The sequence below is a fragment of the Vanacampus margaritifer genome, chromosome 17 (genome assembly GCF_051991255.1).
Source record: "Vanacampus margaritifer isolate UIUO_Vmar chromosome 17, RoL_Vmar_1.0, whole genome shotgun sequence".
NCBI classification, from domain to species: domain Eukaryota; kingdom Metazoa; phylum Chordata; class Actinopteri; order Syngnathiformes; family Syngnathidae; genus Vanacampus; species Vanacampus margaritifer.
The window spans coordinates 8,141,876-8,213,964 of NC_135448.1; the positions used below are offsets into that span (position 1 = coordinate 8,141,876).

Sequence of the window (72,089 nt, forward strand, 5' to 3'; positions counted from 1 at the left end):
AAGTTGTGTCTGCTCTTTTAATGCTTCTCTGGACTGCTCGGGTCAGCGAGGTGCTGCGTGTCCAGCCGAGTCGTGCTCCGGCTTAAAGGCTCCAGCCATGGGCTTTTTATGAGGCCTGACAGCCTGTTTATCTTGGGTGCCATTTCTTTGACATTTCTGCATGGTTTAATGCCGACTACCAGTTTATAGCCGGCAGCTTTATTAAATTAACTGCAGCTACAAAGGGAACAGAACAAAGGAGGGTTGGCGCAAAATTTGAAAATGGAGGATACAAGAAAGAGTGAACAAAAGGGTAATTTAAAAATTCATCCCTTCCTTACAGAACTCCTGTATAACCTTGAATATCAACAAACAACATTTGAATTCTGGTTGCACTTTGAGAAGGCAAACAAACATGTCCCCGGTTGGGAAATGTGCACACTGATTCAGTAAAAACGACTTTTCCTATTGGTTCACTGCTCCAACACCCACGATACAGTTTATGGTACAGGTTGCTTCTGGGTAAATATCACATGGTCATTTTTGGACCATACTGGCCTGGTTCCTTAGAAAATGAAAAGAAAAGAGGAGTTCATCTAAAATAACAAGAGACACAATGCATGCATGTGAGCGTAGTCATTTGGAAGACGCATCGATGCATGCTGGCTCAGTTCTCTTTATTGTCATATTAAGACAACAGCACAAAATACAGGTCTTTTCCATTAGCGAGGAGGTCACGCAGCCTCTCAGCTTTTTATGCAGTTTGCATGCTGTCCTCGTACCAGAGTTGTATTCTATTCATGTAGTTTTGAACCACATACCAATCACATGTACATTATTGTGTCCAGAAAGAAATTATTTTCCATTCAACTTGCCATGGGTGCAATAGTAAATCAGTGGCTGTTAAAAATACAGTTATACCAGAACAATTGTATTAAACCACTAAATGTAGGCAATTGTTATATATATATATATATATATATATATATATATATATATATATATATATGTTTTTATATATATATATATATATATATATATATATGTATATGTTTTTTTCTTTAGACCAATGAAAAAATACAGATTAAAGATTAATCAGCCAATCAATAAAAATTAAATTTAAAAAAATTAAAAACGTATTTAATTTTTTATATTTAGTTTTTTTTTAAATATTTATATATATTATGTTATTATTATTTACTTATTTTATTTATTTTTACTTACTTATTTATTTTTATTTTATTATTATTTAATATTAACAAATATAAGATTTTATTATAAGTATCTATCCATCCATCCATCCATCCATTTTCTTAAGCACTTATTCCTCAAATAATAAATGGATTCATTTTAATATTTTAGAATTTAATTTTTCATGTTGATCAATGGCGACAATAATGACTGCCATGTGCAAGCCACGGTTTGTGTTTTCTGTTACTTTGAAGAGATCTAGGCCCCGTTTCACTTCCGTCTGGACGGGGCCCTAGTTGTATTTCTTGTTTACCTATTTCCCATGTCTAGTTTGCTCGTTAAGTTTTCCTTTCCAGCTGCTGTTCAACCAATCAGCTCTGTGCACCCACCCATGTCTTGTCCAGGTGCGATTCGTTATCTCGTCGATTTGTTTGTATTTAGTTCGCTGCATTCTGTCAGTTTGTTGGTTTCGAGTTGGTGTTATGTTTTCCCACATGGGTTTCCGTGTTTTGTTTCTTTCATGTTTTGTTTTGTTTTTCAACTTTGTTTAAAGATTCGTCAACTTTGTTTTTTTTAAGTTTGCTGTAGTGCTTGGGGTGTTACCTTTTTTCTTTTGTAATAAATTATTTCAGTACATACTCATAAATATTCAATGTAAACAGGCTTATTTGTTATTCAAAATTGTTATTGTTAAAAATACATCAATTATTCAATTAAATGAATTTATACCACAAAAAAACAACATCAGTCCATCATCTCGCAGCACTTAAGTGTGCAACTCAATCCCCCGATATGTCCTAATCTCCTTCATAACATCTGATTAGGTCACTAAATGAATTATGAAGACTCATCTGCATGTTCCATTGGTAAAACAAAAACAAAAACGCGTTTGATTTGGCTGTATGTTCTTTATTGGAAGAATTCGTAATGGCACATTTGTGTTGTTTAAAGTTGTTAATTGACTCAACAGCAAAAGAGTTGTTATCATTTATAGAACAGGATTTTAATCCCCATAGCATCAATTCCTCGGCATGCTTACTAGACTTATTTGAAACGCAAACAGCTCTGTGCTCTTTATCGGCTGTTCTCCTGACCCCCATATGAGCTTCTTAGACATGTTCTCGGACTTTGTTTCACACCTATTGAATTAAACTGATAATATGCAATACTGTTGTTGACTAATATTGATATGAACGCCCCAACTGAGCCTGTCAGCAAAACGTTCCAGACAAGAATGAATACTTTTGGCTCAAGCAGCTATGAATTGACCCATACAATGGTAATAATAGCCTACTTGAAATCAAATAGTAACCTAAAGATCTGTTTTCAAAAACGTAGGTCCCTGAATACTTAGCATATGTAAATTTCCTGAATTCTTGAAAAAAAAAAAGATCAATATAGCTACTAGCAATTTTGGACTATTTCAGTCACTCTATTGAGAATGCTCTAAAAAAGCAATGGTAATTATCTTTTTTTAGCTTTAGAATCCCGACACCTCAGTTTTATACATTTTGATACAATTGTTCATAATGTATTGCTTGATCGCCTTGAAACGTGTATGGGTATTAAAGGCTTAGCATTTTCCTGTTTAAATCTCCATGAGAATGCATTGTGCAATTCATGGTAATGTGACCTTAGTATTGTAATGTTTTCTGCAGAATTCCGCAGGGATCAGTACTTGGGTCTTTACTGTTTGGTGCCACTCAGTGATAGCATCCGCTTTTACTGTTATACTGATGATACTCAACTTGACATGGTTTTGGAGCTAACTGACCCATGCGAGAGGCACGTTTAATAGAGGTGGCAAATCCAAGTCCAAAAAATAAAAACCCTGCCACAGTTTGGATTTGCTCCCAAGTGCTAGCTAGCTAGCTCCCCAGGTGCTCATTTACCTGCTAGGGAGCTAGCTAGGTTTTAACTTTCTGGACCTGGATTTGCCACTTCTGACGTTTAATAGAAATTAAACCCTGTTAATTAGAGCTGATTATAAAAAAAAAATTGAATAATCAATATCAAATCGATTTTCCTTTTTGAGCCTAACGAGTCATAAAACCATGAATCGAATATTTTAATCTCCTTTTTCTCATAAATTCATAAGAAAATTTAATTTTAAAGGCACATTTTTTGTATCTTACAGCTTTCTTGAGATTTATTGTTCGCGTGAATTTAAAAGTATTTTCTTACATTAATGAAAGACCTGACTTATTGCACTTTAAGATAATTCAGCATCTTTATTTACAATTATTGAATTATTTAACATTTACGGCTTCCGCAAAATTTAAGTTGGAATTTGTTTGTGGAGTTTTTAATCATGCTCTTGATCTTTAAGAAGAATTGATGTTCCATAATTAATATCGATTTAATTCAAGCGGATCGATTCAAACTGAACCCTTGTGAATCGAAATCAAACCGATTGAGGAAATTAGAATCGATACCCAGCCCTACTGTTTATCCTTAAGTGACTCAGCAAAAAACTCAACTCTTCTACAATTGCATTATTTTCCATTTTTTTCTAACCCCCTTTTTCTGTCAAATCAAATGACCGAGGTCGAAAACAAAATTCACAAGATCAATTGGTTATTAGGCCACAATGTTTATTCAGTAGTGTTGTTTCAACTTATAGGTACAATACTGTCAGCTTTTTGTAAGACTAAAAAAAAAAAAAAAGTTACCATTACAGTCATTCATGCACACTGAATGCCAGTCAAGCTTTTTCGACTCCTGCTCATGCTCACTGTGAGCATGATCTTATCCAAATGGTAGGCACTTTGAAGGTTTAAAACATTTGTGAATATACATTATATATACTGTATTTATATATCTTTCCATATACTAATAAGCTATTGGAAGGTGAGACCTCTCTAATTAAGAGAAAATCAAATTTTTAAAAAAAATAATGGAAGTGGCCATGGAGGAGAGTAGGAATCCGGTGAGTCTTTGGGTTTGTCAACATAGTTCATAATCATTACCTTGGCGCCAAGGAAGGACACGGAAGGGACAGAGAATATGAATGGACAGACGATGACATAAGAGGAATTTTTTAGCGTAGCTTTTGAGAAAAATGTCGAACCTTCCACCTGTGTCTTTACAAGTTTGTTTCAGTGGTATGTGCTCTGCATGTGGCCTGCTGTTTGTGTCCAATGAGGCCTTTCACTGAGCAGGTCTTTGGTGCCCAAAAGCGTCAACACGGGGTACAAAGCAGGAAGTGGGGCAGGCCATTGACAGCTTAACTGGCCACGCTCCAGTCGGACTAAAAAAGAAGGTGGGCGTGCTGGTGAACGGAGAGGAAAAAGAGGCCGGTGGAAGGGGAGAGAAGGATGCTAGTTTGTCAGTTAAAAACAAAACAAAAGTGCACAGTAAATTTTGCAGAGTACATTTTACTCTTAAAAGAAGTTTATTTGGTCCCACTCTAAACAAATCAAATTTTCACTTAGAGAGTTAAATATTCATACTCAAATTATTTTTATTGTGTACGAGAGAATTGGCCTATCCCATGACAAAAACCTAGTAAAGTTCTTTTTTTTCACTCAAAAATTCTAATTAAATTTTAGAAGGAACTTTTGTTAGTACATTTTATTAATTTAACTCATTCAATCCCAAAAACTTATAAATATGTTTTTTTAATACTTTGTCCTTCACTGCCCAAAAAACGTATTAATACATTTGTTTTTAAATGCTAGAGCATACAGAAGTCTTTAATGCAGCTTCTGACCTGAAGAGGTCGCTTAAAGCAATGGTGGTAGTTACAAAAAACAGGCAGCAGGTGGCAGCAGAGTATAAGAGATCAGCCATGTTGCAACAAGCTGTTTTTGCCAGTGTTTTCAACAGGTTTGTGAAAAATGATGAAACTTAGCCATATTCTAATGCTGATTGCTGCAAAACGGAAACAAATAGAAATATATTTTTTTCCCCAATGAAAGAAGAGACTCTAATGTTTCTTTTGGTAGGTTCCTTGTTTTTATAGCATTAAAACACAATATTCTGTGGGCCTTGCAAAATCAGACAAAATCCAGTAAACCAGCCGGGAGCGAATGGGGTCGCTTCAGTGAAGATGGCTGGGACTGAATGAGTAAAAAAAAAAAAAAAGTTACACAAGGGTTGAGGAACGAACTGATGACCTTCAGCTTGGGAGATGGCCACTCTACCACCTTAGCTATGCCACTCCTACTGTTTGCTACTACACAAAATGCTTTTGAGTAAAATTTACTCTGAATCTTTAACCCTCTTCCAAGTGTAAATTTTACTCTTTTTTTTTTTTTTAGAGTGGGACCAAATAGACTCTTTTTAGAGTAAAATGCATTTTACAAAATTTGTAATGTGTAATGTGTGCAATCTGAAGGGCAAAGCCTTTTTTTCTCTTTTTTTTTCTTAGAGCACTGCCACATTCTTCCTCCATCTTTGACAAATTCCCGGGTTTGAAAATGAAAACAAAATGCAGAGAATAAAACAAAGAAGACGTCATGCTCACCTTTTGTTTAAAATAGGGCAAAAATGAAACATTGCAACCTGAAGGGAGAAAATTTACATTGACTATTAACAGCGTTAAAGTGAAGACAAAAAGAGCTTCATCAAATCTACAAAGGCATTTTTCAACATCAGAGAAAAGATAAATTAATGTAATACAACTTTAGAGATCAACATCAGACATGCTAAGACAAAATAAAAAAAAAATAAAAAACATGAAAGTAGGATTGATACAGTATAATTATATTCAATTTCCACTTGATTTTTTGTCTTTACAAATAACATACTGCTACAGTTCAAAGTAGTCAGCGACTAAACACAAGCTCCTTAGACAGAAGACAGATGCAGATGATTTTCTCACCTTTACAGATCCTGTTATTTTTTTCCATACAATACACTGACAGTCGCCATAAAACGAGGAAAGCTTGTCTTTAAAAAAAAACAAAAAAAACAACAACAACAAAAGAAAGGAAAAAGATCTTAATAACAATATGCTATGCAAAAGCTTTCCATTATGCTATTTTTCCGTAAATCAACATTGTAACATATTGTTGTTTCTCGTGTTCGCTCTTGCCGAGGGCTGCGGCTCGGGCAGCCTCTTGTGATTTGTTGATCCCATTGACAGGTGGGCGGGACTTTTATGCATAAAACTCCTTGGTGGGGGCCTTCTGATAGGCCGTGCCGGAAGGTTTCCTCTCGCCCAGGTCGTAGCTGCCCTCGTCCTTCTTCCTCATGCGGTAAACCAGGAGGAGGATAAGGAAGATGGCGAACAGGAATCCAATCACCCCGCCAGCAATCACAGCTGAGAAACACAATGAATAATTTCATCTTTGAACCAGAGACGGCAAATCTAGGTCCAGAAAGTAAAAACCCTGACACAGTTTGGCTTTAGCCCCTCATGCTAGCTAGCTAGCTCCCAAGCAGGTGATCAAGCACCCGGATAGCTATCTAAGGAGCTAACCAACCTTTAGCTCCTCATGCTAGTTAACTAGCTCCCAAGCAGGTAAACAAGCACCTGGGAAGCTAGCTAAGGAGCTAATCAACCTTTAGCTCATTGTGCTAGCTAGCTAGCTCCCAAACAGGTAAACAAGCACCCGGGAAGCTAACTAAGAAGCTAACCCAGCTTTAGCTTCTTGTGCTACCTAGCTAGCTTCCAAGCAGGTAAACAAGCACCCGGGAAGCTAGCTAAGGAGCTAACCAACCTTTAGCTCCTCGTTCTAGCTAGCTAGCTCCCAAGCAGGTAAACAAGCACCTATGAAGCTAGCTAAGGAGCTAATCAACCTTATGCTCCTTGTGCTACCTAGTTAGCTCCCAAGCAAGTAAACAAGCACCCGGGGAGCCAACTAGCTAGCACCTGAGGCCAAAGCCAAACTGTGGCAGGGTTTTTACTTTCTAGATCTGTATTTGCCGCCTGTGCTTTGGAGATAATCTCATTTTACAATTAGCATTCAAAAGCGCCATACATTGGCTAAATATGTGCCGATCAAAAGAAGCAAAATGCGAGGCAAGCTGTCGGCGGGCGGCTGAAGCTGATCAACACGAGGTGGATAAAACAACAAAGTGGAAGTGAAGTGCCAATCAAATATTGAACTCAGACATGCAGGGAGGAGACAGATGGGATCAGACAAAGTACACGCTATCCGTGTTCTCAAACAAGGCGCTTTAAACACCCACACCGGTGTGAACTCTACAAGGTCCCAAGGAGGAAGACAGACTGAGTTTATTAAAAGCATTTCTTTTGAGAAGTGGCTCAGGTGGGAGACTTAAAGGGAAAGACTACTGAGATTTGCGGGATTTAATAGGCTACCAGTAATTCGCTGGCATACCTCAAATTATAAAATATGGAAAACTACAAACAGGGAAGCACCAAAGTTGAAAGGCTTTTAGTTCGTATTAATGTTTCCGCCTTTGTCTTATTTGTTCAGAATAGTAAAGCAGAACAACAATTTGATGTTGTTCCTCAATCTATTTTTGCTGCGCAATATTTTTATCTTCACTCACCACTGTCACCAGACACACATTTGTGCATTAAATGAAGGAAGTGCTTACAGTACTGCTAGAAGTTGTGACCATAGTATAACAAAATTGACCAACCAGCACTTCTACACTTAAAACCTTTGTTGCTGTTAATGTCACATACCTGCCAACACCTCTGTCCTTTGGAAGAGATTCTCGGTGCGGACCTCGATGGGCTCCTGAGCTGAGCCTGGGGCACCGGTTGTACTGGTCATCTGGTTCCTCTGCATGTCCTCCGTAACAGGCACTGGTGCCTGGATTTAGAAAATATACGTGTGGGAAAAGAATAGAAAGAAGACAAGCGTTGTTTCCATTGGTGATCATACATCTGAGCAGGTCACCATGACATGCGGAGTCCCCCAGGGTTCGATTCTTAGACCACTTTTATTTAACCAGTACATGCAATCTCGTTTCCTTCAGCTAAATAAATACTGATGTTATTGTTTTTTTCATCAAAAACGAAAGGGAGGTGGTTATTGACTAGCTCAGGGGTCTACAACCTGCGGGTATGGAGCCCCGTGTGGCTCTTTAGTCCCTCTCTTGTGGCTCCCTGTGGATCACTAAAAATATTTTATAGGTTTTTTTTGTTTACATATTTATTTGTATTTTTATATAAAATATTCTTCAAAGGATTTATAAAATATTAATAATTAAATATTCCAAAAATGTCAGTCCACTTGTCAGAAAAAGATGAAAAAGTTTTTTTCATTACCTAAATAAAACACAGTCCAAATTTTTAAGTTGTCAGAAAAGATGATTGTTTTTATTACCTAAAAATATCAAAAAAGTAACAGGAACAGCATAAATTTACCATAAACTGTCCATGAAATTGCCAAAAATGTCTAAAAACAAAAGGAAGGCAGAAAATTACTGTAAAATATTTTTTGAATTGTCAAAAAAGTCAGAAAATGTGTTTTTTAAAAAAAAGGTAGAAACGAAAATGTGAAAAAGTAAAAGGTTCAAAAACCATGAAAATTACCAAAAATTGTCCACAAAATTGCCAAAAATGTCAGAAATTTGCTGGCAAAAATATCAACAACAAAAAAATAGCCATAAAATGTCCCAAAAAAGGAAGAAGAGAAGCAGAAAATGACTACAATATGTCCATAAAATTACCCAAAAATGTCAGAAAATTTAGAGAAAGGCAGAAAAGTCTAAAAATGTTTGAAAAATTACACACACACAAAATCCAAACTCTAAAGACGAAAGATAGAAGAAAATGAGTGTCAAAGTATTGGATGCTGCACATTTTGCCGTTTGTGGTGCAGCTCTAATTAGCTCTTGGGCCCTCAGTAGCCTATTTAGTACAGTATTACACTAACATTAACACACTGTTCCCTTCATCACAATCGTCAAATGTTTTGCGGCTCCAGACACATTTTTGGTTATTTATTTGGCCTAAAATGGCTCTTCAAAAACCTTACATACTGTAGGCCGGCTAAGAATTGAACTGGAGTGGATCCAAGTTGCCTGCATAGATTAGCGTAATCTACCGAAGTAGGCAAGCGTAACAGTTGCATCTGGAATGATTCCAGGTCGGAGTTAGGGTTATCCCGTGCTTTTGTGTCAGTGAGACAGCAGGTAGGCCTTGCTTTAGTGAAGCCTTGGCAGCTAATCTCAAACAGATGTAGTGTATTAAGAACATGGCACATGAGTGAGATGCAGGAAGGTTCCAGAATACACGGTGCGCACGAGAACTGTTATCCTTCATCATTAGCACTGACGCAAATCTTTACTCCAATTGTAACCTCATAATTAGTTTGGAAGTAAAATAAATAGTAGCTAAACCAGAAAAGTCACAAGTAGGTAGCTGTGTAATTTATGCTTTGTAATGAGCATTATATACAGTATATAGGCATTGAATGCAGGCAACTAATTGTATGTTCTACTTTAAACTGCACTGATTGACAGCAACGATTAATTAATTCTCAAAAGCAGCTACAGTATGTGTGGGAGGATGGATGTCGTGACGTTGCCATGAGAACAGTGAAGCTGTTTGAGGGCATTCGGCGGAATTGTGTTGTTTTGTGAATGCATTGTGTATGACCTCTGATGATTAAAATGATTTCAAATAAGATGCAGGATTTGATCAATCACTATTGTAACTACACAAAATTGCGTGGGATTGCTGTAAGCTGAATGCTAATAGCTTGAAAGCTAAAATTAATTATTATGAAGGAAGTTGAAATGTAAAATATGTGAAAATTACACATTTTTAATTGTAGTTAAATGACAAAGGAATGAAAAGAAAACTTGAACTGCAATCTGTCTAAAGTGGGATTTAATCATTTCAGAGAAATTATAATCCATTTCCCGATGATAGTCAGTTGGTATTGAACCCGGGTTCTCCAAGGGGGAGGCAATTGCTCTAAGCACTGAGCTAACTTGGCCATGGATACATTTGCAATGTACAGTCCGAGATGGGATTCGAACCCGCAACCTCCTGGTTTACTGTACAATGCAATTTACCAATTGCCACTGAGCAGTATCAAAGAGCACTGGCGCTAACTTGTGCTGTACTGACCTCTGTTCTGATTGGCTTCTTCGGTGTGCTGTCACTGGCCTTTTGTCTGACCGTCGGTGTCTCCACCTTGGGGGTGAAATCTTTGGTGGAGTCCTTGGTGGGTTCTTCCGCTTTGGGTGCGATATACACCATACTGACGGTCACCGTTTCTTCAGCCGCCTCTTCTCCTGCACCTGGGAGAGAGTGACAGAACAAATTATATAAAACCCCAAAATAATGTTTGTTTTACTGAACATGACATTTCTTAAAATGTCCTTGATGTTTCTGAAGCTCCTCAAGAGTGGTAAGGAAGATTAATAAATAGTTGTGGATTAGCCATTGAGCTCAAACCTTTCTTCTTTTAACTTGCATGACCTGCAAATATTCAACTTTCAAGCCGAGATTGGAACATTTACTTGTGCTTGGCGGGTAAAAAAAACAACTTTTAACCAAATGGGGTCTTAGAAGGTAAAGAGTTCTAACACAATGGTTGAAATTTGAATGCATCATAGGACTGAAAACTTAGTTCTAGGGATGTTCTTACTCACTTACTCATTTACGTACTCAACTCTTGAGTAATCACCGTAACCGATACCACAAGTACATAAAATTCAACCAAAAAACAATGATAGATCATCAGAAAGAAATATATATCCCAATACAGGGTTTCCCCTAGTGTTTTAAAAGCCTGGCGGCCTGCCTTACCTGATCCAGACCCCGAGTTAAAGTCATCATCATCTTCGGGGTAGTAACCTCCTGAGCCTGCGTCGTCCAGGTATAAGTCGTCAGTCTGGGAGGAAGTCTTGGCTGCCTCTGCTATCTGCAAAACAAAGAAATAACAGACTTTTGAGAATTGTGGCATGGTCATGGTTTGACTTTTTACTCAAATTCATACTTGGGGTAAAAACAAACATATAAGTAAAGTAGCACAGCAATGGACTGTTATAGTATTAAAGGGGAAGTCAACCTTAAACATTTCTTGACAATAAATAATATGTCATATGTGACCTCACTAGTCTAAACATGACATTCTGATGAACATTACTGCTGTTTTTATCCATCTCAGGGGGCGGCCATTTTGCCACTTGCTGTCGACTTATGACGTCACAGTTGCTCAGGGCTTAGGCAACGACCAATCACAGCTCACCTGTTTTCTGAAGCTGAGCTGTGATTGGTTGTTACCTGAGACCTGAGCAACTGTGATGTCATTTTCACTCGACAGCAAGTAGCAAAATGGCTGCCGTCTGATATTGATGTAAACAGTTGGATTTTGCTGCTTGACTCATATTCCACTAACGTGATATCAACCAGAATACCGTATTCAGACTGCATAGAACATATTATTGTCATGAAATTTTAAACTGTTGTTTTTTACTAACTGACAATGCAAGCTCGGGTCCCCACCCCCCTACTGTCTTGACAACTGGCCTGATTGGTTGGAATGTTTGTATTCCGGCTTAATGGGAAAATGGGAGTGAAAAGGGGGCTAATCAACATAACTCATTTTAAAAAAAAAAGAAAAAAAAAAAGCTCCTTCTTGCCATGTGTGTGAATTAATTGAACACAATTGAAAAAAACTGCACTCTCCAGAGGAGGAGAAAAAAAAGTGTCTTATGTGTTGTGTTGAGCGCATGTGACTGGAATGGTTATAAGTGCATCCATGGCAACATCCATTCAGGTCTGATTGACTAATCTGTACTCGGCTGTATTAGACCTTTTCTACACTAATAGTCCTACTCTGAGTTAAAAAAAAAAAAAAAAAAAGACCACTCATAACATATCATCCGTGTGTGGGTTTGTCGGCATCTGTTTGCAACAGTTCCAGGTTAGCTCTAAGGAAGGTTGTGATGAAAAACATTGGTAGAGGAAACAATCAATTGGGCTGACAGAAAGACCAATGAGGGGCGTTCTTTTGTTGGGTGCAAAGAATAGACATGCTGCGAGAAAAAGCCAAGGAATTGGGTAATGAGAAATTAGGCCACGCTAATGCTTGTTTAGGACCAGCTGTGTTTGGGCAGGCATAAGAGATGGGTAAAACAAATTAAATAAATAATAATTTAAAAAAAAGTAATTAATCATTGTAAAAAAATAAAAATAAATGAGTTTTTCATTGTGTAATTGTAAAAATAATAATAATAATACATCAATGTTTTTCATTGTTTACTTCATTTAAAAAACAATTAATTCATCAATTTTTTTCATTGTTTATGTCATTGTCATTTAAAAAAAACACAATTAATTCATCAATGTTTTTCATTTTATATTTAATTATAAATAAATAAAAATAATCATGTTTTTCATAGATTATTTCATTGTCAGAAATAAATACATTTTAAAAAACAATAAATTCATCAATGTTTTTCATTGTTTATTTAATTATAAGTAAAAACAATAATTCATTAATGTTTTTCATTTTTTATTTCATTGTAAGAAATAAATACATTTTAAAAAACAATAAATCCATCAATGTTTTTCATTGCTTATTTAATTTTAAACAAATAAATAAAAAATAAATAATTCATCAATGTTTTTCATTGTTTATTTCATTGTGTTTTTTTAAATAATTAATTCATCAATGTTTTTCATTGTTCATTTCATTGTTTTTCATCAGTTCAAGATGATTTTTTTTTTTTTTAAACACACACACAAAGTGCATTTCCAACACACAATTATTCACTCACGTGTGTACACACAAGTAATTGTGTTTATGTGTATTTGTCTTCCATCATGAAAGAGAGGCGCTGGCGCTCTCCATGACAAAGACGCTGGGAGTCCACCCCGCTAACGGCTAATAGTGAAAGACGCAAGAAGGAGAAGATTGAAACCCAACAATGCCATTCCTCCTCAGTCAAGTGACTTGTGAAAGAAAGACCTTTCATTGCTCAACCCGCCCTGATCAAAGAGAGAATTTGTTCAAAGCAACTTTATCTTAACCTTACTTGCCTTCTTCTCCTTCCAATACAACCCCCCCACCCCCATTACTCCCGCCTGGCAAAGCCATTCAGTGTTCCGTGCGCTCCACAGGTCAAAATGCATTGGTAATAATATGAGCACAATGGGGTAAAACAAGGCTGGGGGCAGTTCACATGGTGACAAAGGATGCTAATGAGATAGGGGCCACACATGCACATCGGCAAGTAGAAGTGTTGAAAACGTATGCAAGTATTAATTCATTGATTATACGTGGACGGAGAGGGAGAGCAATTGAGCATGTGAACATGACAACACATCGGCATTCACGTCTGCAGGAGTGTGACTAATGCATGCAGTGTTTACTATAGCGGGTATAAGAAGAACAATATGCCAGGTTTTAATCAATTCCTTCTTTTAACCATAAGTTATTTGCTATCCCTGATGGGAATTCAAAAGATGTTGTCAATGTAACTCATGATAAGGCCTACAAAGCCATTTTGTCTGGCAATTTACAGAAAAACCTTGCCGTTCCAATACTTTTGGAGTACTGTAACCTTGGCGATTATGGATGAATAGAGGGGAAAAAAGGTTCTTCCTTAGTTATAGCGACTTGCTGACATTCCTTAATGTAACTAGCTGCCTTCACAGGATACTGAAAGGCTGACTGTGTGGTGGTGGTACAAGCACAAACAAGGGCAAGAATGGGGGTGGGGCGGTTAAAGCAAGGCACACTTGTATCAGTGCCATGTATAGCGAAAAAAGTCGCAAATTTACGAGAAATAAACTCGCAAATTTGCCACTTAATAAAGTGGCAAATTTTGGAGAAAAAAAAATCGTAAATTTTATGAGAAATAAACTCTCAGGTTTGCGACATTATGAAGTGGCAAATTTGGAAGAAAAAAAACGTGCAAATTTACGAGAAATAAACTTGCAGATTTGCGGGAAAAAAACGCAGAAGCTGGCAAGAAATACACAATATAGTCTGGATGAAGTGCTGGCTTTTGTCCACCAGGAGCTAACGTGATGATTTGTTGGTGGTTAACGGAACACGGATACGGATTTTTCTTAAACTTTACTCGTCATACACGACAGCTACAGCAAAAACACTTCCTGGGCGACCTATCAGCTGACTAACACTAACCAATCAGAAGCTAGCATACTTTAGGTATATGCAAGTGAATCACGGAGAACAGCAGATTCGACACATCAACTTAGCTACTTGTACAAAAAAAAATGTATGAATGTGTAAATAATAATCCTGGAAACATAAATGTACAAGTAAATATAGATTTCAACAAATTAACTCAAATGCTTGATCCTCAGGGTGTGGACCTTCGCAAAGCGAGGCGTCTTCGTCACTGGCAGTACCCAACGCTGTGTGAATCCTTAAAATTGATATGGTTCATCTCTGCTAAATCAATTACCATCTTCTTATTTGAAAAACCTGCCAGAAAAGTATTGGCACAAACATTCAAGTACGCTATGTGTATTTCTCGGAAGTTTCCGAGTTTTTCTCTCGCAAATCTGCCACTTTACAAAGTGGCAAATTGACGAGTTTTTTACTCCAGCAAATTAGCCTTTTTATAATGCCGCAAATTTGCAAGTTTATTTCTCGTAAATAAACTTTTTTTTCACGCAAATTTGCCACTTAATATTGTCACAAATTTGCTAGTTTATGTCTCGTAAATAAATTTAAAAAAAACGTGCAAATTTGCAACTTTATAATGTCACAAATTTGCGAGTATTTTTTCACAAATTTGCCACTTTATAATGTCGCATATTTGCGAGTTTATTTCTTGTAAATCTACAATTTCATTCTCGCAAATTTGCCACTTAATATTGTCACAAATTTGCTAGTTTATTTCTCGTAAATAAAAAATCGTGCAAATTTGCAACTTTATAATGTCACAAATTTGCGAGTTTATTTCTTGTAAATTTACGAGTATTTTTTCACAAATTTGCCACTTTATAATGTCGCATATTTGCGAGTTTATTTCTTGTAAATCTACAATTTCATTCTCGCAATTTTTTTATTTCTTGTAAAAAAAAATTTTCAAAAATTCTCGTAATATTGCCTCACCCTCGAAAATAAAATAAAACAAAATAAAATTATACGTGGCCCTAATACTTGAGTTGATAATGCTTTGGATAGCTACAATTTTATGCTACAAGAAGTATAATTTCAGGGAACTTTGAAGCTATTGTTTTCACTATACACTTATTTTAAACATCAGATGCCAGTGTTCAATGTGTAAGAGACTTACTTCCACACGACCAGAACAAGGGTGTGAAGTTTTAAACCTGACACTCACTCCTCCTGTCATGTTCATATCACACCTAGATGCTGGTGCTGACTTCATCACGCAGCAAGTTCGCACAAACACCACATTATCCTGCTTCAACTGGTTGGGTGTGTGAAAGGTACAGGCAGGGAAATTACAGATCCTTTGTTAAAGACATGAAACACTCATTTTGCTGCGTGAACGAGGCTATTAACATAAAATGAAGATCAGGTGTTACTAGGAACCTTTTAGACCATCCGAGTGAATTACCAGCAAAGGACATGAAGTACCTTTTACTTAAGTGTGATTTTTTTTGGGGGGGGGGGGGGATTTATGTCAATGTATGACACAACAGCATGACCCAGAGTGGGACAGTGTGTTTGTTCCTTGATCACCTGAACTGGCTTTATCATACATGCAGGCATGCACACTATAAACATAAAAACAGGAAACGGACAACTTTCTCTGTCACGGACACGTGATGTTCAGGCACAGACATCGCTGATAAACTTTGCTCTTTTTATCAGACTGTTGATATTTGCAGGTAGTGACTCCTTTCAGCTCGTATCACATCTTTAAACTGCACTAGACAGCAGTCTGGCAACTACTAATGTAGAGCAAGCACCAGAAGCCTGCTAGCTGATGTATGAAGGCTGAGCTATGCTACGGTAGCTCTATTTTTTATAGTCATTCAACAAACATCGCACTCCTGACATTTTTCTGTTTTAATAGAATAGACTGAATACCCTTTTGGTTGTAACGTCATCGCTGAAGATTGATTAAAAAAAACATTTTTACAATTCATCTTGAAAAGTTGGTGGCTTCTGCAATTAAAGAAAGTATTGCATGTACAGTGCCTGACTGCAAATAGCAAACTTTCACAAATAACGGACACTCTCCTACTGGTGTTTACAATTGCCAAAAATCTCTCAAATTTGGCAATTTTATGGACATATTATGGTTGTTATCTGCCTCTCTACTTAGTTTTTTTGTTGTTGACATTATGACTATTTTTTTAAATTTTTCCCCTGCCATTTTTGCCAGCAAATTTCGGACATTTCTGACAATTTTGTGGACATTTTATGGTAATTTATTTTGTTTTGGAACATTTTAGTTACTTTGTGAATGTTTTTTTCTGCCTTTTTTTCTCTCAATAAAGTTTTAGAACTGTCAAACGATTACATTTTTAATCTGATTAATCACATCTTAAAATTTTGATTAATCACAATTAATCGCTTAATGAAAAACTATTTTTTATCAACATTTTTTGCCCACTAAATTTGAAGAGCACCTGTTGTGTTATGTTGTGCACGCTCATCCTTCTCTTTTTCTAATCAGTTAATTACTTGAATAATATAAAATGTGGGAAAATTATCCCAATATTTTGACGTGAACAAATGTTCTGAATGTCATACACAAACATTCATTAAATGCTTTACTGTAATGCATGTAGTTATGTTTATTGCTCAAACACAACCTGTGCTATCTTTAACGTAGCCATCCGCTGTCAGGCTAAAAGATAATCTGTGGTCAAAATTAAGAGTGTGATTAATCTGTGTTAAATCTTGATTAATGCAATATTTTTTTGTGATTAATTAATTAATCAGTTAACACTTTAACTTTGACAGCACTATAAATTTTCAAACTTTTTTGGGCAGTTCGAAAAATATTTTATGGTAATTTCCTGCCTTTGTTTTGGGACATTTTAGGTTATGTTTTGTTATATTTTCTTTTCTGCCTTTTTTTTTTATTTTTTTTATTTTTTTATTATTTAATTCTCTGACATTTTGGGCAATTTTATAGACAGTTTATGTTAAATTTCTGCTGTTCCTTTTCCTTTTTGGACATTTTATGATCACTTTTTGGATTTTAATTGGTAATTTAAAAAAACTTTAATCTTTTTAAAAACATCAATTTTTTTTAATTTCTACTACATTTTTTTTTAGATATCCACAGACAGCCACAGCAGAGGGACTAAAGAGGCTACAGAGCCACGGGTTGAAGACCCCTAGCCTCAAACCGTAAATACACCACAAACTATCTAACCCCAAACTCTTTAATATCATTAAATCATCATCCACAACAAATTGGAGTCTGGTGACAGCTATTTCAGTCTGTCTTCAAGAGTCACCCTCGGAGGCATACTGTAGGTGCACACCTTAATCTATGAAGGTCCACCATTTAGAAAGGAGAGGGCTCAAAGCAAAGCGAATGAGACTGCAAACATGCTCTTGAGTAAGGCTCATTGTGCAGTGGAGCGTATACACAAAGGCACATGTTTTCAAAGCTTTAAGTCAAGGCTCTCTCACACAAAACGTCCACTGAAATGTAGCGCTTATAAACATACTGTATGCTCTCACTGCAATATACTGTGCAATACAAACTTTGACAGTTTACATTACATAACTATCTGAAGAAATACCTCTTTAAAAAAAAAAGAATTTAAAACAGGTGGCAAATTCAGGTCCAGAAAGTAAAAACCCTCCCATAGTTTGGTTTTAGCCCCTTGTGGTAGCTAGCTAGCTCACTAGCAGGTAACCAAACACTTGGGGAGCTGGCTAAGGAGCTTGCTAGCTAGCACCTGGGGCTAAAGCCGAACTGTGGCAGGTTTTTACTTTCTGGACCTGGATTTGCCACCCCTGAAAGAACAAAGCAGTTGCAAAACTGTTCTATGGGCTGTCAGGATGTTTCAGAGGTGGCAAATCCAGGTCCAGAAAGTAAAAACCCTGCCATAGTTTGATTTTAGCCCCTTGTGCTAGCTAGCTAGCTCCCTAGTAGGTAACCAAACACTTGGGGAGCTGGCTAAGGAGCTTGCTAGCTAGCACCTGGGGCTAAAGTCAAACTGTGGCAGGTTTTTACTTTCTGGACCTGTATTTGCCACCTCTGAAAGAACAAAGCAGTTGCAAAACTGTTCTATGGGCTGTCAGGATGTTTCAGAGGTGGCAAATCCAGGTCCAGAAAGTAAAATCCCTGTCACAGTTTGGCTTTAGCCCCAGATGCTAGCTAGCTAGCTCTCTAGCAGGTAGCCGAACACTTGGGGAGCTAGCGACTGAGCTCGCTAGCTAGCACCTGGGGCTATAGCCAAACTGTGGCAGGGTTTTTACTTCCTGGACCTGGATTTGCCATCTCTGGATATACTGTAGGTCCCCTAAAACTGCCTCATGTCACTCCGCTTGCTTGACCTGTAAGCAAGAGTAGAGCTGCAGACCAAGACTGGACAAAAAAAGACGACAGATAAGAGGCATACTAGGAGGGATCAAGGGAAGCCAGAGAAAGCGAGAGGGGGGGATGACAAATGAGGGATGAGAAAGAAGTGAAGGAGGGAGGGGGAATAAACCATTGCTGCTGACACTACTATAGCCTGAAGGTAGCTATGTGAAAAGCCATACAAAAATCACAAGCCAAATAAATGTGCTTACAATTGGAGTGTGTCGGGGTAATATTTACATACATTCTATAGGAGGGAGATAGAAAGGAAATCAACCGTGCCTTTAGGGCTGGACTTGAATTTTGACACGCTGCTCTCACCAGAAGCACAAATATTAACTCAAATCCAAGTAAGGTCAAAGGGAATGTGGATCCTCAAAAGAATGCACAGCAAACATCTGCATCTCCGCGAAAGCACCCACGGGACGCATTTATGTGCCAACACAGACACTCATTCACACACACCCTCATCCGGTTCTCACATCTCCAAGGCCTGAGATGAATACGAAGACACATCAAAACACTGACTTCAGAGGACAGAACAAAAAAAAAAGTAGAAAACAAGTGCAGGAGGGCTGGCAGACGGATCGCAATTCAGATCCTCCTCCAGCCGTCTGCAGCGCTCCTATGATTTTTCAATTCATTCTTTGAGTCTACCTCGTAACTTCTAGAACCTCAAACGAGACCACAAGAGAGAGAGATGGCACTCTGCTTTCAACACAGTTACAAATCATATTTAGGGAATGTAACCTTGCATGAACCCTGAGCTTCCATGGAAAACATAATCACAACTGACATTTGGCCTGCCAACTTGCAATAACTTCTAACATACTAATGTTAAGGATAGACCGATTATCGACTGGGCAGATTATCAGCGCCGATATTCAGCATTTTGACGAATATTGGCATTTTGAAGAATTATACGGCCGACAGATCCATTTTTAAAAAGTGTTCGGGGGGATCAGGGAACCAATTATTTAAATTGTCATAGATGCTTCTGACTCTGCACCTTCTGTCTTTGAAATTAAAACTAAGATAAGTACAATTTTAATACTTCAGATATTAAAAAAATAAAATAAAACTTGATTTACTGTAGCAAACAATAGGGAGCTATTTACTTAATTACTGCCCCTGGAGGATCCCTGAAATGTTTGTTACATTTTCAAAACAAATATATCTATTGACTAAGATTTTTTTTTAACTCCAATATTTTACGAATCCTAAACATTGTTCTATAAATATATGCTTAAAAATATATTTTTTTAAATAAGCTTGAGTTTGTATTTTTTACATTTTTGATGCCAATATTGTCCCTTTTAGGGAAAATGAATATCGGCTCCAATTATCAGTTATCGGGATCCATGGCTGCTAATAATCGGTATTGGCCCTGAAGAAACCATATTGGTAGTGCATTATTTTCTCAAGACACATAACACATGCTGACATTCGCCTTTTACTGATATAGTTTTTTCAAGGCCGATACCGATTTATTAGTAGTCAGTGAGACTGATAACCGATATTTCAAGAGGATATTTTAACATTTATTTTTATATCCATTTTTTTAATCGCATTTTTTATTTGTTTATTACTTTTATTCAGTTAGGGACATACTCTTATGTGTATATTTTTTGTTGTTTTTATTTTCATTTATTTATTTTTCTATATCTATTGTTATTTTCCCTATTATTCATTTATTTAGTCATTTATTTTTTAATTTGGGCAGTTTTGGTCCGCCATATTCTGAAATGTCACAACAGCCCAAAACAGTTTGTGTGCATATACGAGTTAAGTGTGTCTGCCATTGTGCTCTTTGAACCCACTCAAACTTTTATAGCCCTCCTGTGGATCATAATAGAGAACTAATTGATAGTCTTTCAGCTGCGGGCCCAGGAGAGCGGGAGTTCCTGTAGGAAGTTGACACAAATCAAACTTGCTTTGAAACCTTAAGGTCTGGAGCTCCTCCAGCACTGTTTGAGTTTGTGTGTGTATGTGTGTGCGAGAGAGATACAGAGTACAACAGAAATAAACAGCTAGTTGACATTTTCACTTTACATCTCTTTAGCTGTGACCTTCTGTTTTCCGCACAATCTTCCACTTTTGACTTCCTGCAAAGTTTAGTATTACAGCGTAATGGTAAACAAACACACAAACCCTTACATACAACTCTCCCTGCTTCAAGTGGATAAAATCGCATTGCTTCTATCGTCCACTGCCCGCCAGACAGCCAAATTGGCGCACTTAACAGAGTAGGTCGAGTAAGTGAGATGTGTATGCATTCTTGCACGTAAACAACAAAATACACAAGCCACAACATGTTTGAGAGCAGAGCAGCTGATGCCGATTTTGTTATCCGGAGTTAAAAGTAGAGCAAAGTGTTTTACACTGCAACTCTCATTTCCATAAACTTTGCACTTTATGTTGTTATTGATGTGATTTTGTGGTCATTTATACTCCGTTACAGAAGGGTGTGCTAAAAAAAATTGATATGGGAATCCAGTTCCAGAAAGTAAAAACACAGTTTGGCTTTAGTCTCAGCTGCTAGTTAGCTAGCTCCCTAGCTAACTCCCATGGTGCTTGTTTATCTGCTAGAGAGCTAGCTAGCTAGTATCAGAGGCTTAAGTCAAACTGTGGCAGGGTTTTTACTTTCTGGACCTGGATTCGCCACCTCTGATTGTGGCAATATCCAGCTCTACTGTAATATAGTAAACAGTAAGTAAATATATCTATAATTCTAAGCATGGAAATATAGGCCACTTTAAATATAGTTTAGTCACCAGATGTGGGCATATTGACGGTCGCCCATTTTATTGATGATTGACGGGAAACTTTGAAAAATTGACGGACTAAGCATTGACGGAAAGGGGTTTTCATCTGTCAAGAAATTCGGCAAAATCCCGTTGCTGACGGATTGTCGAATGAAGGAACATTGACGGATGGCCACTTCGAATGACGGAAACATTGACGTATGCTAATTTTGCTAAGTAATTGATGAATGACGGATTGGCAGTTCAGTATGAAATATTGACGGATTGATGATGACGGAAGGGTGACCCGACTGTTGACGATTGTTGAATGATGGACGCGCCCACCTCTGATAGTCACATAGAAAGAAATATGATAAAGGGGGGAAAAATGAATGAATGCTGAGATGGCAGGAGATTTGCACCATTCCACAGAGATCAAGTCCCAATATAAAGAGGAGAGGCCCCCGATGTGAATTTCCAGAGGTGCCTGCGCCATAAAGTGCAGCTGAAAGCCCTTAAGGCTAGCCACCGTAAAATGAAACGTTAACAAATACGACCTCAACAATCTGTGTCAATTTACGTCAAGTAAATCTTAAAATGAGCAACACACTACTAGTTGTATGCAAGTCAGCAACAAAATATATTTAATCTAGTTTTTGAAACAATACTTTTTGTGTTAAATCCCTGTTTGTTCTGAAAACTTCCGAAAAATAAAAGTTTTCTAGATGGTTTAATGTTTTCTCCCAGTGTTGTGTCTCTGAGCAGTTATCATTCTGTCAGATGGAGAGAGCTTCACTGGAAATTGTGATTTCATAACAGTAGCAGATGTTACAAATTAATATTTCATTTTATTCATAATGCATTTATAAGAGACCTGAAAATTAAATCTGGTAATCGTGTGGGCAAGGAAACAGACATTTGACATTCAGCTCTAAAGACAATCGCCCCTAGCGTTAGAAATTACCTTTTTTGTCATCCTCCATCAAAACTATTATTTAGAGGGTGAGACCCAGCTTCTTTTAAAGGCGCATTAAGTGCAATTTTATGGATTCATAAAGATCAAATAAACGATGTAAGAATGGAAACCCTTTCTCTGAGAGTTCACCACGTTACTCACAATAGACCAATTTGCAAGACTGCAGTCGCAATGGATCCGATTTACTATACAAGTACGAAAGAGGCCTTGGTTGGATTGAACAAAAATCGGTTGAAGAACAAATCTGTTTACGAACTAAATTTTCAGTCACAGAACAGATTAAAATTGTCAACTGTAGTTCTAAGCATTTAAAGTAGAGCAGGGGTGCTCAAGTTCGGTCCTCGAGGGCCCCTATCCAGCCTGTTTTCCATATTTCCCTCCTGTACCACAGCTGAATCTAATGATCAGCTAATCAGCAAGCTTTGCAGAAGCCTGATAACGATCCTGATCATGAATCAGGTGTGTTAGTGGAGAGAAACATGGAAAACAGGCTGGATAGGGGCTCTCGAGGACCGAACTTGAGCACCCCTGAAGTAGAGTAATTGGTGCCTAGTGGTTCCTTTGTTGTTTTCCAGTAAGCTAGTGGTCTGCAACTTGTGGCTCTTTAGTCCCTCTCCTGTGGCTTCCTGTGGATCTCTAACAAAAATTGTAGACATTTATAGATTTTTTATATTTTTATTTTTATTTTTAAGAAAAAATATTCTTTAAATGAATTCATGATTAAATAAGGAAAAACAAATAGTCAGAAAATGAATACCAAAAAAAGGTAGAGAAAAAAAATATATATATAATGTCCAAAAAAGGAAAAGAAAGGCATAAAATTACAATAGCATGTCCATGAAATTGCCAAAAATGTCAAGGAATTGAAAAAGGGGCAAAAAAATAAAACATTCAAAAAGTAACCATAAAATGTCCACACCCAAAAAAAGCAGAAAATTACCATAAAATGTGTTTGAAATTGCCAAATTAAGTCAGAAAATTATTTTTTTTATCAGAAAAGAAAATGTTCAAGAAGTAACTATAAAATATCAAAAAACAAAAGAAGAAATCCCTAAAATTAGCATCAAATCTCCACAAAATTGCCAAAAATGTCAGAAAATTGATAGCAAAAAAGGTAGAAGAAATGTAAAAACAATAACCATAAAATGTCCAAAAAAAGAAGAGGCATAAAATTACCATACTGTATGTCCATGAAATTGCCCAAAAAGTCTGAAATTTGACAGAAAGGCAGAAAAGTCTACAAATGTACCCCCCCTCACAATTTTTTTTTTTTTAAGTAAGATTAAAGGAAGAAGAAAATTAATTGGATGATGCGAGGAAGAGGCGGTTAAGAAAAATGATGGATGGATGGATGGATGGATATTTTTGTGTTATGGTTAAGGTTGCTAACCCTTGCAGTAAGCGGACAGCGAAAATTTTTACTTATTTCTCATCTTAACATATACATCAGTCAACCATAACTTGGTGCTTTTGAAGCAATGCCGTATGATCCGCCTCACAGCTTTTCCCCTTCCTTAGACATAGAGACACAAAACAAAGCCTCGATTATTTCCTCTTCTTGCACTATTGCTTCCTCTCAGGAAGAAAGTCCAATTCATGGTTTCCTCGAAAAGCATGCTGGTAGAAAGAACAATGACTCTGATCTTTACCACACTGAATGTTTCAAGAGAGGAAAAACATGGAATAATTGGCTTTCATTTCAACGCCGCATGTATGTGTGTGTGTGTGTGTGTGTGTGTGTGAAAGTCGACCTTCCGCGACACATTACGGATGATTTAATTTTGCCTTAATCACAAAGCATTTCCACAAACTGATTAAAGGCTGTCAACAGCCTCTCTGGAGGCAATGATGGGATTTGAGAGTAGAAATGACAGCCACCTGATAACATTTCTCACTCAGTGCTGCCAGATCTCATGAATAAGAAAACAATGTGGAGCTCATGTGGCCTTATTTAGAGAATACCTCAGTGCTGTGGTATCCAGCTTCATGGAGCATGACTAGCTTTCTGCAGTCTGCACAAGAAGGAGCAAATTCCCAGACCCCGCAAGCTCCGCTGCTCCCTTTTTGCAAAAGGCGCAACCCTGTTCTCCTCCCTCCTGTACGCCTGCCTGCTTTTTGCTCCCCAGATTGGGAATTGGGGAAATTCCTCAGCCCGGTTAAACGACTCCTGATACACATGAAAAAAGGCTTCATTCTTTGTCAGCTGGGAAACTCGAGACACTGGGAAATGGCTTCACCTTCCAGTCATATGTAATATAGAGGTGGAGAGAGTTGCTGCACCAAGCTATCTTTCTTCCCTCCAGATAGTGAGGAAATATGAAGCTTTGAGGGGAAAGTTTGACCTGAAAATGCAGTCGGATTTTCATGTTATATAAAACGCGAAACTTGGGAGAGTTTATCAAAATGATGATATCTGGGTGGCAGCGTTAGTATAACATTGCATTCTTGCCTTTTATTTACGGTTTAATGTCTATATTTTGAAAACATTTTTTAGAATAATCCTGACATTATTAAATTCAAAGCGTCTCGTACGCTGAGATGGAAAGCAGTGCAGTAACAAAGAATAGAATGCTTAAAAAAAAAAAAGAGCAACTAAAGGCAATCGCAGCTGACACAATAGAAAGAAACACAAACATTTTATGCTCATATCAGAGGCGCCAAATCCAGGTCCAGAAAGTAAAAACCCTGCTACCGTTTGGCTTTAGCCTCCGGTGCTAGTTAGCTAGCTCCCTAGCTAGCTCCCATGGTGCTCGTTTACCTGTTAGTGAGCTAACTAGCGAACTAGCACCCTTGGTGCTTGTTTACCTGCTAGGTAAAACTATGGGAGCTTGGCTTTAGCCCCTAGTGCTAGCTACCTAGCTTGCTAGCATCCATGGTGCTCGTCTGCTAGGGAGCTAGCTCGCTAGCTAGCACTAGGGGCTAAAGCCAAACTGTGGAAGGGTTTTTACTTTCTGGACCTGGATTTGCCACCTCTGCTCATCATCAGTTCTTTTTTTCTATTAATGTTTAGCACTGGCTTTCATAGCTTCTTTAGTTAGACTCGAGATTCTTCAAAATAAAAATTAATCCCTCTTAGAAAGAAATTTTGCTTCTTGAAAGATTGTTTTGAAACGGGTCACAGTGACTTACGCACCATATAACACAGGTTGTCGGCTCATTTTGTTACCATAACATTGTTTTAGTGTCAATCAATTTACCGTACAATGAGAAACTAATTATCAAATTAGTCAACTATTTTGAAACTCAATTAATCATTTAGAAGCTTTGATTAAACTTGAAATTGTCCACATCCAATATCAGCCTCTCAACAGTTAATATTCTCAGATTTTTTTTGCCACCAACATCTGATTTTAGTTTGTAAAAAAATCACTATTTTGACCTCTTTTCTGACATGGTACGGACTAAACTAATAACTGAATCGAAATCAAATTGTTATTGTCATCAATTGTAATGTCCTGTTTTTAAAAAAAAAATGGCTGGAAAAAAATGTTTTGTCCAATTTCCAATTAATCAAAAAATAATAATAATAATAATAATAATAAAAATAAATTAAGTGATTATTAAAATCATTGTTTGTTGCAGCTCTACTCTCAACTGGAACATCACGAACTATAAGGATGGAGATCTGTTGCAGCCGTGAGTACATTTAAACACAACACGTTACTAACAATTCCCAAGTGTCTTATTCATTAAACACTTTTGTCAAAAGACCCCAAAGATCAAGAACCTGACTCAAAATAGCTTGCAGGTTCCAGATTTTCTGGCCAAATGTGGCAAAATGCTACCAAAAAAAAAAAAGAATTAATTACCATTATCATTGATTCTATCCAAGTAAAGAAGACTTTTTGTTTATAAAAATCCAGAAAATGGAGAATCACACAGAAAACAAACTTCCACAAAAGAGAAATACTCTCGGTCCAATCTTCACCCATATGTGACAACAATAAGTATGTAAGTAATATGTACGTTTGATATTGTTTGCTAACTCAAAATTCATCTTTAAATAGATCCGGATTGTATTGTTTTGCAAATGTCTGATAGGTCCATGCACTTTTGCATAAGATTTGAATAATGGCAAATGATTACGCAAAACTCAATGGGGATACTTGTAAACACATTACCAATACAGGTTTCTCATGTTTCAGGCCAGTTACTCGATGTGATAGTTGGCTCAGTGGACCAGAATGAATGTATGCATAGGTGCATATAACTATATTAGTGTACCGGTATATACTTCTCTTTGCGCCAACACACTTCTGTTCTCCCATGATGGAGACATGTGCAGTTTACATGACAGGCATGGCCTCAGAGCTGTCGGTCTGTTGAGAGGTTATCTGAAAAGAATCACTGCTGGTTTAAAAGCTGAAATAAACCTCCACTTCACATAGAGCTGGGGTCTACAACCTGCGGCTCTGGAGCCACATGTGGCTCTTTAGTCCCTTTCCTGTGGCTCCCTTAGGATCTCTAAAAAAAATAAAATAATAATAAAAATTTAAAATGTATACATTTTTTTACATATAGTTTTTATTTTATATATTATATTATATTATATTTTATATTATTATTTATTATTTATATTATATTATATTTTATATATTTTATTTTTTTAGATAAAATACTTGAATGAATTAACAATTTAGATTAAAAAAATGAATAATTTAATATTTCAAAAAATGTCAGAGTGCAAATTTGTAAGTTATCAGAAAAGAGATGAAAGGTAGATGATTTAGAAATACCTAAACATTTCCAAAAGATCACCATAAAATGTCAAATGGCTAGAATCCGGTGTGGTGTGTTTATATGAGATGTGATGTTCATTAATGCACTGTCCCAACTAAATAAAATTGAGGAATTGAGGGGAAAAAAGAGCAGAAAATTAATGTACACATATAATGTACACAAAATGTATTTTTAAAAAGGCAAAAATAAAACATTCAAAAAGTAACCATAAAATATCCACACACAAAACAGGCAGAAAATTGCCATAAAATGTCTTTAGAATTGCTAAAATAATAATAATAATAATCATCAGAAAATTCATTATTAAAAAAAAAAAGGCAGTATAAAATGTCCAAAACCAAAAAAGAAATCCCCCAAATTATCATATGATATACACAAAATTGTCCCCAAAAAGTCCAAAAAAGAAGAGAGGTTAAAAAAAAGAAAAAAGTTTTTTGCCATAATATGTCCATGTTTCATTCATCACAATGTTCAGACATATTTTTTTTGTTATTTCTTTAGCGTAAAATGGCTCTTTTGACAGTAAAGGTTGCTGACATAGGGAAAGAAGATCTGTAGCAGTGTGCGAGAAAGAAACAGATCTCCCTTCATCTCTGTTTCAGGGGCAGATAAATGGGACATCTCCAATTATGTGTTGGCCTGTGACTCAATTCCATTTCAAATTTTAATAATTAGACATCAGGTTAAGACACTTGGCAAAACAACACACTTGTTGGATCCAACATTTCAAAATATTTGGCTACATTCCTCTATTTGTAACCTAAAATACAATTATATGCAAGACATTTTTAGTTTACGGTAACTGGTTTACAACTGGAGTTTCATGTATTATGAATACATCATTCTAATTCAAGTGAGGAAAAATGTTGGTTCATAATTGAACTGACAGTCTTAATTGCCTTCCTTTATAAATAAAGCTGCTAATAATCACTATGCTCATGACTTCAAATGGTGACGATGGCTTCCAGCTGAGATCTATCATTCTGTTATATAAACCTCTGCTGTGCAAACACACACCTTTGCTGCAGGCGGACACACGTTGTGCCTCGGCTACATAAATCAACACACAGAAAGTGCTCCAACATGAGCTCCCAAATGATCATGAGCACATATGAGACAGACGATGTTGGTTTAACCTGTGCAGTGACCTATTTCACACTGTCCATTTGCACACTCACATGCAAACAGATTCAAAAAGACAAGCATATGATCAACTGTTGCAGCTAATTAGGGCATGATGCTGTTCAATTTAGTTGTAATTGATTTTGTACGAAAAAAAAGCACGCAGCGGAATGTGCGTTGTTTGAAGTATATCACTATAATTAAGTTTTATGAATGAGAGTGCTTGTTCTACAAATGCCTCCACATTCTTCGTACCAGCCCTTTTTTCTTGTTCAACTAATTCTAAATACTGCCCATGTGACTCACATTACATGCCTCTCTCCATGGAAGACCAAAAATGCCCAAATAAAAAATACATTAATAAATAAAAGTGAAAATAATAACGAATATAAAAATAGAATTCAATACAAAAAAATTAATATAAATGGAAATATAAAATAAAATAAGGACCGCCCCCTCATTTGAATAACATTTCATGACGCATTTCATGCTGGCAGCGTCTGCAGCATGAAATAAATAAATATGAGACCAGAGTGTTTTTATTTATTTATTGACATTTAAATCTATTTATATATATATATCTTTGTATTCATTTCCACATTTATTTTAATTTTAATTTTTGGAATCTCATTTTTGTTACTGTTATTTGTTTGCTTATTTATTTATTTATATGTGTATTTTTTGTCATTGTTATATTCATTTTTTTACAATTAAATTATTGAAAATATATTTTTATGTCACTTTTAATTATTATTATTTTATTTTTTTTATTTTTCATTTTTGGTCCTCCATACTCTCTGGTTCAATTTAGGCCAAACAAACCTTGTCGCTATTACACAGCGTTTTGAAGTTAAAGTGTTTAGTAGGGATGTAACGTTAACGGCAATACCGTGATATTAAAATTGCCACAATATCCTCGTGTTACGATATTAAAAGCGGCACATCTGTTAAAAAGGCCAGGTAGTGCAGTTCCAGTACCCTCTGGTGATTAGTTTAGTGCAGTTTAATTTTAATTAGGCATGTTTTGGCCACCTACGTTTAAGACCCACACTAATCGCTAGCTGAAGCTTATCAATATGCCATTCGATAGCAACATTGGAAGCTCAGTCACATCAGTGTCAATCAAAATTTTTTTTAATTCATTGCAATTAACAGCAATTACGCCATAAAACGTTCAGGGAGTGGCTGTTTGAATGTACTATTCTGATGGAGTAGTTTGCCTGTCAGTCACTGCGAGCAACACCATTCAAGTGCTCAGTGTCGGAGAACACTTTATTTCTCTCACACCTCACACAGTCTGGTTTTCTCTGTCACTTTATCACTGCAAGGGCATGCTTCTCATCAACCGCTTTTAAAAGCCTGTGTGTTAGTGGTGTTGCAGAAAATTAACAGGAAGGTTCTTTTCGTTAAGCACCTAAAAATTGTTTATACATTTGCTTGATGGATGCACATACTGAGCCATTTACCATGTTACAGCTTCTTTTTTTTCTTTTCTTTTTTAAATGATGCAAGCTGTTAAATTAGCAAAAAGAAAACAAATACAACCACATCCTTTCATGGCCACATCATTAACACCTGCCTGTAAATCTGCTTGAGGGTTGAATGGGTCATGGTTCACTAGATGTCTTCCTCATTACACAAAACACAGCAAGTATAGTGGAGACGAAGATGGATGAATGTTTAACGTTCTTCACTTTTTGAACTTTTTTACTATCAATGTACTCAAATACCCCATCACACCATGATTAATGGTATATTGTCGAACTAGGCAGATAGCTCATTGACTATTAAGAATGTAGCAAAAACGGTTTGAACCGGAAAATTGAGTGCATCGAATCGACTATACCGAGATACGCATAGAATCGTCCGTTATTGGAGAGAGATATTTTAGAAGGAAATGGCACATTTACAGGCCTGACAAGTTCATTCAAATGTAATGTAATGTAATGTGTGTAAAATGTACGTAAACATGCGCAAAAACCCAAATAAGACCCCTGGGTTACTCCTTTTCTCATCCAAATATTTGATCGTATAAACACGAATCGGGGTACTATTTCCATTGAACTTAACATTTGTTTTTGTTCTGCGCATGCTCTATTCGCAAAGAATCTTGGTCTTCAGCAACTACATTTTCAAAAAGTGTTTCATATACATCATAGTTAGTTCTGCTCATTGCCCACTATTGCTTTTATTGTCCATAGAGGGCAAAAAAATTATATATATATATAATGTATGGTTAGGTCTGATGCCACTGAATATATTTAGTGGTTGAAAGTAAAATAATATTGATTATTTAAATTAGTTATCACACGTCAAAGAGAGGAGCCAACTTTTGGCTAAAATACCACGAGAGGGGTAAAAAAAAAATCTGCACAAAGGATAGAAAGTAAGAAGCAGAAATGACATTTATATGTGTTAGCACGATGTCCGTGCGTTGGATGGAGGTATTCCAATTGATCACATTACCATACGGGAGTAACACTGTCCACTCACGCATGTAAACGTGTTATCCCCAATGTTTCGCAAACCCGTATTTTGACCTTTACCCCAATATTGACTGCATGTAGTTATAGCTTGTACCAGGAGCACCCTGGGCTCCAAAGATACTTCAAGATGGTCTCAAAAGAGCACGGGATCAAACCCACAACCTACCTAATCTTTCCATCTACTGGTATTACATGCATTGAAACTTCTTTACAATATTCCTCTGTCTAGGACACCTCAGTCTAACTTTTAGCTTTGGTAAATGTGACCCAAGTTGAAAGGCAAAGGTGGTAGAGTGAAAGAGAAGCAGATGGAGTAAAGTCAGGCAAGGTGGGGGAGGAGAATTATTTTGCCGCTTTGTTGACTGATCTGATACAATCCTCGCTGCAGCAATTGAATTTCCATCCAAGCCTTTGCTTAAGAGGATTTGGACTGAGGGGGAGTTGGAAGGCCATGATAGAATCGATGAAAAAGATGCATAGAGGAAGAAGAGAAGGTTTTGGGAAATAAAAATGAGGATTGATGAAGCAAAGTTCAAAGATAAATGTTTTTTCTTTGTAAGATGTTATTGCTCTGCATAATTTGTGGACTATTTTAGGAGTGGAAAGATGTGAGGAAATAACACATATCGCCAAAAAAGAGGAACAAGGAAAGAGAACTAGAGTAATTTAAGAAGCAAAGGAAGTGTGGCATGACAGGAGAGGTGTGACAGGTGCTGCTCTCTGATCGCATTATCCGGGATTAATCCTGGCTAGCCGTCAGCACGTTTGTTGGCAAATGTGCAGGCATGTGTGTGTTTACACACTGAATGAAGCATCAGGTCAGTCAGTCAGCTTCGATGAAGCTGACCTGCGATGTAGAGATCTTATTTGAGCCTGGATTTCTTATAAACGGGCCATTTACACAGTAGCTTGAATTGCAAACTGATCAAAAGTTGTTGTGATGCATTTTTCCTAGGCTTAAAATGACTCTGGCTATTTAAACTTTCATGCTTTCCAGCTCACACGCACTTCACAAAGTGACAGAATTCTGAAAGCTTCAGATCAGATACAAACAGGTCGAACAGTGGATGACTAAGGTCATGCTGTCAAAGGTTGTCATGTGCGTATTCACATGTGCTGTATGAAGATCAAAAGGCATGTCATTTGTAGCATATGACCTCAAAATATCGCGGTCATACATCAGCTCATATGCAACGCTGTGAGGAGGCGTCATCGTGCTGCTCTAATCCAGTCTGGGCCACCAATGCCTGATGATGAAAAATATTAAGGCTCTGGGGATGAAAAATTATCTGTTCTAAGACACTCTAATCCTCCTTTAATCAACTCCAAGGCAAAGTGTCATATTTTCCAAGAAATGGCTGGTATCATGAGAAAAATCCATTCCACAGTACAAATATTGCACCATCTTTTTCATTGAGATTTTTGACAGACTTTTATAGTTAAATTCAATTGAAATAAGATTAAACATTCTATCACCCTCGGGTATAGTGATGACAAGCAAGGGCCAGTTCAGAAGTCATGTCTTACAGGTCGCTTGAACAGTGTAGGCCAAGGGTCAGCAACCTTTCATGTCAAAAGAGCCATTTTAGGCCAAATAAATAACCAAAAATGTGTGGAGCCGCCCAAAAAAATTGAAGGTTGTTATGAAGGCAACAGTGTGTTAGTGTTAAAACTGTATTGAGGGCATAAGAGCCAATTAGAGATGCACCACAAACGACACAAAAATATGCAGCATCCAATACTTTGGCATTCATTTTCATCTACTTTTTGTTTTTAGTTTTTGGAATTGGAAATTTTATGGACATATTATGGTAATTTTATGCCTCTCTACTTCCTTTTTATTTTATTTTATTTTTTTACATTTTATGTTTGTTTGTTTTTTAAATAACTTTTTTTCTGCCATTATGCCATCAAATTTCTGACATTTTTTGGCAATTTTGTGGGAATTTTATGGTAATTTTAGCGATTTAGTAATTTTTTTTATAGTTATTTATTCGACATTTTCTTTTTTGCATTAAAAAAAAAACTTGTATGACTTTTTGGGCAATTCGAAACATTCCTTATGGTAATTTTCTGCCTTTTATTTTTTGACATCTTAGCTTACTTTTTGAACATTTTCTTTTCTGCGTTTTTCATTCAATTCTCTCACATTTTCGGCAATTTCATGGACAATTTATTATATATTTCTGCTGTTCCTCTTCCTGTGTGGACATTTCATGATCACTTTTGGATTATTTTAGCTAATTAAAAAAAAAAAAAACGTTTTCATCTTTTTCTGACAATTTAAAAAACTGACATTTTGGGGAATATTTAATTATTCACTTTTTATCTGAATCCTTAATTCATTAGAAGAATATTTTATCTAAAAAATACAAATACATATGTAAAAGAAATACTAATTTCTACTATTTTTTAATATATTTTTTAGAGATCCACAGGGAGCCACAGGAGAGGGACTTTTGAGCCACAGGTTGTAGGCCCAGAGAGGAACTAGCATTTTCCTGGTCTGAATGGAGCCAAAAACACTTTTGTCTTGGGAATGAGAATGACTGAGAGGATTATTTAAAACTATGTAAGCACCACTATGAAATTAGATCTGCATCTAGATGAAGAACAAAATACAACAGACCAATCAAACAACCCATCTGATATATTAACGAGATTTGATAATGTCTCAGAGTCATTACCTTATTGACAAGCAAGTAAATTGTGGAGTGTTAGAAACGTTCAAAATCAATGATGAAACAGTCACGGCTATAACTACTCATAATCAAATGGGCACACTGACAATATCTGCAAAACAACATGGATCTGTTTCGGTTCAAGTGTGAACAGTGACGAGATTTAAGCTAAGCATTATTCATGTATTTGCACATTGATGACTTTGTGTGATTATAGCAAAGCTGCATGCCAGACACAGTGTGGTGTCCACAACCAATAGGCTTAAAAAAAAAATCCAGAGAATCAAATCCGACCCCCAACGATGCCACGCACCATCAAGTAAACTTGGGATTTGGGAGGAAATGCTACTAGTGAACTCCAACATTTACCTGTGTGGATTAACGGCATTGTTGAGTCACATGACCTGATGCCATTTGTTGGACAACCGCCTACTGTGGCAAGAGGGTGCTTTAAATCTCATTTTATCGTCTTATTTAGCCCATATGCAAACACAATACTGGATTATGACTGATTTTGATTTATGACTGATGACTGAAGAGGCACAGAATATTGTGTTCTATTGCTATAAAAACATGGGCACCTGCAAAATAAAGATTAGAGTCTCTTTTTCCATCATGAAAAAATGTATATTTGTACCTGTTTCCGTTTTGCAGCAATTAGCATTAGAATATAGCTACGTTTCATCATTATTTACAAATCTGTTAAAAACATTGGGGAAAAGAGCTTGTTGCAACATGGCCCTGGTTGATCTCTTATACTCTGCTGTCACCTGTTGGCCAATTTTTGTAATAACCACCATTGCTTTAAGCGACTTCTTCAGTTCAGAAGCTGCATCAAAGCCTTCTATACAGGAGGCTCTAGCATAAAAAACATTAGACAATTGAAATATTTAAAATATAAGGTGCTTATACGTTTGGGAAGGGAGGGGGGGCAAATTAGTTTAAAGACAAAAAATTAATGAATAATTCTTTAGATGCTTAGATGACAATTTATTGTGAGCAAGTTTGAAACAAAAATATTTGGGAAATGTAGCACTTTTAAATCCTAACAAACAGGAAATGGTTTAAAAATGCCACATACTGTACTGCATTTGTAACTTGGATTTACAAAAGAAAAAAATTCCTATTAAGAGAAGCCTCCTCGTGGATTTAGGACAAAGATTAAAAACAAAATTCCAGCAGCTAAACATGCTTTTGAATGCGTCTGCCAATCCTCTATTTTCTAGTTAGCCACATGGTCATTTGCAGTTCTTTCCCTGTGCTGTAATTCTGCAAGAATGTGTGGTTTTAAAAGATGGCAGGGTGCTTTTCTTAAAAGGTCCTGAAACAACACAATGTTCTCATAGACTGCTCCACCCAGAGCTCCAGGTTTACTTTACCACTTTTTATTTATTTATTTTTTTTACTTGCGGCTTATAGATGATGTGGTGTCAAGTAAGAGGAAAATAAAAATCTGAAGAGAATTTAAGTGACATCATTTACACAAGTCTAATGGGAACGCTGGGGATAGAGCCGCTATCAAAAGCCACCAGGCAACAGATGTTTACAGCAGCATTTGCACTTAACGTTCAACAAAAGTTCGACTAAAAGCCTCGTGCGGTCACCGAACCACACATAGCTAAGTGCAGCCGCACTAAATGGAAGCAGAAGCAGACGCAATCAGGTGAGTTTGTAGGCAGCGCTGCATGCCATAAACAGATGTCGCAAGATCCGTGTCTTCACTCGATGCTTTCAAGCGTGTCTTTATGACTTCATGGGATAATTATGTCATGAAATCAGAGAAACACGTGGTAAAAACAAGTCGTCTGCCGCTGCCAGTCTTATGACTTGTATGCCGAAAACCCTTTTTGCAACGATGTCCCTTGTATGGCGCAACAGTTAGCTTGGCTTGTCTTTTCGACATTTAAGCTTGCCTTAATGCAGTTTTTGTTGACATTGGATACTTGCTACCAAAATCAACACAACACCATCCCAAAATCATATTCGATCGCTAATTTAGGACGCTAAGAAACCGCTAGTTAATTACGATGTCATTGTATGATAGGGCACAAGTCTCTGGCGTTAGCAACTAGTTTTTTGTCCCTTTTGCGGCATGACAGCTAGCTTGACTCCTCTATGAAATTTAAGCTTGGCTTAACGCAGTTTTTATTAACATTAGATACTTTCTGCCAAAATCAACACAACACCCTAAAATCATACTCAATCGCTGATTTAGGATGCTAGGAAACCACTAGTTAATTATGATGTCATTGTATGATACAGCACAAGTGTCTGCCGTTAGCGACTAGCAGCTAGTTTTTTGTAACGACGTGCCTTGTGTGACACAACAGCTAGCTTGACTATGTCTTTAAGACATTTAAGCTTGTCTTAACGCAGTTTTTGTTGACATTAGATACTTGCTACCAAAATCAACACAACGCCATCCCAAAATCGTATTTGATTGCTAATTTAGGACGCTAAGAAACCGCTAGTTAATTACGATGTCATTGTATGATACGGCTCAAGTCTCTGGCATCAGCGACTAGCAGCTAGCTGCTAACAACAAGTGACTGCCTTTTTTTAATGGGCAAAAGTGTTTTATTTAAAAAAAATTATATATATACTTAAATGATGAGGTTAGGTCTCCCAAATGAGTCATTCAGATTGTAATCAACTGCCCAATAACTTGTGGTAAAACTTTGCATCCTTCCAATTTATTAACATGCTGATGATGAAATCAAAATATTTCATTTGATATCTACAAACAAGATACAATCTTTCAATTAAATATTAATACTAATTCTAGGAAAGTGGTTAAACTAGGACTAGTGCGGTCACTATTGAATATTTTTAGAACAATTACTGTTGGTATGCTGAAATCAGAGGATTTGGACAATTTTAAATCAAAAAATTGCTCCAAACGATTACTCGATTGTTAAAATAGCTCTTGATTAATTTCATAATCGATTACTTGTAGATTAATTGATTAATTTTGGAAGCTCTAACTTGGACACTTATTGACCATTAATCAAAAAATTACCACTGATGAAATGAGACTAATCCAAAATTGCACTTTGAATAAACCTGTACTGTACACGTTATTTGCATTTGAAATCAAAGCATGCGCCATGTGACACGGTTTATGCGGTTTCTAAATCGGTGTTCTGAATAATACACCCAATCTCTCAGAATAATGGAGCACTGGAGTGCGGGTTATTCAGCTGAAAGGGTTTACAGACAGCGCTGGAGAACACAGATGGCCGTTAACAGAGTGCATTAGTAAAGATTAACTTGCCTGGTAGGAATCACTGCATAGTGAACCTATTATGTTACCAACCAACCATGATCGAGAGAAAGAGGATACTTAGGGTATGATAAGGCTCACTTTTTGCTGCTATGTTAGCACTAATTTAAACACACACACAAACAAAGAACATTTTTCAAAGAAAAATAACATTGACACTTCACAAACTAGACAAAGTGAAATTTCTGTAAAAATTGTGTTGGAATGCTGAAAGCTGATTGCTAAGATTTGAATGCATGCGGAATGCTTATGAAGTCAATTGAAAGATAGATTGTGTGAAAATGACAAATTATTAATTATAGTTGAATGATAAAGGAATAAAAACAAAACTTGAACTGCAATCTGTCTAACGTAGACCTCCTGTTTACCGCTCAAAAAATTCAAAGTCTGTCCCATTGAAAATTAATGGGGGAAAGTTGATATTTAACATAAAATTGTGCAAAAAAAACTGTATTTAGTGTGGAATCAGGTTATATATTCCCAGGATGGAATTTTTGAAGCAATTTGAATGGTGTAAATTGGCATAAGTGTTAATTGTGTTAAAAGTGTTAACAATTAAAGATTATTTTTAGTCAGAAGTTCATCGAAATAACAGCCAATGCACAAAAGCATCAGTAATTGCTAGCAGACAGGATAACATCTTGGGGGGAAAAAAATATGATCTTAACTACTAAAGCACCATAAAGCCTACCCTATCAGGTTGCTTTGATATGTAATACACTTAATTCAGCATGAGATTTTAGACCATCAAATCAAAATCAATATTGGTTGGTCTTTCAACGCATTTGCGCTGGTGGCTTAACAGACAAACACTGGATCTCAGTGCATTTAATGTACTGTAAAATAATCCTGCCTTGGATTAGTTTGCTGATATGGTAACAATTGAGACTTTGTGCTAACAGTGCAAATGAACAACTGGATGTAAATCTGCTACATCACATTCAGAAATGGAATAAACCGGAAGAAGTTCATGAAAAAAAAAGGTCATATCCTTTGTTAGATGACTATTCATGATCACTTACAGATATTTACTTTAAAGGATATGTTGACACACCATCACGCATTCAGAGAGAAAATGTTCTTATGAAATCCCACGTGAGCTCACCGTTTTTTTCTAGAACAATTTTCTCATGGAAATGGCTCCAAATGAAGCGACTTCCATTAAATATAATTTGCAGTTAGTTGTACAACCCACGTAAAAGCCTTTATTTACTCAATGTTCCTCTGTGCGTTTTTTTTTTAATGCAATTTAGGGTGATGGAATGGGAACGCCACTCTTTTGAGTACTGCACAGACACTGTCGCTATCAGTTTTAGAGATGATCAAACAAGCCCGTACGTCGGAGCGAGTACAGATGTGTGAAATGGGTCGTTTGCCATTCTCCATGACAATCTAGGAATGGAAAAATCAAGATGATGTCATAGCTTTGAAACAACAGTGGTCGTTTTTGGACAGCGAACAGAGCAAAAAGTCAGTTCCACGCGCAGCATTTGACTTTCTTAAACATAGCAACGGCACTCACGTGGACCAAAAACTGTAGTGACCTAGCTTTTATACGCCTCTTTGACATGTCAGGACAATGAGGTAACGGCCATGTGTTTCTTATTTTGATGTCGACTTGCCCTACTTTTCCGTTTCCAAGTATTTTCTTTTGTAAGCGCGAAGCAATGGTTAAAGTGATGAACAACATTTAAAGAGAAAACACAGAATCAAAAATAAGTATCCATTAGACTACGCTACCTAGTACAATTGATTTGAATTAAGTATTTGGTGCATGTAAATAATATACATTCCTAATTTCCCATAGTTGTACCAACGTGGTTAATTTTCTTGGACACTTTTCCCACCTCACATATCAAACAGACAATCAGGTCCTGGTTTGGGAAGTCCCGAACACCAAAAGTAGACAGGCTTCACACTTATCACCCCCTTGCAACCACTCTAACTATTTCTCCCAAAGTGGAGGAAGGCAAGCTATAAAATCAGAATGAAATGGGGAAAAAAGCAGACTTCCTGACACAAGGGTTTTCCCCACATTTCTTTTTGTCACAACACCCTCCACTAGCATGTTGCCGCGGAAGTTTCCATTTGCTAAGATAAATAAATGGAGAATAAGAGGGGAAGAAGGATCAATGAGTTGCTTTTCAAATGTACCAGTCCGGAGGGAAAAAAAATCAAAGTATGAAATATCCCATAGAACATGTCATCATAAGGAGAAAATATGGCGCAAAAAAAAGCCCGTATCACACTGAGGGGTAAACATTCGCAACGCTAGCGAATGTTGATTTCACGTCAGGATTTGTTCAAGGTCGCAATGTTTCCGAAGCATTCTTTAAACGTTCTCTAAACAGTTTTAAGGTTTTTTATTGTCATTTGGCAAACGTTCCGAGAACATTTCTTAAACATTCTCTAAACAGTTTTAATGGTTCTCTACACAGTACTACCCTGCCTTCACGTGCTATGGGAAAGATGGACCTTACCACTCGGAATCTCTTACGAATAATTACGACCGAGTTCTGTTCATGTGCTTTTGTTGTTATAGCAAAAAAAAAAATACACATAGCAGCTGATGTACTCTTTGCTCATAAAACCGAACAATTATGGCAAATAATGAGTTGTAAAGGACAGGACATTGAATTGTGTATGCTGCGTAATTGTGTAGATTCTAAAAGAACCTGCTAGTGGACGTTAACGCCCTTAAAAGTGTTAATATTTCTTGCCATTCTCAAATCCTTCTGCGCTCTCCGCCATGTTGAAACTTCAGCTCGGAAACTCGGGTATCAAAATAAATAGAAAATACGACATGAGGGGGCGTTCACGTGCAATTTTCTACTCGACAAGTGGTATTTACCATAATTTTGTTACCACATGAAAGGCAGTATTAATCCGAAACATTCTCTAAACGTTCTCTAAGCAGTTTTAATGTTTGTTTGTTTTTTTTGTCATTTTGCGAGCGTTTAAAGAAAATTTCCTAAACATTCTCTAAACAGTCTTAATGGTTCTCTACACAGTCTTATTCCGAAACATTTTCTAAACGTTCTCTAACCAGTTTTAATATTTTTTCTTGTCATTTTGCGAAGGTTTAGAGAATATTTCCTATACATTCTTAAACATTCTTTAAACAGTCTTAATGGTTCTCAAACCCGGTCCTCGAGTAAACCTGTCCAGCCGTTATCAGGCTTCATACAGAGCTTGCTAATTAGCTGATTGTTTGAAACACCTGTGTTGGCTGTGGGAGACATGGAAAACAAGCTGGGTAGGGGTATTTGAGGACTGCGGTTGAGAACCACTGCGCTACACAGTTTTAATGGTGATTCTTGTTGCAAAGAAATTCTGAACATGTTCAAAATCTTTTTCTTTTTTTTGGATCACAAACAAATTGTACATTTTCAAAGTTTTTCCGCTCGGCTTGAAAGATGATTTTTAAGTGTCATGATGTCAATTTTTGTTTTTGGTCAGTTTTAGCTTTGTCATGTTTTCCTTGTCCTTGTCTTCTTGTTAGGTTCTTGTATTCACCTGCGCTTCTAAAGCCGGTCGTTTGTGCCCTCCAATCAGCTCCCTCAACCTCTTGTGGCTTTTCCAGGTGCTTCTCATTGTCTCGTCAGTTGCCTTGTATTTAGTTCCTTGCTCTCCTTCACTTCTTGTTAGTTCATTGTCCTTGTCATGTCTCTTCTTCCCAGTTTGCATAGTGTACCTAGTTATTTTTTGTCTTGTGTCAGTTCTGTGTTTTTGATCATTTGAAGTATCTTGTTTCCCTTTTTGTTGACTATTTGTGACTTGTGAGTTGTGTATGCAAAAGTCCCTGTTAAAGTAAAAGCCCCTTTCTAATATGTCAGCAAGACGGACGATGCGAGGGAAAAGGGGGGCTGTATAGGAAAGCAACCCCCTAACCAACGTGCATACCTCCAGCAGATGTTCATAAATCTACTGCACCCCCAAATGAAAGGAAAGAAATGAATAAGATGGAAAAAATGACAGCAGCTCTGTGCCAGGGCTTGTAATGCCACAATCCAGGACAGTCAGTTTGTTTATGTGGCAATAGAGGAAAATAAGATTACTGTCTAAGTCAAACTGAAACAATACTTTTAAGAGCAATGTAAACATTTTTTTCTGACTAATTGGAAATCTAAATATTGTTTTTTTTTCTTAAATTGGACTGAAACGTTGAAATAATTCAAACTATTGCAGTATGCAAACAATGAAGACTCATTTGTGATGTCATCTTTAATTGACGTTGCCATAAAATGACAAGGCTCCAAAGTATTTTGTTCTTTACAGAGCAGTTCAGCAAAAACAATGACTTCATTTGAGGAGCAGCTTTTACAATTTTGAGGGGAAATGTTTTGCAGCTTAATCCATGGACATTAAGAAAGGGTTTTATTAAAAATAAATAAAATATGACAATATAATTTTTTTTTTTTTTCTTAAATTCCCGTTTTGTATTGGAACAAACCACAGTCGGGCATTTTCAAACAAATATGAATTTCAGTTTAAACTTAAAATTTCAGAATGGGTAATATGGTCTTTTAGCAAAGCTAATTTTTATTATTATTTTTTTTTTTAATAGAGCGCAATCTACTGTTATTTAATTTTGAAAACATTTATAAAGCGGACCGCAAAAATCAGGACTCAGAATATTATAAATATTTCAGACTATATTAATTAGTATACAGACGCTCCCCTACTTACGAACATTCGAGTTACGAACAACGGTACATACGAACATTTCTGCGCGTACAGTATGTCGAAAAATGTTCGGAAAGAAATGCTGTAAGTTAGATTTTGTATTGCGCGTAGTGCTTCTTTCCGCCGCTAATACCGACGATTCGCGCTGTGAGAGCTCATTGGAGGCTGAGCAACGTGGCGAGGAGGAGGAGGAAGAAACACCGGTCCCCATGAAGCAGGAAATAACTTTTGAAGCCGATTCCAGCGACGACGAAGAATCTCTCATGATACAAAATCCTCCTCTTCCTCCTCCTCCTCCATCATCTCCTTAAACATCGAGTACATCTTCCAAAAGTAAGTTAAACTTCATTTTATTTATCTTATTACGTACATGTACATACTGTGTGTGTGTCTCTCGCTCTCTCTCTCTAACATACGTAGTACAGTACAGTACTGTACGTATTCTCTCCATTTTATTAAAAGTTTTTTTCAGTACAAACCAATGCAGGTTACTTGTACAAGCCTTAAACATACTTATATAAACCTTCAATATACTTATATAGGCTTTAAACATAAATTATAATACAAAATATTGCACTGAAGCAATTTACGAACAAATTCACCTTACGAACGATCGTCCGGAACGTAACTCGTTCGTAAGGTGGGGAGCATCTGTACTGTACAATTAAATATACATAATATATGTTTTCTGCTTTTCTTTAGCACTATTGACCATAATTTTCTCTCCAGAATCCAGATAATTATGAATTTGCCTCCTAATTAATTGTTTAAAGTTGGATACGCTCAGCTTTAACGCATGTCAGGTCACTTATGGAAAAAAACTGCATTTAATCACCTAAGCACTTATTTACATGCCAAGCCGTTAGCTTAGCAATATGGCTTCTTCATCTTCTATTGATTAGGCCTACTCCTCCTCATCTCTTTATAGAAATGATATTTGTCAGAAATCTAGCTCATTGGAGGTGATGATTACTTACTTAGGAGCAACTTCACAAAGTGTTTAGCTGCACCAGCAACCCAGCTAGCTCGTTGCTAGCGAGCTGGTGCGGCGTAAGTAGCAACTAACAACAAGCTTGCCTCCCTCACTGAGGGAGCTAACATGAAAACAGAGGAGCCAAAATGTTAAAAAGAAAGAAATTATATGTAGCTAATGGTTTAGTTAAGCTATAAACTGTGCATGTAAACAAAATGACAGCTGGCAGAGAGAATCTAGTTTTCTTCTGGTGAAGTGATGAGGCAGAAGCGAAGCAATGTAAACGGACAGACAGGAACAAGACAATGAAGTCAACATGTTTGTGTAGCTGAGTGACAAAACAGGAGTTCATACTTTGACGTAAAAGTAAAGTGCTACTGCGTTCTCAGTGGTCTCGCTAGCAGGCCATTCTTCCTGCTTCTAGTCTCCATTAAAGATTGCATAACGCCTCACAGGCTGGGACCATGTGAATGCACCCCCTGAAGGTTTGGACGCCAGCGAGTAGGTGGCTTCCCGCAGACTACCAACAACCGGCATCCCATGTGTCAGTGGCGTATTTATTCGAAAGAAACGAAAACAGCGCGAAGGAACACAATCACAAGCACGGAACAGGCGAGGTGGGGGGTGTCTGCAGCTTCAGTTTGATGAGTTCTGAGTTAATGCAAAATAAAAGAACATCATTAAATATACAACAGCAGAGGCTGCAGCCACAGCGCAGCATCTGGCTTCTTTTTGTACGTGACAGCATGCGCTTTCATTTCAATCCTCCGTCAGAACGTTTATATAACAAACTTTTTCGAGCTGGTCATCTTGTGTCCTTGTATAATTGCCTTTTTATAGTCTTAATGAAACAAGAACATATTAAGAGCCGTAGAGAATAATAGGATAGCCTTCCAATGAATCTATGCAATATTTGTTATCATAAATAATATAATAATATATAATTTAAAATATATATATATATAATAACAATAATAATAAATATAATAATACATATGTCATTCATAATATTTTATTTGAAAGTTATTTTTTCCTAGTGCATCCGAAAGTTAAATGGAAGTTCAAGCATGCAAGGCTCATTTCATTACCACCAAACCAGCAAACACAAAACTATCATTTAAGCCAGAAAATGAAACTTGAACACTCCTTAGGGGCCGAGATAATACATTCATCACAATACAAAGCATGTAACTTTTCAAATGTGGGTTCCGTACAAGGCCTATTCACCCTTTAACATTAGCGATAAGCTCCTCTTTTTTCCTTTTTGACAAATTGAAGGTCGTTTCGTAGTTTATCACAGCAATCTGACCTCATCTGCCCTTTTGAGAAAATTGCTGAGAACTTTCACCTTCAGACTGTTCACCTCATAATTGCCTCAGTCTTAAAGGGGATGCCAAACCATTTATTTTTTTGGACAATATTATGTTCTATGCAGCCCCACTGGTCTGAATATGGTATTCTGGTTAGTATTGCATTAGTGGAATATGAGTTAAGTAGCAAAATCCAGCCGTTTTTATCCATCTCAGGGGGCGGCCATTTTGTCACTTGCTGTCGATTAAAGATTACATCACAGTTGCTCAGGTCTCAGGTAACAACCAATCACCGCTCAGCTTCAGAAAGCAAGCTATGATTGGTCGTTGCCTGAGTCCTGAGCAACATTGATGCCATCTTCAATCGACAGCAAGTGGCAAAATGGCCGCCCCCTGAGATCAGAGGTGACAAATCCAGGCCAGAAAGTAAAAAGTAAAAACTCTGCCACAGTTTGGCTTTGACCCCTGATGCTAGCTAGCTAGCTCCCATGGTGCTTATTTACAAGTACCAGCAGGTAAATGAGCACCATGGGAGCTAGCTAAGGAGCTAGCTAGGGAGCTAGCTAGATAGCTCGCACCTGGGGCTAAAGCCAAACTGTGGCAGGGTTTTCACTTCCTGGACCTGGATTTGCCAGCTCTGCCTGAGATGGATAAAAACTGCTGGATTTTGCTTCATAACTCATATTCCACGAATGTAATATCAATCAAAATGTCATGTTTAGACTAGTGTGGTCACATATAACATATTATTGTCAAGAAATGTTAAGATTGACTTCCCCTTTAAGTAATGACTGCTACAGTACCTTAGAAGTCATTCATACATCAGTTGCTATCAGTTTTAATGAATACATGATCAAACAAGTGGAAATTGGTTCAGCCGACTCCCCAGTGTTCTAAACATAAAAAAACAAGCACCTAAGCTTTTCCAGCATTTCCTTTCAAAACATGACAAAAATTACAACCCGTAATGTTTAATGAGTGGAAAACATTTCAGGTCAGTCTTACTACAAAACCCAAGCCTTAATTGTTGCCCTTACTCATAACAAAATATCAATAGCTTGCAGTGATCATTTGAAATCAAATTATCTTCCTCAACATACCAAGACAACCAGTAAGGGTAGAAAGTCCAAGAAGATGCCAAAACCTGGTCGGATTTACCAAATGATTTGGACCTGAAAAAGTGAACTTGAAATTGATGTTTAAACTGATCCTTTATGCTTCAGTTATGAGAAAATAGCCTTCAATGCCGATAACTCAAGGGGATGTTCCATGGGATTTCCTAATTAAAACACAATCAGATGAGCCGAAAGCCGGTTATCTACTACTAGTCGACAGTTGTGCCAAATGAGAATCAATGTCATGTGTCAAGTGGCAACGGGGCCTTTCGGGGACACTGATAAAGAGGAGGGTGATATTGATGAGGTTCAAGTGTGTGTGATGTATTTGCAAGACATTCTATTGTATGTAAGTCCAGAAGGAAAAACAAGATTTCCTCCGGGTCCGAGTTTGCGTTTACACTTACATGAAATCCATTACTGGAACAAATATGTGTGCAATGTTGTCAAATAGAGACTGTGACAGTCACATGAGCGCAACACCAGGTCAAAAACGACGAGTAACGTAACCATGTAAAAACATACAACAAAGGGTCATTAAGTGTTTGATGTGGTTAATTGGACCGGCAGTTCTGACACAGGCAATGGGCCAGGCGGCAAGTCACAACCCACGGGGAAACAACAGGGGGGTTGGGAAGGCAGTAATGACAGGGGCAGCACATGATGGTGCCAAAATCTGTCGCTGCAACCACCGGGCTAATTTGCAAACACACACACACACACACACACGATTACGTGCAAAAAGGGGTTAAAAGCAATTACATAAAGCTACGATGAGGCAACTTTTGAGGAGGTGGAAATCTCATGGGCACTCACTTGCAAATAATATCAATACAAGAGATGGACAGGAAATAGTAATAATCAGTTTGAATTGACACCATATATATAAATGTGTACAGAATTTTGCTTTTTTTTTCATTTGTACTGTATTTAGCTTCTCAATCAATCCACAACATTACAACATTTTGACACATTCTTTAGCAAGACGTTCTAACATCATATCTATTCGTTTAAAGGGCAGTAAGTAGAATAAACAAATAAAAAATTTAATAAAAAATTCAACCGTCTCTGGATATTTATACAATTGAAGCTTCATGAAAAAAAAAAGCATTTAAGAGATTCAGCAACTTATTGCTTTCTTATTGTTGATTAATTTGATAAGAGTTAAATATGATTTTTTATTCCAAAAGGAAAGACAAAAATCTGGGCTCGATTTAAAAAAATATATATATATTTTTTTGCTTGTGAATAAAAAAAAACTTTGTACAATGAATAACCAAATTTATTAAATATTCAAAATTAATAGTCATGATTAAAATTGGATTTACTCATTTTCTGACGTCACATTCCCAATAGCACGTGACGCCTTGATTTTTGCTGCTTAGAAATAAGCATCCAAGAAGGTTTTTAACTTGAAACGTGACTAAGACCTTCTACAAGTTTTGTTTTCTTAATTTAAAAGCAAATGGAGGTACATTAATGAGATTTTTTTTAAATACACTTTTTAGTTCAACACCCGATTTTCTGTTAATAATATTCACATGTCGAGTGAATCAACGTACACTATATGCTTAATTATCAGACTACCTAAAAGTAATGTATATTTCCCATCCGGGGGTTAAGAAAACGTGGGTCTTGAGTTGCCCCCAAGTTGCCTTCTCCCCGCAACCCTTAACTGAACACCCGTTTTAGAGCTCTGAACAAACTTACCCTTTCCCCAGAGAGGTAGACTGCCAAGCCGAGGGTCAAAATGAAGCAAACGTTCCTCATTATTCCGTTTTTTTGGTAGCCCGTTGCAAAGCAAGCCAAATGCCGTCTTTTCTCCGTCCCTACTTCGCCTCGCTTTGCACGTCTGGCTCCAAACTCCTGTCGTTTCTCTCGTGGGACCACTACCGGATACGTGTTGCGTTTTTTTTGTTGTTGTTGTTTAATTCCCACACTACTGCTTCTCAAAATACTCGTTGGCTTTGTTTCGTTGACCTATTGTTGGTAAATGTGACAAATAAATGCAGAAATAAAGCAGGGATTAATAGCGAAGTCCTCTGCGCGCTGCCTTGGTTGGTAAAATCCACACGAGACACGAGACACGTCGCTCGAGCTGCTCTCTCTCTCTCTCTCTCACTCTCTCCCTCCCCACTCTTTCCCTCTCTCTCTTTCCCTGTCCCGCGCCACCTCAGAGCGCACAAATGTGAAACACTTGCGTGTGTTTACGACTAAAGTAGCAGAGTTACGGCACTGTCAAATTGCTTACATTACACGTCCGTTTGCAAATTAATGACGGTTGTTGTCTGGTTGGTTGAAAGAGTAGGCCTACCACCAAGGCATATTTGATTGATTGCACATTTGAATCAATGAATGATTAATGGTTATATACAAACAAATGTTTCCTTACTCCAAAGCAATATTGTAATCTTATATCTTTGTATTGGTAATGTTACTTTTTATTAGTGGGTAAGCAGCACTCAATTATTGTATCTGCATAATCAGTGGAATTGAGTCGAAACATTTATGTGCAATGCCTCACCCTGCTGGTGAATTCAAATCCTACACTTAAAATGATCCATAATAATAATAATAATAATAATAATTTGACAGAAATGTAGCCAAGTACATTAAAGTAACAACTCAGAAGCACGAATCTTCACCAGTAAGCTTAAGTTGCAAGTGGGCATAGACTGTAATTGATGATGTCACACTATCTCATTTCTAATTGGTCAAACTAAGAGTGTTACAACTGTCCCTTTGTTACAACACTCTCTCCCCCCCAATGAGTCATTCCAGAATTAGAGGACATTTTACACCCCCACCCATCAAATTTTAAATAATCCATATACAAAATACTAAAATGTGCAGCTTCTTGAGAAATTTACTTGTTCTGAAATCAAATCTTAAAAAAAGAAATAATAATTTAAAAAAGAAAAAAAAGAATACTTGAAAAATACCAAATAAATCTGGAGTGCCCCATGAAATAAGTTAAAATTGATTTTCTTATTTTTTTGTAATGTTTGTTTCATTGCTGTCTCTTGTAACTGCAGGAACGTTTGTTATAAAAGACCTTCTTTTTTTTCATACCAGTTAGCCCTTATTGAATGTCTCACTCTACCTCATGCAACCCTGTTATGCATATGATCATAATAACACAATTATTTACTTATTCATTTTAATTTACATGAGCAAGTTTGTCCTCTTGATCAGCAGTAACAGTAACAGATTTTCAACCGCTACCTGTAACACCTCTACACGGGGCTGTGCTACATTAACAGGGTTGCGATAAAAAAAAAAAATGTACCATTGATTTGTAAACTGAGCTAATCAAGCCTTTACCTTTTATCGATGAATATGCAGCAGAAAATCAGAAAAGCGAAGGTTTATTTTTCAACAATTTTGAAGCCCAAATTCTGGAATGACCCATTATTATTATTATTATTATTATTATTATTATTATTATTTTACACAAAATTAACAAGTTGGGTTGATAAAGTAAGTAACAAACAGATCATTTTTTAATTTAAAGAGGAAAAAATTGAGAAAAATAAATTATGATTTTAAACACAAATAATTATTCAGTTGAGTTCAGTGTGAATGAATGAATCAATGAATGTACATATTTGGAACATGTGATGGTACACAATAAAAACAAACCAATCAATGTAATCAAGCAATACTAAAACAAACAAAAGTAAAAGGAGTAAAAAAAAAAAAGGCGGTACAATCCAGGCGTCAAACACACACACAGGGTGTCTTGAATCTCTGTGAGTTTACAACGATATCGCAAGACCATCAAGGCATTCTGGAACAAACTGTGCTGCCTAATGTCAGACAGTTTGACCTAAGTCAAAGGTCACGGGTCCTCCAACAGCGTAATGACCCGAAGCGCAAGGTATATACAGCTAAGAATGAACACTTACAAAGCATTGGAGCATTTCTAAAAGCCCTGATCTAAATCCTATTCAACATTTGTAGAAGGAGACACATATATAATTTATTTATATTACATTTTCATTGATTGCGCTTCAAGTTATTTCACCAAACACTGCACTTTTTTCTTTCTTTTTTTTCTTGGATAGACAATAAAGTGCAGACCATTCTGAGCAATTCTAAACACGTCCACCTGACTTAAAATAATACATGAGGCACAAACGCCAAAGCATAAAAAGTGAAAATAAATGTACCTCTTGCCCTCCAGCATTCAAGCCTGCCACAGCTAAAAGTATGAAAAAAGTAATCTAAGTTGGATGATTTAGTCAACTTTAATAATTGCAATTTTTGCTGACATGAGATAAGAACCACTCAAACACTGTCCAACAGAATCTTTTCAAAAGAATATGAGCAATGCCGTTATATGAACAGAAACGTGTCCCAAATGCCCAATATAAGTATGCAGTAGATTGTTCAACTGTCTTCCGCATGAGTCTTATGATCTGTGCGATGTTGACCATGCAGACGTAATCACGCCAAATGAAGTCCACAAAGCTGTTATTAAACTGGCTGATAATAAGGCATGTGGGCAGGATAGGGTTACAGCCCAAAAATCGATTCTAATAAGAATCGCGATTCTCATTTAATACGATTCAGAATCGATTTTAAATGTCCCAAAATCGATTTTATTTGAATTGTTTTATACTGTCTTCCCTTTGTTTGTGTGTGCCTTTATTGGGAGCGCTGTTCATGTTGTACCCGATTTGGCCGCTTAGGGGCAGTGTGGTTTCACGCGGTCTGATACACTGTTAAGTTGTAGCCACATTAGAGAGTGAAGGAAAAAGTCACAATCAAGTTATTCCAATAAAAGTTGTTTGTTTGCAGCGTGTAGCTGTTACTCTGAGTGATAAAAGAGCCACGAGTAGAGCACTAATTAGCATTAGCGAGTCAGACTGGAGTAGATCATTACGATTCCTTGAACATCTATAAATTGAAGCAAAAATCATTGTCAATCAAATCATTTTGAAGCAAAAATCGTTCTTCATCAAAAATCTGAATCAAATCGAACTGTGGGACATTCAAAGATTCCCACCCCTAGTCAGTACCCTAGCATTATATGGGAATTTTTAGCATTCAGCCAATAAGTACGTTCAAACATAATTGCTAAAAAAAAAACAAAAAAAAAAAACAGCATTAATACTAATTAATACTACTATTACTATTATTTATTTATTTTTATTTTATTTATTTATTTTTAACTTGTGCATTGAAAGAGGCTAATTATTTGTCCTCTTTTGCGTGTTCCAAAAATTTGAAGACAGATTTCTTGTAAGAAAAAACACCTTTCAAGGATGATTTATTAAACAGAGAATTCTCCGGGACCGGCAACAACACTGAACATCACGTATGAGGTGGAATTTTCAGAGTGCGTATGTGCCCCCTCCCTTTGCGGAATCCAGCTTTTAAAGAATCGAGTTTTGAAAGTAAACGCCCCTTCTCCTCCTACTAAGAATGAGTAGAACAGATTGGTTCTCACACAATATGTTACATAATATTATTTTCGTACACAGACTGCACCTGTTTTCATTTTTCGACAAAATATACTCTCAGGATACTTTTTCCCAAAACAAAATCTAGAGTGGCCGTGAGTGATGATGCGAACAGAGTCAGTGGTGTGTGTGTGGGTGTGTGCGCTCCCCCGAAGCAGAGTACGCTCCCACGAAGAGAATGTGTGTGCGTAAACACTGAGAGGGAATTTTAGACCAAACAAGGTGTACCAGCTTAGGTTAAGGTCAAATTATACTGAGTTCAACACTATTTACCTACTCTACATCTATAACACATTTCAACATGGTTAATATATGAAATAAAGAATTAAAAATGTTAATAATGTATAACAGCATGTGCACAAAAATTGCGCAAAGGAATTTTTAGCATTCAGCCAATAAGTACGTTCAAACGTATTTGCATGCAACGTATTTGCCAGTCAAAAAATGTTTACTCCCCATTGGCAGTTCCACACTTCCACAGGAGAGGATGGCGGGGAAAGAGGAAAGCAATTACCCGGTACCAGGTTTTGCTTGACCTCATCAAGTGGTTCATCCTCTCTGACCTCTGCAGAGAAAATCAGATAAATATGTTAACCATATTGGGTAACAGTCAACTGAAGAGAGCGTAAGAAAGTTAATTTTAATCAAGCGAAAGTGTAATTTTGGAACGTAATTAAAAATCTAGGGACCCAACCCCCAAGCTACCCCGGCTTTGTGTCCTTGTCGTTTTCAAAGGGCTTAACACTACTCCTGGTGTCCCAGATTACGCAGCCAATTAGAACGAAGGCAAAGCTCCTTCTGCCTGGTCAGAGAGTGGCGTGTGTGTGCGTTTGTGTTTTGTCCGTGCGTGCATACTAGGGAGCTTACATAAGTTGAACAATGTAAATATTACCAGGTCTTGCTTATTGGACTGTTGAGGGATGTACAGTACTATATATATATATATATATATATATATATATATATATATATAGTGCATCTTTCACACTATATAGGTCATCAGACTTTATCAGGTGATATGGCAACAGGGATCACGCTCGAATTTAAATGCATCTATTGTATATTTAACAATGTCAATAAAGATACATTACACTAAACAAGAATGCTGGAATAAACCTTTCTGTTAGCACATGCCATTAGTGTGATTCTCTGGTTAATCATCCAAATTGCAGAAGTGGCAAATCCAGGTCCACAGTTTGGCTTTAGCCCCGGGTGCTAGCTAGCTCCCAGAGTGCTTGTTTGCCTGCTAGGGAGCTAGGGAGCCTGCCTGAGTTTGGCTTTAGCCCCAGGTGCTACTTAGCTAGCTCCTTTGTGATTTTGTGGGTATTTATACTCCGTTCCAGAAGGGTGTGCTAAAAAAAAATGATATGGGAATCCAGTTCCAGAAAGTAAAAACCATGCCACAGTTTGGCTTTAGCCTCAGCTGCTAGTTAGCTAGCTCCCTAGCTAGCTCCCCGGATGCTTTTTTTTTTACCTGCTAAGGAGCTAGCTAGCTAGCATGAGGGGCTAACGACAAATTGTGGCAGGATTTTTACTTTCTGGACCTGGATTTGCCCTCTCTGCCAAATTGTTACGTCTTATTCTTCTACTTTGCGGAGCAATGTCCTTCGTTTGAAGTGTTTCAGAGGCGTGTACAGAATTCCAATTCTGGAAATGAAAGGAAAGATGCAGAAAAAAAAAATCTTCATCAAGCAACAATACCCATCATAAATAAATCATATATAATTTGATCAAAATCAATACAATGAACACCCGCTCAGGTCACTCCCAAAGCTTTTTGTGACTCCAACTAATTCCAGACAACCACAAAGCCAAGTGCATGTATGTCTTTCTTTTAAACTATTTAGTCAACTCATTGTCTTATTTATTGCATCACTCATGGCTCCAAGACCTTTGAAAAGGAGTTTGGGAAGATGACACCATAACAAATTTGCATTGATTTATTATTTTTTTTATTTATTGTAATTAAAGTCATGCCAAACAATTTGCTTTGTTACATTGTGTTTGTATGTATGGACCTGCCTGACATTGGCCAGCTGCTGTTTAAGTTCCTCTAATTGGGCCTTGTTGTCATAGCGTCCAGCCTGTATTGGGCTCAGCCTTGTAGAACGGCTGCAGGGGAAAAAGTGGGGTGATTGTTCTTTTGGTGTGGGCAATAAAGACACCATCAGGGGGGAGCGCTAATTAACTAGGCTGCTTAGTGGTGGATGTCTCTGGAACACCCTGGACAAAAATTTGAAAAAGAGGCATGAGTCCAATTAATTTTGTATGTATGTACAATGTAGTGCTGTCACTATCGAATGTATTAAAATAGTTACTTTAGTTAATTACTTGCCAACAGAGGTGATAAATCCAAGTCCAGAAAGTAAAAAACCCTGCCTCAATTTGGCTTTAGCCATTGATGCTAGCTAGTTAGCTAGCTCCCATGGTGCTCATTTACCTGCTATGGAGCTAGCTAGCTAGCATTAATGGCTAAAGCCAAACTGTGACAGGGTTTTTACTTTCTGGACTTGGATTTGCCACCTCTGCTTCTCGATTAATTTGGACAGCTCTGGTACAATGCTTTTTTTTTCTTTCTCAAATTCATCAGCATTCAAGATATTCCTCAATTTACTTAGCAACTCTGTGACACGTCTACATTATTTCAAATTCATCAGCTACGCTCCATTCTACCCAATTAATTTCAGCTCCAGCTCAAGAATTGAAGCACATCGATGCCTCAATTGTAATCTTCTCACTGTCTGCTTGACAGCTGGAAATGGCGTTGCAGCGAATCCAAATCATGTTTTCTACACTGGGCTCACGCGTCATGCCGCGCTTTTGATTTCCCCCTCAACTTGTGAACGTGAACAAACACTTTGCCTCTGATGACTCACAGTGTTGTGCCTGCGGGAGCAAAGTGACTACTAACAAGATGTGCTGGCACTTTTAAAATGCAGTCTGTACCGTTGCTTGCATGCATGTGACCTTTGGGTTGTCCAATCTCCATTATGAGCATCTTTACATTTTCTCCTTACAGCTGTTTTAAAGGTGTCTGAATACAAAAGACGGCCTACTTCCTCTTGGATGTTTGTCATGTACTTCCAGCCAAACGCCACCCAGGCCACAAAGCAGAAGAAGCTGTATAAGCACTGAAAAAAGGATATCAAGTGGTTATGAGTCAAAAGAAAAAGGGGATATTAGACCTACTGTATATATATATAATTTAAAAAAAACAAGATTTAAAAATAAATATATATAAAATAAATTATGTAAAAATAAATACCCAAATAATTATATAAATATAATTAAATATCAAACAATAAATAAAAACACTCTGCCCAACCCAACCCAAGACACGCTTAGGAGCGCCCCCTCATTTGAATAGCATTTCGACCTGACAGAGCGTCTGCAGCATGAAATAAATAAATGTGAGAGCAGAGCATTTTTATTTATTGATTGATATTTCATTATATATATATTTTTTCATTTTTATTATTTTTTTCTCATTTTTTTGTTTAATTTATTTATGGATATGGCCTATATATATTTCATTATTTTTTATTTTCATTTATATTTATTTTTTATATTTTATTTTTTAATTATTTTTTTAATATCGATTTTTATTTTCACTTTTAGTCATTTATTTATTTCTAATTTTGGCAGTTTTGGTCTTCCATAGGTATCCACTTCCCTTGCTCGACTTTCCAAAGGTCAACAACGGCTATTTCCACCAAACTGAAGGTCACATAGAGAGCAAGCAATAAGTCGCTGCTGCTGACATATTTCCCACCCACCAGCCAAAATACCAGAGCGAGCCTGTCAAAGTTAAGTCATCATCCCTAACCAACAACTAATTCATTTAGATCCACCAGGTAGCTAACACTCAATATTGATTCTGTATTGATTGTTTGTAGTAATCTATCAGCATTTTTTTTTTATTAGCAAACCACACAAAACATTTCAGGAGTTTACCACATTGAACTTGACAATATCATACATTTTGAGTTGACTACATCATTTATTTTTGAAGCTGCTGAAAGAGCCGAGTGGTATATCTCATTCAAAAGGACCCATACAGTAAATCAAAGGTCTGACAGGTGATATATTGCTGACCTTGAATCTCCTCAGCCGCTTTTCCCCCAAACATAAACAATACTCAAGAGATTGTTTTCCTTTGCTGGCTGAGCTATACAAAACTTTTTTTTTTTTGATTATCAGCTCCACTAGTTGTCTTCTGGCTGTTCTAAAAACAAACTGTTTCACTGTAAACCAGAATTTTCTAAATTGAATTGCTGCTTTTTTTAATTATGTGTGATAATGTGCAAACAATGATTACATCCATTAGGGTAGTTCTTTTTGGCTATAAATCTGCATTTTTTGCCACAGTTTTGACGTCGGTTTGTGCTAACTCAGTCCTAAGTAGATTTCTGAAAGCAACTACAGTATGTAGAAAAACAAAGCGCATGGCCAATCCATATTTATGTGACTGTCACAGAGGACTCTAAAGTGCACCTACCGCACGTAGAAGTCATTCTGCCCTGTAAACTGACATCTGGCCCCTAAAGAATACCAAAAAAATGTTAGGAAATAATAGGTTTGGGTTAAGGATTGGGTGATTTATTGAGTGTGTAAAAAAATAAAAATCCCACTTTTGATATGCAAGATGAGGATACTGTGCTGCATCCAGGTCCATGATCAGACTCTCGTAACGCACAGCCAGCATCTTCTGGGCAAAATCCTTTTTAGCTAAAGTCTTTTCCATGTTCTGTGGAGTTCCAAGCTGATACGTGGCAAAGGAGAAGACATACATATTAACTCATTCACTGCCATTGACGGCTATAGACGTCAAAAATTCATTTGAACTATTTCTATTAGTTTAACATTTTTTTTCCACTGTGGTTAACAAGAGTATGAAAACCTAGAATTGTTTTTTATTGTACTATTAGAACAGATACAAAATGTGTGATTAATCGTGAGTTAACTATTGAAGTCATACGATTAATTATAATTAAAAAATGTAATCACCTGACCAGACTTAAAGATTATTAAAAATTTGGGGCGTCAGGCGAATTCAATTTTTTATCGTAATTAATCGCATGACTTCACTAGTTAACTCACAATTAATCACACGTTTTGTATCTGTTCTAAATGTACAATAAAAAAAAAAATTAAAAATTCATGAATCACTTCTAGTACGACTGTGTGGTGTGTCATTTGTTTGAAGTCTAACTTAAGTAGAGCCAAAAAACAGACAGGGATTGGTAAAAAAAAGAGCAGCCACTGTTGTATCATTTGTATTTTTTTATTTGTACGACTGACGTTTAACATCAGCCACAGTGACGTAGTCGCCGTTTCTGTAGCACGGATGACCTGCATGCATCCAGACCGGCGCGACTCAAGCTATTTCCTGTCCTCTGGCGCCCTCTATTGTTCAAAATGCATATGTCAGCCAACCTGAGCAGAATCATGGGAGATTCACCCCCAATGACACAATATTAATTTCCACATAATAGAATTAAATACCTAATTATCAAAATTTGAACCTAGCATTCTTACCTCATTTGAAGATTTTTAAAATGGCCATGCACTTGTCTTTTTTTCTTCACATTCCCTTCTTTTTCTTTTACGGGGCTATTAGTTTTGCAATAACGTTACATTTTATTTTTTACGTTTGGATCCTCTTTATTCACCTTATAAACTCCAAAGCGCACTTATCTGTAATCCAGAGCCAAACTCGATCAGTTTGGCACCTACCATAATGTACGTACATCGAGGTTTCGGTTTACGTTTTACATTTAATAATTAAATAGTCCGAACATGGGTAATTTACCTTCCCCGCATATGCAATATATTAATGTTTTTTTTTTTATGCCGCACCTCTCCCCTCTACTTGGTTAAACTCTGTAACCAGGCAACAACCAATCGGAGGTAAGTTGGTTACGCACCCCCTCCCCTTGCTACGTGGTAACATTTTTCTTCTTTAGTTTAGTTTCACAGTTTGTCTGTGTCCCTGATAATTATTTCGAAAACAAATTAAATAAGTGCTGTCAGAAGGAAGACGTAACAAAGAAGGTTGATAATCTATTACTTGGGAAAGATTGATTGAATGCGTTTGACAATTATACAGAACACATCTTTTATCTGCTGTTCTACACCACTGAAAAATAAAATCACAATCATCTACATTAATAAACAATAATAATAAACAACATAAATACTAAATTATTAATTTTAATTCTGGAAAGTCTTGTATTGGATTTCATAAATTGGGCACAGTATACTTCATGTGGCGAATGAGCATAGTACATACAGTACATACACATCATATGGATGAGAGACTTTATTTAAATCAACACATTTAACAAAATTTGTATCATCGTCTTGATAATGTTCCACATGGTCTGCAAAAAAAAAAAAAAATATATATATATATATATATATATATATATATATATATATATATATATATATATATATATATATATATATTAACAAATTTTTGGAGTGATGAGGTGCAGTTGCTCAATCAGGTAGTTTACACCCCAAGCCCGGTGTCGGTCTTCTGTGACATTCTCTGATAGAAGCTGCTCTACATTGCACCGTTCTCCTGAAGAAACAAATAAATATTTAAAAAAAAAAATCAATCATCTCATTTAGTACTGAAAGGACAAATATCTTTAAAGTTGACTTTGTACTCACCAAAAAGGTCATGTACTTGCTCACCGGGCACAGCAAAAGGGGGACCTGAAAGTTGGTGCGGAATATTTCTTCAGTTTAACAAATACCAACTCAAACAAACATCATCGATTCTGTGTTTTACTATTTTAGATAGAAATAGTTACTTTTTTTCTGACAGACAACCAAAAATAAGGATGGAAGGATGTTACCGTCATAAAGTTCCGGATTATACATCAACGTGGACAAAAGGTATCTGCAGTCTTTGGCCATCAAAGAAATGATGAGAGAAGCATATCTATGGAATTGAGATATGACATAATGTAATTAAATGACTTGAACACCATGACATTGTTAACACTTTTTTTTTTTGTACATGTTGGTGCCAGACGGTATTGTACTAAAAAAGAAACAGTTACCGGTAGGTCAAAAATGACCCAAATTTGGTCAAAAAAGGACCAACATTTTTTAAGAACTCAAATATTTTTGAATTTGAGGTCAAAGGAATAACCCACAAGGCAACCAACTATATTTTGGGATGTTGCTTTGTACATTGTTCCATGTATCTGCGCTATAAAAACAGTTGGGTCAAAACAAACCCAAATTGGGTCCAAAAGGGACCAACACGGCTTATTGGAGTATTCACTTAACCCAAAAAGTTGGGTCAAATGAATAACCTACAAAACTACCGTATTTTTTTTGGGGGGGGTCATTTCATTTTTCATTTATCTCATTTCATTTGTGTACTTATACTCTAAAAACACTTAAAAATAACCAAAATTGGGCCAGTTGCGTTAAAAAAACAATGAAAACAAATCAATTGGATCAAAAAGGGGCTGGCAACTTTCTGGATAATTCATTTAACCTAAAAAACGTGGGTCAAAATGAATAACTCACAAAATAATCCAAACGTTGGGTTGCTTTGCACACACACACAAAAACATGTTTTCGTATAAAAACACAAATGTAGTTGTTTTCATATAAAACAATCCAAAAAGTTATGTTTTGTACAAGACAACCCAAAACACTTTATTGTGTAATTTAGTATAAATGTATAACCTAAAAGTTGAGTTGAGTTGGTCTTTATTGACCCAATTTTAGTTATTTTTGACTCAACTGTTTTAGTGTCGGTTTTATTTATAATGATGAAAACTTTCATCTAAGATTTGCAGTCTTACTTTTCTCTGTCTCTTGGGTTAATGGCCACGAGAGATCCTCTGTCCCAAATAGCCCCAAACTGACCTACAACTGAACTGTGGCAAACAAAGATTAGGGGGGAACTTTCAAAAAAGAAAATCCTAACATTTTGTAAATTCTTTACACACAACATACTTACCTAGTTAAACTGTACAGATCACAGTTATACAAGGAGATGCTCTTCTCTGAGTTCTGCGGAATAAAGTGTATGTGATTGCATGGCATTAAAATGAAATAATCCATTTCAAATTAGACACCTAAAATGGATTTACCCTGAAGACTTTGGCTCCAGGTATAGCAGGGACGGCCTCCTCGCTGTAGGTCAAGTTATTCTCCACAAAAAACTGTTGAATGGCTTTTTCCGCAATCTCTACTCCAACCACTGAATGGCCCATGTCTGCTAGCCTGGGATGTACATTGAAAAACAATATAGATAACGTCTATGACATTTTATGATCATAGTAAACACTGGTCAAAGACTGCACTTGAAGAAACAATCACATGGTTATGCTTGGTTTCTTAAAGGGGGGAAAAAAAGCTACAGAACTGATAAACAGTGGTTAGAGTAACCCATGACTCAATACTTGGTTTTAGAATACAATAGTCCGATTTTATTTACCACTTCATATCCACGGCTTTCCCACACAGAGGGAAAAAAAAGCGGACTCCTGTTCGTTCAGCCAAAACTTTGTCAATTTTACTTTCAAGCATCCTGCAAAAAAAGAACAAAATGAATAATTCATCATGTATACATTATGTCATGCAAATAAAGTAATGTTCGCCCCACAGATAAAATCGTACTCATGTACTTGTGGCTTATGAAAGCCAATTCTGTTTTCATCCCAGCGTTGCGCCCATTCTTTGAGGTCAACGACCCGATCTTCCTGAGTCTTCAGCATGTCGCTCATGGTTACTGCGTGACAGAGAGCAGATAATGAGAACAAGTGCCCAGACATTCACTGGCCACAACATTAGGTACTCTACATTTGCACTATCTAATAGAGAATACACACAAGAGTTGTATATATAAAAAAAAACAATAAAGTGAAAATGATCGATTTTAATGGCAGAATCTGTATTGTGTATGTTTAACTGAACTGCACTGTATTTCCTGATACTTTAACTGAACATTTCACGCAATTAAATATTAATACAACATGGACCTCCTTTTGCATGTTGAATTTGAAAACATTTACTTGGCATTATGACTTGTTAAAACTTAACTTTAAGCACCCTGCCTGCAATGCTAAAGGTCAAGGAGACCACAGATCCCCACAATGTGTGAGCTATTATAAAATGTGGAGATTTTCTGACACCAAAATGTTTCATGACTTACGTCAGAAAAGACTGGTGTTAAAATAAATGTACATTGTACAATTTATAATCCAGCAGCAATACTAATACTTTATTGAACACTTCAAGAATGAAGTGAGCTTTCTTGTAAGAGGTACTATACTATTGTTTAGACTTGTATATTTACATAATCACTTACCTGATTACGGTACTGTATTTCCAAGTAGAATGCCGTTGTCAGATATCCTGTGTCGTTGAACGTGTGGTTGATTCACACTCCACAATGCAATAATTCCACTCTGATTCTTGTCTGATAGGCAACCGATGTCAGTGCTAACGTATGAGACGCATAAGCCTGTCACGCTAAACTTCGGGAAAATAAATAGCGCATTTTACTTCTGGTTTAGGAGGAGCCTGCTGCTACGTTCACAACGGTGGGAAATATGGAAAATATTCTGACCATGCGGCCAGGAAATATCTTTTTTATCTAAATTTAAAGCTAGTTTCAGCAAACCAGCACCCCTTAGTGACAGTGTGCGTCAAGTCTGCTACCAGCATACGTCCGTAAAATTTAGGGCAAAATATAGTCTATAATTTATATCGTGTTACGTGAGGCCTCTCTCAGACAAATTATGTAATAAAAAAGTGTTATAAATGAAATGATGACATGGTCTCTCAAACAGATGCTCGATCTGGCAAAATGGTAAAGGCAGTGAAATTAAATGATGCCCCTTAATAATAGACACATCCTTAATATTATATGAAATATTCATGTGCTTCAAAGTGAGAAGGAAGATGGTCAAAGCCCAAGTCATCTATCATGGAATCTTGAGAATGTAGTAACTCAATATTGCATCATTCTAACTGGAGAAAGGAAAATTAGCATTAAATATATATATATATATATTGTTGGGAAACAATGTAACATTTGAAAGTAGTTGTTCTTTAAGACTCACCCAACAGGAGATGTACTTCCTCATCTGTCAGTAAAAAGGGAGGGCCTAAAATGCGAATATTTTATTTTGTTTGCTTCTTATTTAGTCACATGCATAGCTTATATTGTGTTAATTTATTGTGTATGCAGTGTGTTATCTAAAAATAGACAAAGGAGGCGATCTTGAACATTCGCTCCTGTAAATATATTGATTACACACAAAAAAAGTACAGTTTATATAAAGTGTTTACTCGTGTACCTATGAAAGCTAATTATGTTTTCCTTCCAGCGTTACTCCCATTCTTTGAGCTCAATGAACCGTTCTTCTAATAATATTCTACTGTCAGGTTTTATATAAACAGTTTTAACATGCAGTATATGACATGTAGGGTTTTTTCAATTAATGTTTATTTATTTATAGTAGATTTTTAAACTGCAAACCACCACCACCTTTAACATAAGTTTGAATGTGATTGGTTATTTTCACATCACAGCCACGTCATCCCAAAAAGAAAGAATGGGGTGTGCACATTTGTGCAATCACATCATCTCAATTTATTTTTTATTTCCCATCAGTAAAAGATTAAAATAAATAAATAGAGTGGAAAAGCCTTAGCAATGAATATTAATCACAAAAAAACGTATTTACGCAGATTAATCACACTATTAATTTTGACCGCAGATGATCCTTAAGGTGACAGCGGATGGTTACGTTAAAGATAGCACAGGTTGTGTTTGAGCAATAAATATAGCTAACTTTATGATCCTGGGCAATTCGTCGTAGCAAAAATGACATTGATTTAATTATATCAAAATAAACATATAAGAATAGTACACATTTACAGTAAAACCAACATATTGTATTAAAAGTTGTTTTTGGTGCCTGTTCCAAAAATGAATGTGTTTGTGTGTATGAATGGGTGAATGAGAGGCTTACCTAAAAGCACTTTATGAAGATCAGTGCATCTACCCGACTACCTGCATTAAAGAGGCAGCACTGCCACGTCTAACATGGCGGCCCCCGCTGACGTATCACTGGAGCCAACTTTAATGAACTCTTTGTGTGAGGCTTTCGTGTTGAAAAATTAATAAAATAAAATCTGTCAAGTGGCACTAATCGCCAATTAGTCTCCACCTTTCCGGTGTAATCCCAAATAAAACGACTCGAAAGCAAAGGGAAAGTGTGAATATAAAATGCAGGTTACAACTCTAAAACGCATGGGGGCGCTAGATTCTTAGAAATGCCACGGTAAAAATGTTGGCTCATCAATGTAATTATTAGCACCTGTCACTATAACAGTCTCCCCCCGTAATTTTTATTTTTTTTTAAAATTTACACACTTTACAAAAATAGCAGTTCTTACAACCAAACGTAACGTACCGCAATAAAAAAAATAAAAAAATAGATCTATAGCATAAGCAAAACAACAATCTTTTCATTTTGACCCAACCCATTTTTTAAGGGTTGCATAGTAGAGATTAAGTGCAGTTGCAGTTTTAAATAGATAAATAAATAAATAAATAAATAAATAAATAAAAAAATCTTAATCATGTTAACCGAATACCTCTGTGTCAACTAAAGAATACATTTGAAATTATTTGTTTGCTTTATTTATTTATAAAGCTTTTGACACCCCACTGGATCTCTTAGGACTGTACTTGATATGTTCGTGCACAGTCTTACTACCGTTTTAACAGGCATTAAGCTGCATAAACAGGCTTCTCTGTAACAATTCGCTCCTCGTGTGTAATTGGGTCACAGAAGCCACAGACAGCACCGGGTCGCATCCAGAGGTGTACTGTAGTGTTTTTCTATACCGTACAGTCAAGACGTCGGAGGAGCGTCTGGACCAATCAGCGGCGGCCGGGGGCGTGTCGCGAATGGCTACCGTAGTGGATGTGGAAAATGGATCATTTAAAGCTCATCTTCTCCATTCATATCCCGACGAAGGGAGCCGCGTTCGTCTGCTGAATTTAGTATCAAATGTTGGGACGTGGCGTGAAAAGGAAAATGACCCACTAGAGCTCGGTTGGCTACCCGGTAAGAGCCGTGCGCGCTGGAGAAAGTGGGATCTCGTGTGTGATTTGTGCTGCTCGTGTATTGATGTTTGGATGTTGTATTGATAAGCACCTCGATAAAATTGTTCTGTTAACCTTATACATGTCAAGTTTTTCAGCGTTAGTCTCATTGGTTGTCTTCTCCGATTTAAGCTCGTTTCCATATCTATTGCCAGCTCACTGCAATGGGCATAATACATTTATTTCCAAAGTGTATTCTCCAACCTATCAGCTATCAAAACAATGTATTATTTGCAGCAGTATCCCGAAATATAACAATGCACTCATCCAGTTTTCTCTCTCACCTTGCTCTCTATTTTTATTCATGCATGTAACTGGTGGAGATGTTTTGCTCCAAGATGCTCTGATGGAAGAGGTGGATGTGGGAGCTATGGGAGCATGTAGCTTATGCTTGCAAAGTGCAAGCATTTCGGCTGGAGTCCTATTGTTGACGTGATGCAGCCAGGTTCTGTGGAGGTTGGCGCTGTCGTCCGACATGGACCTGCTACTGCCACCTGATCTCAAGTAGAATGTCACATGTTTAGTGATGTTTGGAGTAGCTGTCTAAACAAGGCACTACATTGGACTGATCTGTCCAATGTCTTCAATGTCAAAATCTTGTGCCCTCATGTTGAATGGCAACCAGTCTCGAGTGTCGTCTGCATGCTCCCATAGACCTGGAATAGGATATGCGATATAGAAAAAGGATGGACTATATTCTTGAGCACCAAACATAGTGGAAAATATGTGACTTATGTACATGACTTGTAAGTAGGACTGCAGCCAACAATAATTTGAATAATCGATGACTTTATAGATTATTTGGATGAATCAATTTCGATAAATCATTTCTTCAAATTATTATTTCACATAAAAATTGTTTTTATTGTGATTCAGCTACTGGTTTGGTCAGTAACATGTCAGAAAATAGGCCAACATTTTAGATATTATTTTCTAAAATAAAAGCACATGTTTATAAATGTCTAATTTTATTAAACACAAAGACAATCAGTTTGTTTTCTTTGAAGACTATTGAAATCTGAGAATACTTACTGTCAAGAGGCTGAAATTCTGAGAATTTGAATAATTTGTAATTTAACAAGGTCTCTAGTCTAAATAGATGATTAATAAATATTGTCCATTGATCCATTTCATGTACTTCTCATCCTATTTAAAGAGATACTTGAGCCATTTTCAGCAGTAAAAAGTTAATATTTTGTCCAGAATAAAATTTGATAACTACATTATTTTTTTGTACACAACTAATACCTTTAAAAACTAAAGGAAGTGCTACTAGGAAGTCATGGCTCAGTTTGCTGACCAAACCCAGAAAACAGGTGCACCATGATTGGTCGTTACTTCCTCAGCACAGGTGATGTCATCTTCAGTCAACAGCAAGTAGAAAACAATGTTTTTAAAGGTATTAATTGTACAAGAAAATTAATGAAGTTATCAAATTCCTTTTGGACAAAATACTAACTTTTACTGCTGAAAATGGCTCAATGAGGCAACTATCCCTTTAAGGTTTGCCTTGGAGGTGGAGCCTTAAGGCAGTAGGGCGGCCATTTTGCCATCTGCTGTCAACTGAAAATGACATCACTGTTACTCAGGTCACAACCAATCACAGCTCGGTTTGTGAACATCACATGACCAAACTCAGAAAACAGTTGAGCCGTGATTGGTTGTTACCTGAGCCCTGAGAAAATGTGATGTCAGCCGAGAAGTGGCAAAATGGCCACCCTCTGAGATTGATAAAAACAGGTGTATTTTGTTGCTTAACTCACAAACACAATATTAATCAGAATAACGTGTTTAGACAAGTGGGGCTGAATTTAACATATTATTGTACATACGTTTTTAATTTTGACAAATATTAATATAATTAATTCAATATTTAATTTAAAATGTATTACCAGTAGTCTGCATTGGATACACTGGAATGGTGAAGGCGCCAAATGTCACAGCATGGTTGTCTACATGCCTATCTAGTTGACAAGCATATTTATTTCTCAAGCATGCTTTCTAGTAGTGTTGAATTGCACTACAGCATACTGAGAGGGGTATCTAATATTTTGCCTGTCCTTGTAGTTATTATAATAATACAGTAATATGATACAGCTCTCAGTATGGTTATCTTTGTAAGGGCAGAATGATGATACTTTCTTGGGGATAGTTTTTCTATTCGGTCTCATTAAATTATGTGCGTGTACATGATTTTGTGCCTGGTGAGTATATGGACTCTATAATTCTACTAAGTTTTATGAGAACTGTAGATTTTAAAGTTTCTCATTATCTTGAATTTGCCATCTTGAAGGTAGTATATTAAAGAAAAGAGCATCAAATACCTGCTTTTCATTTCGTTTAAATCCCAAAGTAACGTAATTATATTTGGGATTGAATTACCACTCACTTGTTGTGTGTTTTTGATGAAAAAAGACTTTCCTGGAATAAAGTGTTGTCATTATCTCGGATGCTGTGGAAGGGCTCTCATGGGAAGGCGGATCCTGACAGCCTGCCGTGAACAGATTCCCTCTGATTGATGAGTTGTCTCTTTGGATACGACAGCTCTTCATCTTAATGGGAGTTTTACGTCCATATGATGTTTTGTAACACCTCCTCCCTTGTGGAAAAAAGAGGCTTGTATCTTGTCCGAGTGCTCTTAAGCCCCTGCGTGATTTTGATGCTTGTGTTTGAAGTTAATGTACAGTTAACTCATTCACTCCCAGACATTTTCACTGTTTTTGTCTGTTTTACTGGATTTGGACAGATTTTGCAAAGCCCGCAGAATATTCTGTTCCTTTGCTATAAAAACATGCTACCTACCAAAAGAAAGAAATATTTGTATTTGTTTCTGTTTTGCAGCAATCAGCAGTAGAATATAACTAAGTTTCATTATTCACAAACCTGTTGAAAACACTGTCAAAAAGAGCTTGTTTCAACATGGCCCTGGCTGATCTCTTATACTCTGCTGCCACCTGCTGGCCGTTTTTTTCCTAATAACTACCAATGCTTTAAGCAACCTCTTCATGCCAGAAGCTGTATCAAAGCTTTCTGTATGCTCTAGCATAAAAAAACAAACAAAAAAACTTATAAATACATTTTTGGGAATGAATGACAAAGATAAAAAAACTACTTATTAGGGGTGTGGATTGCCTAGTATCTGGCGATTCGATTCATAGGTCATGATTCAATTTGATACGATTAACCCCGATATGGATCTATAAATTGATCATTGCGATAAAAATTAAAAAAAAATCAAATTTGGAAAATACTAATCAGTAAACTTGTACATGTACACAGTAAGATTTTTATGAAAATGTATTCATTCATCTGAAACTTCAGGCTTGTAACTGTGAGCCACTGTATTTAACAAACAATCTTTCTTGTTTAAACAGCATTAAAATAAAATATTAAGGCTTAATTTTGCATTAATATAACATTCTTCCATGCTTAACGTGTGAACCCCAACCCTAAGTAAGACATATTGTTGAATATTTCCATAAAAAAATTGATGATTAAATATCCATTCGGTCGCATATCGAATCGATCCGAGAATTGCACGTTGTAATCTCGCGGTATATTGCCGAATCGATTTTTTTAACACCCCTAATACTTATAAATTTTTGGGTTGGAATGAGTTAAGGTGGAAAGTGAAGGCTTTAAAAATACCACAATCCATGCGTCTCTGACTCTTATCATAAAATAAAATATTCTGTATCATTTGTACTGTTTTGGCACGTCATGCTTAATTTAATTTTCCAGCCATTTTTGTGAACATCTCATTCGGCCACTTTATATTTTCTTTCAATCACCGGGTCTTGACTCTGCCAATGTCGATGTCTGATTGTTTGTAGGTCGATCTAATTAAGGTTGCGTGTCACGGCTGCACAGATAAGATGAGCTGCATGTTTGATGAACTCAAGCTTCGAGCTGTTTGTGTTTATTGACAACTGTGTATTTTCTAGAATTTTATATTCGGCGTAAGCTTTGAGCTGATAAATCCTGGTTGTCTGCGATACAACCCGCTGCTGCAATGTTTTTTTTTCTTTTTTCCAGACATCCTCAAGATTGTTTCTGCCCATCTATGTTGTGTTAATTAGCCCTTGTAGCGTTGAAGTGTAGCATATTGTTGAGTAATTAATCAACCTCAGCTTGTAATTAGGATGAGCACATTTGGTAGAGCAGTTTCGCAGCTTGACATAAACATTAGATGAACTTTTCAGGGCAGCCTAAACCGACGAGACCCATATCATGTTTTGCTGCAGCGTCAATGCTTTTGATCTTACTTTGTGACATATTCTATGCAGCATTTACATAGGCTACCAATTTGGGCACCTCTGCAATTACTCGGCTCAGTCCAGTTACCCTCTGGTTTCCTGCACTACTGTCACAACTGAGGCCTTTAATCATAGCGTTTAATTTTAGCCGGGCCTCGCCGCAAGATTTGTGTTTTTCCTCAGTACACCTCATTTCGCTGAAGTAATATGTCGACATATCTCAGCCAGTCAAAACACAGTGCCAGATGTGTGTTTGAATCGAGTTTGGACACACGCAAAGCCAAGGCAAAGTTACCTAAACGCTTGCTGCTATTTAACAATGGTATGAGTCATGCTGTTCTTAGGTATAACCACCCAAGATTTAGGCTTCCATTACTAAGATGGAGCGTCTGAGGCAGGGGTGTCAAACGTGTTTTCAACACGGTTATACTGGTCAAACTACATAAATGTATAATCACTTGGAGTATAACAGTAGAATCACAGTTACGTTGGTTGTAAGGTCAATGTTGAGTTCACATTGGGATAAAGAAGAAAATACCAAGCAATTTGTTTGTCTTTTGTGTAAAGAGGAACAGATTTAATCCTAATCTTTTTTTTTTCTAAGAAAATTAACCTGTGCATTTGTACTATTATTTGTACTATTATTTAGCTAATATCCTTTAGTAATCTAGTGACAGTTTTTTTTTTTTTTTATCTACTGGGAGCCATGATATCTACCATTCAGAAGTTAGACAGACTTGTATTTGTATACAGACTTGACCATTCCACTCTCCCTTGCCCAATGTTCTGTGTTGGAAACCTAGTAATGGCCCAATCGTCAAAAGGAATAATGGAGGCAAGCTTTCGTGACCAAGGAAATTAATTGGATCTAGACTGCGGGCCTAACCTTTTGCTTGACGCTGGTTGAAGGGGATAGTTAAACGACATGAATATCTATCTATCTATCTATCTATCTATCTATCTATCTATCTATCTATCTATCTATCTATCTATCTATCTATCTATCTATCTATCTATCTATCTATCTATCTACTGTAGCTAGCTAGCTACTATAGCTAGCTACTCTATCTATCTATCTATCTTGCTAGCTTTCTATCAGACTATGTAGCTTTCTAGCTACGTGTAGTGTAGTTATCTCTTTAGCCATCTAGTTATCTCACCTTCTCTCTATTATCTCAAAGAACAATTTGGTTCTTATCCCAGCTATCATTGGCTTTGGCGGAGGTCTTTGTTAGTCTGTACCATTAGTCTGTACAGCACCTGCAAAAACCATATAAACACAAAAGAAGCCTGACAACAGAATAAGATGCATCGGCCGAATCACAATTGGAAAAAAGTAGCCCTGAAGGTTGAGATAAAAAGCAACGATTGGATCCATCCTCCACCTGTGAAATATTCATCATGTACTGCATTGTGACTATTTTTCACCCATGTCACATGAAGACAAGGACAATTTATTACAGTGTCATTTAGGATCGCATAATACATATGAATAATTTTAATGGCTTCTTGGGATTCACTATGCGATAAAATGTACAATTCCTGCCCAACGTTCACCTCACCTTGAACCCCTGCTTTTCACCTTGACGCCTTCACACAATTTATAGAGCCTTGTGGCTTGTCCTCCAGTGCTTGTCGCCACCATAATGGTCCGTGATTGATGTGTGACCCGCAGACCTCTGCCGCTACTTAGAGCCAGGTACTTGTGGGCATCCATAAGTGCATCTGCCCTTGCTAATTTGTAGCTCCAAGGAACTCACACTGAGGCGTTTTCACTTCATTGCTGCTTTTTTTTTAAGAAGCACACACTTTTTGCTTATTTTAGTTCTATGATTGAGAATGTGTTTTTATATTGTTTTATGACAAATTGCAACGTAGTAGATCACCTGTTTATCTGCCATCAGGTTTTCTTTGTGGTAGTACATTAAATATTGACAACTATGTCACGGCTCCCCAACTGTTTACTGGTGGGGGGGGGGGGGGGGGACTGTTGAAAGTGAAATAAATCCTTGCGCTGTAGTTTTTGGATGGCACTGTGGTGCATGCACGCACGCACACACAGAAATACACCACTTAAGAATGTATTTCCATACTAAATTGTGTGCTGAATTGAAAACTGCACCCACTTTAACTTCAAAGGAGCTAAACACTGTGTTTTGTTTGACTTGTTTATATGCTTTAAAAAATATGGAACAGCAGCAGCTGAAAATATATCAGAAATGACAGCTATGCCCAAGCCGTAACTGAGTTTGAAAGATTAGAGAATAGAGAGGAAAATGTTTTTGCGTTAAATATATTTGTATAATATATCTACCGGTACCACTCCTACTCATTGAATCTTTGAATGACGGAATAGTACGGTATATATCGCATTTACACGGCACACTTACGTTCAGAAAAAACTCATCTGGAAGCAAATCGTGGATAATCTAATCTGACTTGAAATTTCTTTACATCTCTTTAATGATTAAAAAAAACAACTCAAATAGATCCTACGTGTTCGCAGCCGTTGGCAAGAGCTGCTTTAATTCATATCAGACAAAGTATTATTTATCCAAGTTGCTTGCATGATGTGGCCACCATTCCTTCTTGGCTTGAGTAATGAGGAATGTGAATGAGTGGTAGAGGACGTGGGCAGGTGAGTCCTGAAAGCTGCCTTTGTGTGGAAGCTGGCAGCAGGAACACTATCCTCTACTGTGAGACCCCAAAACACACACACGCACACACACACACACTGTACATATAGAGTACAGTGCATAGACAAAAAAATGTTAACCGTTGAGAATTTAACAGCAAAAAGTGAAGTGAATAGTTGTCCTTCTTTTCTCCCGTATTTTCATTTAAACTGCTAAATACCTTTCCCTCAACTCCACCTCCACTCTAATCTGTGCCACGGAACGTATTAGTTAATTTTATAGCACAAATGAAAAAGCCTTTAGCAAGTAAATGACATTTTAAGAGATCATGACTTGCATGTTTAATAATTACCTGATGTGTTTAGTGTTTACGTTTGTATTTTTTTTTTTTAATATTCCATTTATAATTCCATTTGCATGCTATATAATATATGCTAAATAGGGCAGGTCCTATCAAGAAGTTAAAAAAAAAAACTGTAGATACTTAGTTCTACTCAAAGACAGGTTCTTTGTGAAACTGTTTGGTCTTATATGTTGACACACAAACTCCATTTTGGAACATTGGTAACTCTTTAAGTAAAGAATGTAAAATTCAGTGTTATCTTTTTGAAGGATGTGGAAAAACTAAAAAAAAAAATTCTGTAGCAGAAGTCAATATGGATGTTGCCCAACTTCTCTTAATAGTTGATTGACCAGGAGATCGTCAGCATTATCACCATGTTGTTCTTCAGTAGACCACAAACAAGTGGACACTGAATTAACAATGCCTCTTCTGGTTGGACCCTAGTAGACTCCGGAGTACGTTGAATCAAATCCACACTAGGAGTAGAACAGAAAAAGCACAAATTCCAACACACGATGGCCAGCAATCACGTACGAACAGGGATGTAGTCAAGCCCACCTTTATTAAGTCTGAGCCAAGTGCGAGTCACAAAGGTCCAAGTCCAACACCAAGTACTGATGAGATCAAAAAACTGTATTTTCATGAAAAACTAAATTAAGCCAATTTCTTTATGAAATTTTCACCAATATATATACAAAAAATGGGAAGACATCGAGTTTGCCTCTTAAAGAAATAATTATTAGCTGCTAATAATTCTGAGCTAATGATTAGCTTATTTCTTTTTATGGTGCCTCAACAAATGTTGAACAGTTTAACATGGTGTCGTAAGTGTCCAAAATTGTCTTCATACATAAATGTCAGGTTGCTTCATGTTTTTTTTGTTTTTTTAATATTGTAATGCGTGGTGGCTGATCAACCATGGACGGCACAGCTGGATAGTAAATAACTGGAGAGCAAGAAAGGAACTAGAAGTCCACAGGCTTACTTAATTAAAAGGAAACAAAAAAATAGTGGTCTTCTTGATGCTACCACACGTCACGATAAGCATACACATCCACGGCGTCAAAATCATTGATGGCCAAAATGAAAAAGTGCTGCAAATGCACAACAAAAACAAGGAGGCGCCACCCTGTGGCGCGGTGCCACACTGCGGATTGCTACGCCAGCTCTTGGTGGTTAGTTAAACCAAATTTTATAACCCTGCTGCTGGTTGACATGACGTGCTTTGGTACTTGTAATCAGGTTAACCAATCAGATGGCTTGCTGCCTGGTAGCCATAGTTACTGGGTGGCCAATGTTAATGCCCGTCTATTTTAATCACCTGAAAAACTTCAGGACTAAAAAATTTGACTTATTGTTATATATATATGTATATATATATATATATATATATATATATATATATATATATATATATATATATATATATATATATTTAGCGAGCCCAATGACCGAGTCTGAGACAAGTCCGTGACAAAAAAACAAAACAAAAACGTGTTGAGTCCGGACATCCCAAACACCTAAACTGAGAACTGTAGTCAGGTTTCCATACAATTGTTTTGATTTTTCAAAGCAAATTTACAGAAAATGCACAAAACGGACTTATGCCCGTTTCCATCTGTTTTTCTTTTGCAAATATTGAGAGGGGCCTCCGCCGCTATAAGTGGCGGTATATACCACAAAGATGTGATCCACCAGTAATTTAAAAGAAGAAGAAGAAGACCAGGAAGCGACTGCGCCGTGCGATGACATCGTATGAGTTTTCTTTTGTAATTCTTAATAAAGTAGCAAAGTAGCATTTCTTTTCCATCTAAAATAGCATTAATATTCGCTTCTTTAGTCAATTCTAATAAGATTTCTGTTTCATCATCCCCCCAAACATACCTTACTTTATCGTCCGACATTGCTTTAGGACTACAAACATAATTGTGACGTATTATCTGGTCAAAACTTGCTACGTGTATCCGGTCTTGCCAGCGGTTATTCGCAAAACCTGTTTCCATCGGCAAAATTCACATTTTCCTTTTTTTGATACGCTTCAAAATCCATCCCAAAACACTTTTTTTGCGAATTTTGGACCCTTTTTCTAATTTCTAACGTTTCCATTCAGTTTTATTTTCGCATTTCTTGAAAATAAAAATAAAAATGGGTGGATGAATTGGAAACCCAACTTGTGAGGTGGATTGGGTAAACCACAAATGACCATGTAGCTGGGGAAAAACATTTTAACTCAAAACAAAAAAATGTGTACAGGTGGACAGATTCTAAATGTCCTCCTGATTGGTCATTTGATTTCATTTAACACAATATGGGTTTCTGTTACACAAATGAAAAGGTCTCTGTTTGGTCGAGGAGTGGCGACTTGCTGTGTACTGATCTGTATTCTTGTTTGTTTGCTTCTCCATAGGAGGGGCCTGCCGACAGCAGTTACGCCAGGCACCATGAGGCAGCAAGCTTGTCCGGAGAGAGTGAAGAAATCGCCCCTCATTCCTGTCGAGCAGGCTGCGCCGGGGAAGAAATGCACACAGCATCGGCGGGAGCAGCTAATTCCGCAA

General features: G+C 36.8%; 3 protein-coding genes and 1 long non-coding RNA gene across 4 annotated transcripts in view; 1 reads left to right on the plus strand and 3 right to left on the minus strand.

Annotated features, from left to right (window-relative positions):
- Window positions 1–3,747: 3,747 nt before the first annotated feature.
- Window positions 3,748–46,796, minus strand: sdc2 (syndecan 2). Its single transcript, XM_077548811.1, has 5 exons — window positions 46,382–46,796; window positions 10,859–10,973; window positions 10,175–10,347; window positions 7,775–7,904; window positions 3,748–6,436 (listed from the first exon to the last, which is right to left on the minus strand). The coding sequence occupies exons 1-5, from the start codon at window positions 46,439–46,441 to the stop codon at window positions 6,273–6,275; spliced, it is 642 nt and encodes a 213-aa protein (XP_077404937.1). The 5' UTR covers window positions 46,442–46,796; the 3' UTR covers window positions 3,748–6,272.
- A 5,962-nt stretch (window positions 46,797–52,758) lies between these two features.
- Window positions 52,759–54,903, minus strand: LOC144037297 (uncharacterized). The gene is made up of 3 exons (XR_013288871.1): window positions 54,771–54,903; window positions 54,638–54,680; window positions 52,759–53,270 (listed from the first exon to the last, which is right to left on the minus strand). It is a non-coding gene; the product is annotated as an uncharacterized LOC144037297 (long non-coding RNA).
- A 1,498-nt stretch (window positions 54,904–56,401) lies between these two features.
- LOC144037296 (putative thiopurine S-methyltransferase) lies at window positions 56,402–60,227 on the minus strand. Its single transcript, XM_077548665.1, has 9 exons — window positions 59,486–60,227; window positions 58,795–58,906; window positions 58,613–58,705; window positions 58,266–58,398; window positions 58,133–58,185; window positions 57,975–58,049; window positions 57,009–57,094; window positions 56,821–56,865; window positions 56,402–56,728 (listed from the first exon to the last, which is right to left on the minus strand). The coding sequence occupies exons 2-9, from the start codon at window positions 58,899–58,901 to the stop codon at window positions 56,610–56,612; spliced, it is 711 nt and encodes a 236-aa protein (XP_077404791.1). The 5' UTR covers window positions 58,902–58,906; window positions 59,486–60,227; the 3' UTR covers window positions 56,402–56,609.
- Window positions 60,228–62,085: 1,858 nt separating this feature from the next.
- The window catches only part of ext1c (exostoses (multiple) 1c), an 80,453-nt gene continuing 70,449 nt past the window's right edge, over window positions 62,086–72,089 (plus strand). The window contains exons 1-2 of the mRNA XM_077548663.1: window positions 62,086–62,261; window positions 71,942–72,089. The exon at window positions 71,942–72,089 is cut by the window's right edge and continues 1,255 nt beyond it. The gene's annotated coding sequence lies outside the window, so the exon portion shown is untranslated. The remainder of the gene's footprint in view (window positions 62,262–71,941) is intronic.

Excerpts from the sequence above, each read along its gene's own strand:
- sdc2 (XM_077548811.1), bottom strand. The coding sequence starts at position 46,441 with ATGAGGAACGTTTGCTTCATTTTGACCCTCGGCTTGGCAGTCTACCTC. Across the intron at positions 10,348-10,858 it reads TAACTCGGGGTCTGGATCAG|GTGCAGGAGAAGAGGCGGCT; the intron begins GTAAGGCAGGCC and ends ACTCTCTCCCAG. Across the intron at positions 7,905-10,174 it reads AGAAGCCAATCAGAACAGAG|GCACCAGTGCCTGTTACGGA; the intron begins GTCAGTACAGCA and ends TTCTAAATCCAG.
- LOC144037296 (XM_077548665.1), bottom strand. The coding sequence starts at position 58,901 with ATGAGCGACATGCTGAAGACTCAGGAAGATCGGGTCGTTGACCTCAAA. Across the intron at positions 58,706-58,794 it reads CATAAGCCACAAGTACATGA|GATGCTTGAAAGTAAAATTG; the intron begins GTACGATTTTAT and ends CTTTTTTTGCAG. Across the intron at positions 57,095-57,974 it reads AACCCAAGAGACAGAGAAAA|ATATGCTTCTCTCATCATTT; the intron begins GTAAGACTGCAA and ends TCAATTCCATAG.